This window comes from Vulpes lagopus, chromosome 8 (assembly GCF_018345385.1).
Source record: "Vulpes lagopus strain Blue_001 chromosome 8, ASM1834538v1, whole genome shotgun sequence".
In the NCBI taxonomy this organism is placed as follows: Eukaryota; Metazoa; Chordata; class Mammalia; order Carnivora; family Canidae; genus Vulpes; species Vulpes lagopus.
Genome location: NC_054831.1, coordinates 108,003,848 through 108,059,515, shown reverse-complemented (window position 1 = coordinate 108,059,515; position 55,668 = coordinate 108,003,848). Strand labels below are relative to the sequence as shown.

The 55,668-nt window shown below is 48.7% G+C and overlaps 3 protein-coding genes across 3 annotated transcripts; 2 read left to right on the top strand and 1 right to left on the bottom strand.

Annotated features, from left to right (window-relative positions):
* Window positions 1–13,575: 13,575 nt before the first annotated feature.
* Window positions 13,576–16,097, top strand: CCL17 (C-C motif chemokine ligand 17). The gene is made up of 3 exons (XM_041764987.1): window positions 13,576–13,686; window positions 15,122–15,239; window positions 15,855–16,097. The coding sequence occupies exons 1-3, from the start codon at window positions 13,617–13,619 to the stop codon at window positions 15,964–15,966; spliced, it is 300 nt and encodes a 99-aa protein (XP_041620921.1). The 5' UTR covers window positions 13,576–13,616; the 3' UTR covers window positions 15,967–16,097.
* An 8,922-nt stretch (window positions 16,098–25,019) lies between these two features.
* On the bottom strand, window positions 25,020–40,530 carry CIAPIN1 (cytokine induced apoptosis inhibitor 1). Its single transcript, XM_041765576.1, has 9 exons — window positions 40,399–40,530; window positions 34,822–34,997; window positions 34,202–34,354; window positions 32,788–32,864; window positions 30,884–31,052; window positions 29,361–29,434; window positions 28,349–28,464; window positions 26,285–26,366; window positions 25,020–25,759 (listed from the first exon to the last, which is right to left on the bottom strand). Exons 2-9 carry the CDS (start codon window positions 34,985–34,987, stop codon window positions 25,649–25,651), a joined length of 948 nt encoding a protein of 315 aa, XP_041621510.1. The 5' UTR covers window positions 34,988–34,997; window positions 40,399–40,530; the 3' UTR covers window positions 25,020–25,648.
* On the top strand, window positions 40,509–54,074 carry COQ9 (coenzyme Q9). Its single transcript, XM_041765574.1, has 9 exons — window positions 40,509–40,641; window positions 43,308–43,476; window positions 44,890–45,025; window positions 48,753–48,895; window positions 49,169–49,253; window positions 50,886–50,990; window positions 52,322–52,477; window positions 52,793–52,846; window positions 53,372–54,074. The coding sequence occupies exons 1-9, from the start codon at window positions 40,563–40,565 to the stop codon at window positions 53,405–53,407; spliced, it is 963 nt and encodes a 320-aa protein (XP_041621508.1). The 5' UTR covers window positions 40,509–40,562; the 3' UTR covers window positions 53,408–54,074.
* Window positions 54,075–55,668: the final 1,594 nt, after the last annotated feature.

The window sequence follows — 55,668 nt, the reverse complement described above, 5'->3', positions numbered from 1 at the left end:
TCATGCAATAGAGTTTTCTTTCCTTTTTTATTTTTTTAAGATTTTATTTATTTATTCATGAGAGACACAGAGAGAAAGAGAAGCAGAGACACAGGCAGAGGGAGAAGCAGGCTCCATGCAGGGAGCCTGACATGGGACCCTATCCTGGGACTCCAGGATCACACCCCAGGCTGAAGGCAGGCGCTAAACCCGCTGAGCCATTCAGGGATCCCTGCAATAGAGTTTTCCAAAGGACTTGAAACATCCTATTTCTATTCATTTTTGTTATCAGATACCCAAGCAAGACTATGGAATTATAAGATATCTGTAAGGAGGGACACCTGGGTGGCTCAGCAGTTGAGCATCTGCCTTTAGCTCAGGGTGTGATCCAGGAGTCCTGGGATGGAGTCCTGCATCGGGCTCCCCATGGGGAGCCTGCTTCTCCCTCTGCCTGTGTCTCTGCCTCTCTTTGTGTTTTTCATTAACAAATAAATAGAATCTTAAAAAATATACATGTCTGTAAGAAAATGTAGTCTTCTTGGTTTTCAGTCAAGTAGGGTGAAGAAATGTTATGGTGCCATTAAGCAGATAAGAATAGTTTGTAATTTGCATAATTTTTTCCCTAAAATAATAGATTATTCAAGTTGATGTTACTGTTCTCCTATAAATTGCTTTTGAACATGGCAAGGTCAAAACTCATGAGGCCTGGGGCACCTGGGTGGCTCAGTCCATTGAGTGGCTGCCGTCGTCTCAGGTCATGGTCCCAGGGTCCATTGAGTCCCACAATGGGCTCCGTACTCAGCGGGGAGCCTGCTTCTCTCTCTCCCTCTGTCTGCCACTGCTCCTGCTTGTGCTCTGTCAAATAAATAAAACAATAAAATCTGAAAACACACACACACACACACTAAACCCACAAAAAAAAATCCCCTCACGAATCCCAATTAATTGATACCAGACTAGTAAGACATCTGAATCTCAGACTTGGACAGAAAGGGGTGTTTGGAGACTGGAGTAGTCACTCTCCCTGCATATTTCTGGCTTGCTACCCCCTGCACACAAACGGCTGCCCCCTTCCAGCCCCACTGGGGCTGATGGGGATCACATGACTGGTTCTGGCCAGGAAGCTGGGAGTGAAGCAATGTGTCTGGCTAACTAGATTCAAACATTGAATTGCTGATGAGAGACTTCAGAAATGTTAGTCCTTCTGGCTCCCCCTCTCCAGTGTTCCAGAAAGTGAACACTGTTTCACTACATCAAGTCTCCAGGTGATGAGGGCTCCAGAACCTCCAGCTACGGAAAAAAAAAACAAAACAAGACAAAACTCTGCTGATCTCTGTAGAAGAAATAAACCTTTATGGTTTTAAGCCCAGGGAAAGTTCAAGGTTATTTGTCATTGCAACATAACCTAGCCTGTCCTCAATGATACAGCAATCAGGAAAAAGGAGTATGTTGTTACTTGACAAGTAGGAATGACTTGTCAATACCCTCATGATGGTGTTACAGGCTTGAAAACATTCCCTTAACCCAGGATAAACAGGCTTCCAGTGATGTAGCTCGCCACTCTCCATTTGCCCTCTTTGCAGACAGGCTGGTCAACTGTCACCTGCCAGGTATCTGGGTTTATCTGGAATTCTCAGTGAGTGGAGCTGGGAAGAGGGCTTTGTAGTTTCTCTGAGATATGCTGATGCTGGGGAGTTTTAATTGCTCATTATGCTGGTGATCGTTTCAGCAGACAAGGAAGTAAATTGCGAGAATATTCACCTTATTAAGCACTAGCTGTTTGCCAGATGATCCGGATCAAGCAGTCTTTCATGTATGTCCTAAGCCCCAAAGCCCAACCGAGGTAACCCGGATTTGTTGGGCACAGGACTTGGGCACTTTTGCATACTTGTAGGGGCCAAGTTCATGTTCTGTGTCTTTGTTCTCCTGGAGGATTTCAGTCGGCCCACTGGCTCCAGCCTTGTCTCTCTTGATGTTGTTTGTCCAGTCTTGTTACCCACCCCTCACCAAAATGCCTTCCGCCACACTTTATTTATTTTTCTTTTTTTTTTTTTAACATCCTCAAGTCAATCTTCTCTCTGTACCTCTGAGCCATTGCACTGACTCCTCCCCTGCCTGGACTAACCCCCCCTTTCACTGCTCCTCTGGCAGCTCCTACTCATCCTCTGGCCTCAGCTTAGATGTCACTTCCGCCAGGAGGCCTTTCCTCACTTCTTGGTTTCACGAAGTTTCTCTGCTATGGGTACGTTACTACACCTGCACCCATGATAACCCTCACAAGACCTGGCTGTGCCTGCTTGTTTCACCGAGCTTTCTGTAAGATCCATGGCGGTGAGTATGTATATGTCTTGTGCCCCTTCGTGGACCAGTCACTACCACAGGTCTTAAAGAAGTGAAAGAGAAAAGGGGCCAGCACTCACCATCATCTGTGTCCCATTGGCTCTTTCTGATCTGGTGCCTGTGCCACATGCTTTTCCGGTTTAGAGAAAGCAACCCATCTATGTCAGGGGCTGCATTTCAGGGCAGTTCTTGGGGAAAAAATATAATATATATATTTTTTTGGGGGGGGAATATATATAAAATATAAAATATATATATATATATATTTTTTTTTCAATTGCCTCAAAGGGATCTCAGAGACTGAAAGGGGACAACTGTAAATCCAAGTCACTTTGGAGCCCCTCTGACCCTCCACCATCACATGTTAGTCATGAAATTGGCTCCCCAGGCTCAGCTAAGACCCTGGGTAGCCTGGGCTGGGTCAAGGCTTCAAGCAGCCCCAGGATCCCTGGAGTCTCTGAGTTGTGGGGGATTGTGCCCATGTAGATGTCTTACCAGGTCTTCCTTTCTCCTCTCTACCACCCTCCCAGGTCTCATCGGGGTGGGCAGGGTCTCAACAGGGTACGGCCATTGCCAGCTTTTCCATATTGTCATGACCATCCATCATCAGATTGATGGAATTAGAGTCCCTTCCACATGCACACTGGGATGCCAGGTAGACAGCTCAGTGGTCCTCTTCCCAAGGTGTCAAGGGCAGCAGCAGTGGGTCCCTGATGGAAAGGAGGAGAGAAAGAGGAGACAGAGTCCTTCCATTATTGCCAGGGATTAAGAAGACGCTAGCCTCCCCTTCGTGCGGTTCACTGTCCCCACCACACACCATTGTGAGCCTTTGTTTTTTGTTTTTTTTTTTAAGATTTTATTTATTCATTCATGAGACACACAGAGAGGGAGAGAGGCAGAGACACAGCCAGAGGGAGAAGCAGGCTCCATACAGGGAGCCCGATGTGGGACTGGATCCCAGGACCTTGGGATCATGCCCTGGGCCAAAGCCACCCAGGCGTCCCCATTGTGAGCCTTTGAATGAATTTTTTCATTTACTCCCCACTCTAACTCTAAAGTCCTACTCCTATGAGCCCCATTTTTCATCTGGAAGCACCAAGGCACAGAGAGGCTGAGGAATTTACCCACAGCCACACAGCTAGTAAGTGCCTCAGCCAGCAGGCAGTCCCACATTAGAGTTTGTTTATTTTAGTCAACTATGCTATGGTATAGTCATTGGATGGAATTGCATAAATGGTGATAAGAAATACACTGGCTCCTCCCAACATGCATGACTCTCAAGTTCAAAACTGCAAGGCGTGCAAGTACATATACTATATGATAATGTTAATATAAAACTTATTAACATATATAAACAATGTTTATATGTTTATGAACATGTATGAACAATGCCCTACATTGTTCAAGGACACATACATTCATGCATGTGTGCATTAGGAAGATAAATGCCTGGGACTAATGCCCCATTGAGTTTCTTTTAGTCTGTAAAGGGATGGATCAGGAGAAGCACATGGACCTCCATGAGGGTAATATTTACCTCTTAACCCAGTGGGGGGTACATTCTTGTGACCCGCCCAGAGCCCACTCCCTTCAGCTGCTTTCAGTAACTGACACTCTTATCTTTTTTTAAAGATTTTATTTTTTTATTTGAGAGAGAGGGGAGAGTAAGAGATCACAAGTCGGGGGCGATGGGGCAGAGGGAGAGGGAGAAGCAGGGAACCTGACTCAGGGCTCGATCCCAGGACCCTGAGATCTTGACTTGAGCTGAAGGCAGATGTTCCACCCACTGAGCCCCTTAGGCATCCCTCTAACCCCTAGAGCCCCTGTGGCGGCAGGAGGAAGCCCCCCACCGCGGGACTTGCCTGACTTCAGGGCTGGGCTTCAGTTCCTTCTCTGACCTCACTCCTCTGTTTTTCCCCACCTCCCCTGGGAGCGTGTCCTTCCTGAAACCAGCCTCAGACCGTGGAGAGAGCCCGTCACCATGCCCCCGTCTGTAGCTCACTGTAGGCTCCAGACTGAAGAGCCAGGCGCTGGCTTGGGGAGGAGAATGAGAAAGACCTCAAAGAGTAGATGGGGAAATCGACCATCAGGAAAGACAGCTCCCTGAGGAGGTCTATAGAGTCAGCCTGATGCCAATAAAAACACCAAATTCATTTTTGGAGCTAGATTAGGTAGTTTTAGTTTCACTGGGGAAAAAAAGAAAAGGAATGAGTCCCAAGAGCTGTAAGAAGCCCAGGCGAAGCAAGAAGGGAGGACCAGATGGGATTGAGGAGAAAGTCCCTGCCTCGGGAAGGACAAGTCCCAGGGCCCAGAGGGCTGCAGAGGCACCTGCTTCTCTCTCGAATGAAAGCAGGATCTCATTTTCATCCAGAGACACTTGCTTCCCAGGTCTGGACCTTGCTCAGAAAGCAACCACACCTTTCCACACCCTGGGCTGCCCTGGGTAAGCCGCGATCCGGATAGGATTGTGCCACGTGACATATGGCCAAATGCTCCTGGCCTGTCCCCAGCTCGTTTATTTGCAGTCAGAGCTTCAGCACTTCAAAAGGCCCCGGTCCACCAAGCTCCTTAGGAAAGGTGCCTTCCTGGATGTGTGTTCTTCCCGGATGCTGGGCTCTTGCGGCTGACCCTGGTGCCCAACAAACTTTCCTTGGGAGAGGTGAGGGTCCTATTTGTCAGGAAGGATTCCCACCCTCCCCCTAACCTAACCTGACCCCCTTCTTCGCTTCTCCCCGCCCTGCCAGGTTTGGGGCAGGCTGCAGCACACTTCTCATTTGTAAAGGAAGGATCCATCATGGCACCACGAGGGGTGAGCCCTGACTTGGTCACTTGGCACCATAGCCCTGGATTGTCCCAGTGCTGTCTGGAGGCCAAAGACCTGCCTGTGAGATAACTTGGAACCAGGGGCAAAGACTCCTTGGAAAGGGAGCATTGGTCTCCAGCAGTGAATGAAAGTAATTGATTTACAGGGGTGAGGCAGGGCCCAGGAGAGGAGCTGAGGCCCTGGCAGGAGGGAGACTGAGACAAGTCCATGGGTAAGAGTGAGGCTCAAAATGAAAAGTGTTTATGTACTCGGGTTCGAGAACAATACCAGCCCTTTAGCCATTCATTCACTGAATACAACCAGTATGTATTGAGGGCCTCCCCTGTGCCATGGGATATACTTCATTGCACAAAAGAGACAGGGCCTCTGTCCCATAGAGCTTACGTCCCAGTAGAGATGTCAGGGGGAGAGAGGCCACAGACAGCAGGCGGTGTAGTTACTGGGGGGTGGTGAGTATTGCAGCACAAAGAAGAGAGAAAAAAATAGAGCAGAGGAAGAGGTGGGGTGGGCTGCAGTTTTAAATAGGGTAGGCCTCACTGAAAGGTGACATTTAAACAAAGATTGAAGGAGGTGAAGGAGTGAGTCATGCGTGTATCTGGGGAAAGAGCATTCTGGGCTGAGAGAACAGTCTGTGGAAGCGTCCTCAGGGAGGGGAGCTGGCCGCGGGGCAGGTGCGGCGAGGGGCCAGCGCGGCAAGAGCACAGTGGGTGAGCCGGGCGGAGGCTCCAGGGGGGCCTAGGGCCTTTGGCTTTTCCTCCAAAAGTAGGGGAGAGCCAGGGGATGGTGTGCGCAGAGGCGGAGATTCCGCTCCAGTGGCTGCCGTGCTGAGAACAGAGCTCCGCGGGCGAGGGGGAGGCAGGGACCCCGCCAGGAGCCTGTGTAGGGAGCCAGGGGCGGGGTGGTGGGCTCCAGAGGCATCCCGAAGGCAGATCCGGAGAAGGGCTGACAGATGGCAAGGAAGGGGCTAAGAGGAAGAGGCGGCAGGACGGTGCCCAGGTTTCTGGCCCAAGTAACGGGAAGGAAGGGGCTGGCGGAGAACGGGGGAGGAGCCCGTGCAGGGGAGGATGGCAACCGGGAAGTCAGCTTGGCACCTAGTGGGTCTGCGACGCCCCTCAGCGTGCTCAGTAGGCAGCTGACATGCAAGTCTGGAGCTTGCAAGAAAAAATTGGGAGTCTTTGGCATATTGATGATATTTAAAGTCAGGAACCCGTACTATTGGCCAGACATGGGCCCAAAGGTGATCGATGTGAACCCAAACCTTCTAATATACTATTATTATTTTCCTTTCGCAGATGGGGAGACTGAGGCTCGGAGAGATGTCACTTGCTCCAAGTCTCACAACTCATCGATGATAGAGCTGAATTCAAACCTGGGTTACCCAACCAAGGAGTCTTAGCTCCTGGCCTCTCATTTCCCCCAGGGACCCTACTGTTTAATCTTTTATGGCATGTCATATATGAAAAATGGATATAATTTGGTTAAGGTTAGTGGGCAATCCAGAAAAGGGGAGGACACAGCAAACCAAGTCACCTAGTGAGGGCACCCACCCATCAACCCCCACAGAAACTGAGCGGGAATCTTCAAGGTGAGACTGATCTGGAGGGATGATGGGGCTTAAAGACTGGCCCGGAGAATTTTAAGTGGAGGTGGCAGGCAACAGGGAGCCATTAATGGTTCTTGAGGGCTATAGGTGGTCAGAGCCTTTAAGAAAGACACATTCAATATGGGCGTGCAGGAGGACCAGAGAGGAGGAAATAGGCCTGGAAATTGTGGATACTGTTCAGGTGTGAAGGATTCAGGTTCCCAGCCAGTGGAGGAGAGGACAGAGTCAGGAAGCTGACCCCCCTGAAGACATTGCTGGGCAGAGTCTGTGCCTGATACACCACGGGAGCTGGAGGTGAGAGATTAGTCAAGGGCACAATTTCAATGAGGGGCAGAGGGGCAGATGGGAGGTAGAGAATGATGCCAACTGAACAACAAAAAAAAAGGGGAAGGGGAGTTGGTTGAGAGGAACTTGGCCTTGCCTTTCTTGTTTTTGGACTTAGTGAACCACAAAGGCACAGATTTCTGTTTTGCAGAAGCTCGCAGCCCAGGGGGGGCTAGGCTACAAGACAGAGTGTGTTAAGGCATCTCGCAGTGCAGGCAAGAGGAGGCCAGAGGATGGGGTGGAGTCCAAGGGGGGTGTCTTGGATCAGAAACTGGTTAGGGGACACCTGAGTGGCTTAGTGGTTGAGTGTCTGCCTTCAGCTCAGGTCCTGATCCCCTGGGTCCGGGGATTGAGTCCCGCATCAGGCTCCCTGCATGGACCTGCTTCTCCCTCTGTGTGTGTGTGTGTGTGTGTGTGTGTGTGTGTGTGTCATGAATAAATAAATAAAACCTTAAAAAAAAAAAAAAAGAAACAGATTGGGGCTGGAGACAGAGATTTCGGAAGCAGAAGCATCCGTCTCTAGGTCAGTCCTGAGTGAATAACCTCAAGGAGAGAAAGAGGGTTGCTTGAGACAAAAAAAAAAAAAAAAAAACCCAGGACGGAGCCCCAGGTGTGCTTCTGCCACTTGCTGGCCCTTTGGACCCTGGGACCAGTTTCTTAACCACTGTGGTTGGTCCCCGATGTCCTTATCTGTAAAATGTAATAATAGTTGTTACCTCCTCGGGTTGTTGTGTGAACAGAGTAAACTAATAGATGTGATTGCTGAGAACCCCACCCAGCCTGGGCTGAGAGCTCAGAAATGTTCCTGAGAAGAGGAGCCCAGAGGGCTCAGGGAAGAACCCTATCCTGAACTGCAACGGGGAGGAACGTCATGAAGGGAAATGATTGCTAGTGGTGACAAGGAGATTCATCAAACCAGCTGGAGACCAGGAAGTTTACACCTATCATCTCAGTTCATTTTCCTGGCAATACGGTGAGGGAGCATTTATCAACACGCCCATTTTTCAGATGAGGACAGTGAAGCTCATGGATTTGTTCTTGGTAACAGTCAGGAACAGGTGGAAGAGGGACTGGGATCCAGGGCTGTAGAAAATGCTTCCAGAGCTTATGTGGGTAACCACTGCCCCACACTGTGCCTTTGTGAGGGGATGGGAAGTTCAGAGAGTGGCTATGGGTGTTGAGAGGCCCAGACAAACTGGCTTCCCCTGAGCGTCAGGGCCATGGTACTAAGAATTAAATCACACGTGAGCAGAGAGGAAATGGTAGTGGGAGGTGGAGACCACACATTGGAGAAGTTTGGTCATGAATGAAAGGAGAAATAGGAGAGCAGTGTGTTGGGGGTCAAGGAGAGGTTTTATAGAAGCAGATACCTTAGAGCATGTCGTCAGTGGAGGGGAGGGGACCATGGAAAGAGAGAACCCGAAGAGCCAGGAGACAGAAGTGTAACCAAGGGAAGGAAGCCCTCCTATGAAGGAATGAGAGCAAAGCCACAGTCAAAAAAATTTAGGTTTGACAGAAGGCAGGAAATGGCCACAACCCACAAGGAAGTAGTAACTAGATAGGAAAAGAGTTAATGAGTGCCTTGGTTGGATTTTTCTGCCTCATTCATGACAGGGGAATGTAGGTGTGTCTCATGAACTGGTGGGGCACACTGAACCAGAAATAATTTGTTCTGGAGTGAAGGAGCCCCTGAGATAGAATGTAAACTGTGTCTAAGCTGTAGTTCAGAAATATGTAAGTGTCCATCTATCCATTCATTCACCAACCTATTTATCATCCATCCACCCACCTATCCATCCATCCATCCATCCATCCATCCATCCATCCATCTATCTATTCATCCATCCATCCACCCACCTATTCATTCATCCATTCACCTGCCCAGCCATCCACCCATCCACTTATCCATCCATCCATCCATCCATCCATCCATCCATCCATCTATCCATCTATCCACTTACCCATCCTTCATCTGTCATCCATTCATTCGTTCACCTATCCATCCATCCAACCATCCACCTTTAACCCATTCAACAAACATTTTATTGAGCACCTATTGGGCGCTAATTCCTGGAGCTGCAAGTTGGAACACAGAAGAGATCCTGTTTTCAAGGAGTTCATAGTCTTCTATGTAAGAACTGGCAAACAAACCAGTGATTACCATGTTATATGACAAGAGCATGATAGGGAAGCCAGGGACCTGTGAAGACAAAGAGGAATATGGGGGCTGAAGGAAGGAAGTGAGGGTTTAAGCTGTAATCTGAGGAGGGTAGGAGTGGAAGGAAGTGGGGTGTGGAGGAGCAGGAGAGAGAGTTCTAGACAGGGGGAAGAGCCTGTAAAAAGAGCCTGGTATTTTCAAGGAACTGAAAGCAGGTCCATGTGGCTAGAACAAAGTAATGGGATAGATGGTGGGGCTGGGGGCAGAAGTTGAGGCTGGAGTTGTCAATGAGAATCTGGACTTCATCCTAAGGGCAATGGGGAGGTATGGAGGGATTTTTGAGAGGGGAGAGCCTTGCTCAGATTTGTGTTTTGGACAGATCTCTGGGCTTTAGAGAGGAGGGGCAAGCCTAGGAGCTGGGAGATGAGTATGGGGCTGTGGTCCAGCAGGGAGATGGAGGAGGTATCCATGTGGATGGCGACGAGGGGATTGATTCAAGACACATCCAGGTGGCCTACTGAACAGGTCTTAACCAAGGGAGGGGAGGGAAAGCCAGGGTAAGGATGCCCCTGTGTCACTGCCCCAAGGAATCAAGCAGACCAATGACCTGTCAGGATAGATTGACTCATCAGTAAGCACATCAGGCCCTTGTGACAAGGGAGTGGGATGTATTCTGGGATTAGGGGATGGGGATAACATTTGGGACCTTTGCATCTCAACCACCATGGGCAGGACAAGGCAAATCTAGCTTCAGCTGTCAGAGGACAGAGCTCAATGGATAACATCCTTACTGGAATGCTCCAGGCAAGTCATTGTTCCTCCTGGAGCCTCAGCTGACATGGGTTGCCATCTCAGTGACAACTGTCATGTGCAGTTTGAAGATGATAAAGAGCCTCCATCCTAGCAACCTGACCCCCGCTCAATGGCCTGGGGCTAAGTTCTTGGGGGTTGTGACAACAGCATCCCTGGTTCTGCCCCAGCCGTACCCAGAATCTAGCTGTTGCAGCCCCTGCAAGCTATAGTGGGGGAAATACTGATCCTTTCTAGTCCCCAAGGGACTCCCTGTGGTTGTGGTCTCGGGGCCGGGGCAGGAAGGGTAGCAGGTGCATAGGCGGCATGTCTGGCCAGCTTGAGTCAGAGGTGTTGAGACAGGCAGTGACTCTGTCCTCTTCCTCCCACTCAGGTCCAATGCTCCTTTAACTCTGTTGTCCTACTGGGCCTGAATCTGGCCTGTTGCCTGCCTGTGACCTTGCCCTTCCTCCAGCGCCTTTTCCCTGTCACCCTCCATAGAACTCTGCCTCACTGCTGCCTCCTCCAGGGAGCATTCTTGATTCCCCTGCCCGATCTCTGAGCCCTAGGGTCTGCATAGCACCACAAAGGTCTCTCGAGACCCTTAGCATCGTCCCAGACTCCAGGACATCCCATCTGGAAGGTCCCCTGGAATCCATTTCATAGCTGGGAAAACTGAGGAGGAATAAGGCAGTTAACCCCTGGCAAGGAAACCACCTCAAAAATGTCCCTGGTCTGTGCTGCCTCCAAAGGAGGTGGAGAGGCGGGCTCTGCACTCCATGGTTTCTCCCCAGGCCCTGGCTCCGGCTCACCTCCTTGTCCTTCGTTCAGTCCCCTCTGTCTCCGTCAAGCCCCATTGAAAGCCACATTGTGTGCAGGCGCTGGGGGCACACACAGTGGACGTGCCCCTGCCCTCACAGAGCTCACGGTCCCAATGTCGCATCAGGACCATGTCTCCCACCAGAGTTCTGTGCTGCTTCTCTCATTTATCTCTGCACATTCCCTCCTTTGCACTCGTGCTAAACACTTGTCTCCTGTGAAATGCTCGCCCCTCCTTCTCTTGGTGTGAATCCTCCCAGCCTCAAGGCCCAGGTTCCTGACCACTGCCTCCACGAAGCTTTCCAAGATCTCTCAGCCAGAAGCAACCTCTCTCTGCTCTGGGCCCAACAGCCCTTTATCTCACGTGCACATCCCTGTGTTGGGGCCAGGTCCCGTGCCCCTGCAGCCACAGCCCCGGTACAACCCCTGACGCACAGCAGGTGCGCACTGGTATGTTTGCTGCTCTGTTCCCTCCCTTGCCAGGGATCTGGCACCAGCCCGGAGCTTGTCCAGAATCTTCTTTTCCTGCTGTCACAACCAATTCCCTAGAAGTGACAGGGGAATTTGGGTCATTCTGGAGAAACATTCTGAGTCTGTGGCAGAACAAGGGGGACTCAAACCCCGCTCAGGGAGTTTCCCCAGCGGTGGGACTGGGCGGCCTCGCTGGTAATAAAGTTGCTAATCATCAGCACCACAGTCCCTTCCTGTCCAACACAGAAGGGTATTCTGTGGCCCCTGTGGCAGGTGGAGAAGCCACTGGGTGGAGGGCATGGAGGACAGAGAGGGTCAAGAGACACTACTCATGAGAAGTAGCATCAGCAGAGACATCCTCTGGCCCTCCTGGGACCCAGGCCCTCCCCAAACATCTTGGGATGTTTGCATTCCTCCTGGCCCAAGACTCTTCCGCAGGCCAGAGTGGCCCTCTCCTAGGCTCATGGAGGCCACCAGCACCCCTTCCCCAGCCCAACCTGTCCTCCTCCGACTCCACAGGGTGGGGACTCCTGGATGCTCCTCTGTGTGGGATGGAGGCTGTTCCCACTTTGTGCAGGAAGCTTCTGCCAAAGATGAGTACAGGCAGGAAGACCCCCCCACCTCTAATCTTCTCTGCTACACATGCAAATGGAAACCTGTCCCAGAGACAGGAAGGATGGCCCAGCCAGTCTGGGGGCAAAGAAACCCCCAGCTGTGGCATGAAGAGTGGGTGATGTAACCCTAAGAGAAGTAGAGAAATGCTAGTGTGAGATCCACTGGGAGGACCCCAGCTTTCTCAGATCTGCTATTTTGGTGGGGTCCCCTGGGACAGTCCAAACATCCCTCTACAGGTGATGACATAAGGCCCAGGGAGGTTCTGCGAGCTGCCCAAAGTCACATGGCAAGACAGTGACAGACGATCCTGCCCAAGGGAGGTCTTGCCATGGACCAGGAGGCGAAGCAGCCCCAGCCTGCCAAGGTGGCTCTGGAGGATGAGAAGCGTTGGCCTCACCCTCCCACGACCCCGTCCAATGTATGGCTTCCTCTTCCAGGTGTCCGGTGAGGACTCGCAAGGTGACCGTCTGAGCACACCCCTGGGGTTGGATTTCCACAGACAGTACAGGCTGTGGTTACCATCCCTGCTGATAAAGATGTGACAATGACTCCATGTTAACACAGAGCCAGCTGAAGTGAGAAGGCCACGTGCACCCCATATTGTAGAGCCAAGTGTCATCTGAGCTGCTCCTCGGGGGACACTTGGGAACAGAGACGAGCCAGACCCAGGTCCCACCTGTCAGAACCAGGGTCCAGGGCACCCTGCTGAGATGCTGCCCCCTGGAAGCAGGCATGAGACTCTGCTCCTGGTGAAGGGACTCCCGCCACCTGGCCCAGGGGAGCTCTCAACAGACAACTGGCCATTTTCTCTGGTGGCCAGGGGAGTGGCCTGATGCAGGGATGCTGTGGCCCATGGAGTACATGGAAAGTCTGCTTAGGGCATGGTTCACGTTGGACCCTGACCACATGTCCACTGCAGACCAGGCCCTCAGAGATCCTTGCATTCTGATTAGCAGCCCTGGAGGAGGGGCCCCATGTTGGGGTGCTGGGCTTCCCAATCTACAGAGGTATCAGTTTGGACTAAATGGTGATTAAAATCTGTGGTTCGGGGCCCAGCCTGGGGAAGCACCCACAACTAAAGGCAGCTGGGCTACAGACCTTTCTCAGAATGAGTGGAGCTGGGGTCCCCCCCTGTAAAGACATCCCTGTGGCTGTGCAGCCTGCTGACCCCTCCCTCCAGGAAGCCCTCCCAGAGCCCAAAAGCTTCTCCAGGCCCAGGCTAGGCAGCTCCTCTTGGCTCCTACCTGGCTGTCCCCCCACCCTCCCCCCCCACACAGACATCATGCATGAAGGAGGCTCACCAGCCTCAGAGCAGAGGCCAACCTGATTTAGGATAGAGGCTTTTCAGTTCTGCTAATAGAGGAACCAAGAAATGTCCCCGTGAAAGGAGAAGTGTGTCACTGCCACGGCCCCCAGAAACACATACCCGACCTCTGTCCCTAAATTAAGTGCCCATTCTCTGGAAAGCCACAAACATTCCAAGACTGGACTTGTGCTGAATCATCTCAAATCATCAGACTCCACTGGTGTAGGGAAGGATGTGTGTGTGGGGGTGTGTGTGTGTGGGGGGGGTGACAGGAGGTGGGGCAAAATCCCCGAAGAGGTTAAATAGGTCACCTCCATGCGTGGCTGCCATCCTTGCCTCCCCCCGTGCAGAAGGACACACACTTGCAGTCTCCTGGGCTCCTGGCACCATGATTCCCTTGAAGATGCTGCTCCTGGTCACGCTCCTCCTGGGGGCTTCTCTGCAGGTCGCCCATGCAGGTAAGAGCAGAGGAGACGTGGCCAGAGGAAGGGACACTGGGACAGGAGTGGTGAGGGTGCCAAGATTGCGGCCGCAATGCCCACTACTCGTGCAGGAGTTACGGCCCAGCTCTTGCTCCAGGGACGGAGGAGGCTGGAAGTAGTAGGATTCTGAGGGAGGCATTCAAAGGGAAAGGATGAGGAGGAGCAGGGGGAGGAGGAGGAGGATGCCACCCCAGAGTTTGGGGATCGGCTCCCCTCAGAGCAGAGTGAAGGCCCGCTCTGGCTGTGGCAGGTGAGAGGCAGTGATCTTGGTTGTGTTTTGACCATGGAAAACGACCTATTTTCAGAAGCACCGGTGAGCGTGTCTGTTTTATTCACGGCTCTTTCTCCACACTGAGGGAATTAGCGGGAAGGCAGGAGCGCCGGCTCCCGGAGCCCACGAAGAGCGAGCGGCCCACGCGCGGCCGGAAGGGAAAGGCCAGCATTAGCCCCGTGCGAGCACAGCCACAGCGGGCCAGGCCCTGCACGCCACGGGGCCGCGGCCCTGACCGGTGGCTCTCGCTTCTGTGCGCGCGGCCGGGGCAGCTCCGTGAGTGGGTCCAACCCAGTTATACCCCCGAGACGGCCGGAGGCTGCTGGGGGCTTCTAGAAAACACTCCAGCATGGCATTAATTAAAGCCACATATCACCTATTGGCCGATTTGCAAATGTTGGATGCTTTTTCTTGTACCAAGAGAAGGAAGCCAGGGCCCAGGAAAGTGTCTTTGCACCCTGGGCTTCCATGTAATCATCTGTAAAATGGGAGTAGTGACAGTGCCTGTCTCCGGGTGCACTGTGAGGGCTGAATGAGCTCTGGTAGGCAGAGGCTCAGCCCAGAGCCTGTCCCAGGGGAGATTCTTGGATGGTTCTGGGCTGGGATTTGAGTGTGTGCACACACAGATGCACACACACAGAGACACACATAGATGCACACCAATATATATACACAGATCCCCCAAACACACAGAAACATTTGTGCACACACATACACTCATGTCCTCTGCCCCCGAGCACACAGAAAGACCTCATACACACAAATGTGTGCTCACACAGGTGACACACAGACACAAACATGCAAAGGCACACATTCACACACACACCCATAGACGTGTGCACACAAACCCTCCCAAACACACACAGATGTAAGCACAGAGAGACATACAAGCCCACAGGGATCCCCAAAGCACAGAGACCTTATGTGCACAAATGTACATATACTGACACTCACAAGACACCTCGTCCCCAGGAGGCTCACACACACACGGACCTACTCTGACACCACATGCGCACACAGATCAGCACAGACGCGCACACAGACATGCACACTTGGACTCCCCTCCACAGGGGAGGCCACAGACCTCCCCCCTTCACAGACGCTCTTGGACACCCCTGCTCCCGCCTCCCTTCTCCACAGCTCGAGGCACCAACGTGGGCCGGGAGTGCTGCCTAGAATACTTCAAAGGAGCCATTCCTATCAGCAGGCTGACAAGGTGGTACAAGACCTCAGGGGAGTGTCCCAAGGATGCCATTGTGTAAGTGTGCCCTGGCCCCCTCCCCTTCCCCCATCCTTGCTCCTAGGAGCTGAGTCTGGGGCAGACCCTATAGCTTCCAGGAGGACCACTGTGGAAAGGACAGAGGGGGCCTTCATCGCCTGCTTCCCACCCTGACCCTGCTCCCTATGGCAGCTCCTGCACCCCACACTGTGAGACCCAAAAGGCCCCAGGCTGTGAGGTTATACCTCTTCGCCAAATTATGGGGAAACTGAAGCCCCTAAGAGACAGGGCAGCCCTATAGCACACAGGCAGTCAGAGGCCAGCATGGTCACTTCCCAGGCTTGGACTTGAGCCGGGCCCCTCCTGGGCACCCCCGGTTCCCAGGCTTTAGGTGGGAGCAGGCCAGCTGAAGTGGGGCTGCTGAGGCAGGATGTCCTGCAGACCTGGCTCCCTGGGGGACCGGCAGGGACTTGGGAGTCAGGAATCACTGAGAACAGAGCCTGACGTGCCAGATCTGCCACTGAGGAGCTCCATGACTTTGGGCAAGTTCTCGCTTCCCTTGGGGCCTGCTCAGTGCAGAGCAAGGCTGATCCCAGGGCACTGGAAGGCCTTGTTGCCCTGACACCTGCTGACGGGTTTCTCCCTCTCCTGCAGGTTTATAACTGTCCAAGGCAAGTCCATCTGTTCCGACCCCAAGGACAAGAGGGTGAAGAAGGCCGTCAGATATTTACAAAGAAACTGGAAGGGAGGGCCTCAAGAGTCCTGATTCCTGCCTGGACCATTTGGAGACCTCCAGCCTCAGTGTTTGCTACCCCAACCTCCAGCTGCTGGAGTCCAGTAGAGGCCCTCCAAGGACAAAGGTGAACCGTGTCCCCTCTTCTGGATGGAACCATAGCATGAAAGAGCCCAGATTAAAGTCTGTCTCTTTGTACCTTAGTCTGAGTCTGCGTGTTCTGTGCACCACCCTGTCACACTGGAAGGGCCCTCAGAGAATTCTGGTCCTGCCCTGTCCAGGCCAGAAGGGGAAACTGAGTCTGAGAGAAGGACCTGGCTACTGCAGACCACATGTGAGGGGTGAGAGAAGTTCCTGGTGAGAGAGACCCCAGCAGGGTAGCTGAGGGTGTCCTTGGGATGAGCCCCGCCTCCAAGAGACCTTCCCCAAGAACAGCTGCCCACCGGGCCCTCTCTCTTGCTCCGATTCCTCTTGCTCTTACGGACCGTAGGGCAGCCCGTTGTGATGGGGTTGTTCCAGTTGACTGCTGTGTGGGTCTGTCAGTCCTGGCTCCTCCATTAGAAGGGAGCACCCTGAACCACCCCGAGCACCCCACAGCCTAAATGCTGAAAAAGATGAGGGATGGGGAGCGTAGGGTCTCCCTACCCCCAGACCCTTCTGAGCAAGCTTGTCTAGGCCCAAACTATAGTGTGCAGGGTGGGGGAAGCCAGGTTTTCAGATTCTAGTTCTGTGTCACTCTCCTGACCAGCCATGGCCTGTGGCTTCTCTCTCCGGGACGCAGTCTAGGGGCAGGGGCATGGGGTCCTTCTCTTCCTAGGACTCTGCTAACTGCACTGTCTGCTGGGACTGCATCAGGAGTTAATTTCAGGCAAAGTTTTACCCCCCGTTACCCCCTTGTGCTCAGCCCTCTTATTGCGGGCCAGATGACAGACCCAAGACCACTTTTCGTAGGGGCAGGAATAAAACAGGACAAACAACAACAATAATAATAATGAGACCAATGATGGTGAACCGGCTTCTTTGTGGCCTCAAGATCTCCTCGACCACAGGTGGGCTTTTCCCCAGCCCCGATCCCCAGGAGTATCCCTCCAACAACTAATTGCCTTGGACTCAGGATCCTGGGGGCTGCTGGGTCTGAGTTCTTTATGGAACACTGTCTTCTGGATCCGCTGCATGAGGCGGGGTGGGGAGTGGAGGAAAGATGATCTCAGAATAGAGGGAGGCAAGAAAGAGCCCCAGTGACAGCAGAGAACAGGGGCTGGGGCCGGGACCCCTCACCCTTGTGGTCCGGAGCCTAAAGACACCCAGAGGACACGTGTCTCATCCATGTGCAGAGCATTTTAAAAGAAGCAAAACTTTTTTGTCTGAGTGGAATCTTCCTCAGAGGCCTATTTGTAAACTCAGAGGAGCTGAGCTTGCTGAGAACTGCGAGGATGTTTAACCGCACGATCAGGATGTAAGGGAGGGGGTGGTAGTGAGGGGTGACAAGAGGCAGGAGATAGGACCAGCCACCATGCCCCTCTGTAAAGGGGTCATCTGAAGGAATTGTGACTTGGGGACCCGCCCCCCCGGACTGGTGAGAAAGAGGACCACGTGACATGGACTAGAGAACAGAGAGCAGAGAGGGCGCTGGCATCACCTTGTTCCTCCCACCCCTCTCTTGACTGAAATCCAGGCCCCTTGGGAGCTCAGCTGGGCTGCACTGACCCTCCGCCAGCTCTGCGCTCTGGCCTCAGCCCAACTTCTAGCACATTCTGCCTCCTTTACTATACTTATGGCACATTTGCCTTACCGAGCTCACAGGGGCTGGTATTGGGGTCAGGTGAGTCAGTCCCTGACTCATTTGTGAGGGTGGGGAGATGCCTTGTGCACAGTGGACATGTGACATCTTCACCACTCAGCCCCCTGGGCGGCCTCCACAAGGGGCACGCACAGAGAGAAATCCCGGAGGAGCTGATGCGATAAGGGGAAGTTAGAACTGTGTTGCTCTGCGCTTGGCCACCAGAAGGCGCTTCAGCCTCCCCGCAGATAGAGATCGAGCCGGAGGCGCCAGAGCAGGATGGCCCTGGCCTCTTCCACCCGGTCCCTGGGGGCCCGGGGTAACCTGCATCCGACGGTAGCTGCCGGGGGCCCCGGGCTCACAGTGTCTGCAGCTGATCAGCCCTTCTGCTGGGGGAGCAGAGGCAGAGAAACCACCACCACTTTCCCTGTGGTTAGCCCGATGACGAGGAAGGGCCACTAAAGCCAACAGTGACATGGCCAGTGCCCAGAGTACCACGCCAGGGCCCTTCTCGCCACATGTTCTTAGGTTCTCTATTAGCCTATTTGGCCTCCAGTTATCACAGGACTGAAGTCATGGCTGAGGCTTGTTTCACCTTCCCTGCGTTCCAGCTCTGGAAAGCATGCAAAAGACCCAGGGCAAACTCTCCAGCTGACCTTGGGCTCCTGCCTCTAGAGCCCCCTTTCTATAACTCACACCCCAGCTCGCCTGGGGCCAGGGACCCCTGCCCTAAGTCTGTGGGAATTACTCACACTAGCCAACCCTCAGTTTTCTGAGCCCAGAAGTGCTTTTCCCATGGGGACCCCAATAAAGGCTTCTCCCCAGCCCCCAGGGTGGTGTCCCATGGCCCCTTCTCTTGGGAAATGTCAGTAGAGAATTATCTGACTAGCACTGACCTCTCTCCGTCATCAACCCAGGCCCCTACATAAACTAAAACCCCACAGGTATGTTTTAACACAGGGGTCGGGGACCTGCTCTATATCCATTCTGCTGCTGACTGGCTCTGAGGCCTTGGCACAGTCACTCCACTTTTCTGGGCCTGTTTCTCCCTAAAATGATGAAATTGGACCCTCTCTAATGGGCTTGAGGATGGGCCCAGTCAAGAGAATGAGGGCTTAGTTGGCTGCTTTTCTGCTCCCACATGGCCCAAGGGGATCAGAGTCTCAGAAATACTGTAGTTTCCTCCTAATTGAACTGACATTTTATTGATTTATAAAACCTGCTTATGAGTCAAGACAAATCGCTTATCTCTCATATATGTAACTAATTTGTTTCCCTAGTTTATTAGGGTTTAGCTCATGCTTATTTTCCATGCCCTTTAGATTGAAATATTTAATATTTCTATAACAAAACCTTTTGGTCATTAGAACAAAGGGAGGGTAGGGACGCCTGGGTGGCTCAGCCGTTGAGCGTCTGCCTTCAGCTCAGGGCGTGATCCTGGGATCAAGTCCTGCATTGAGTTCCCTGCAGGGAGCCTGCTTCTCCCTCTGCCTATGTCTCTGCCTCTCTCTGTGTCTCTTGTGAATAAATAAAATATTAAAAAAAAAAAAGGGATGGCATGCTCAGTGCACAGACACCCATGTTCGTAGCAGCATGAGCTGCCATAGCTAAAAGGTGGAAGCAGCCCAAACGTCCATCAAGGGATGAGTGGATAAATAGTGGTGTGTACCTACAATGGGGTATTATTCAGCCACAGAAAGGAGCGAGCACTGATGTGTGTTACAAGGTGGATGAACTTTGAAAACGTGCCAAGAGCAGCCACGTGTGGAAGGTCACATACTGTATGACTCCATTCATGTGACATGCCCAGAACAGGCAAGACCCCAGACAGCCGGCAGATGGGTGTTACCAGAAGCAGGGAGGATGGGGAGAAAGCCTAGCTGCTGGGCAGGTACATGGCTGCCTTGGGGATGATGGGATTGTTTGAAACGAGACAAGAGTGATGGTTGCACAATCTATTGTTCACATTAAAATGGTTAATTTTATGTTATGTCAATCTGACCTCAAAAAAAAGAGGCAATTTTCACATTAAGTCCTTTTATGCAGAGAAACACTATAAAAACAGCACAGGGCAGGGGGTACCTAAGGGCTCAGTAGATTTAGCATCTTTCTTCAGATCAGGTCACAATCTCAGGGTCCTGGGATGGAACCCCACGGGGCTCCCTGCTCAGCCGAAAGTCTGCTTCTCTCTTTTCCTCTTCCTCTGCCTCGTGTTGCTTGTTCTCTCTCTCTCAAATAAACAAATAAAATCTTAAAAAAAATTAAAAGCAGCATGGGTGTGCTGGGCATCACTTCAGGAGACAGAACGCTTCTGCAGAGGGCAGAGGAGGGAAGGAAAGGGATAACACAGCTGTAATACTTCATGTATTAAAGAACAGAGTTAATCTGAATTAAAACAAGTCCAGCTGTGTTACAGTATATCTAACGCTATTTGAACTCCAGTGTGATGTACAGGAAAAAATGTTTAGGTGCTTGTCAACAAAGAGAGAAGGTAGAGAGAAAGGGAGGGACGGACTTCCTAGTGCCGCCGAGCGCCTCTGAGCCTAATGTAGCTTCCAGATTGTCACAGGGCTGCACAGAGGTGGATGGTGGGCTCCAGGCGGCGGTCAGCCTGCACCTGCACCACCAGGACGTGACAACGGAAGGTCGGGGCGATGGCCGTGGAGGCCCAAGGGGAGCCTTGGGTCCCTAGCCCCCAGTCCCTGTCGCTATGACAGGACAGTCACGGAAGCAAGGAAAGACTGAGGCAGCAGAGAAGGTAACGAAAGCATAAATCCATGAAAATTGCCTCTTTTTTTTTTCTCAGACCACAGAAATCTTCATCGCACTTATTTACGGATAGCATCACCCTGTTTTAGCGGGAAGGGAATTCGAGAATTAATAGTACCTCCTGGAGAACACACAGCACGCAGCCTGCACCAGTTCAGGGACTGCTGCTAAGACTTTTTTTTTTTTTTTTAAAGATTCTATTTATTCATTTATTTAGCGTGTGTGAGCATGAGCAGGGCGAGGGGCAGAGGGAGAGAGAGAGGATCTAGCAGACACCCTCTAAGTGTGGAGCCTGCCTCCGGGGCCCATCTCATGACCCCCAGATCACAACCTGAGCTGAAATCAAGTCAGATGCTCCACTGAGCCCCTCAGACGCCCCCAGAAAACTATTATTTTTAGAATTGAACATTCTGTACCACTTTTGACTTCATATGAGTCCACTCTTGCTTGCTTTCTGGAAACTTCCTTGAACTGTCTCTTTACACGATGACGCTGATATAGTGTGTCCCTTTTACCTTCTGTGGCTAATCATTCTCATGGAGTCCTCTCTCTTCATGTCCATTTCATTTGGGTTAGTTTTCTCTTTCCTGTCCTTGCTGCCTGTTCATAGCACTTTCCACCTCCTAGTGCTCTCTCCCACGTCTACTTCACCTCTGGGATTTCATCTTTCTTCACGCCTTGCCTCAGCTCTGCCGTTTCAGGTCTGCACCACAGGAATCCCTCTCTCTTTATGCATCGATCATTCCCACGAGCTCTAGTGTCTCTGTGCTATACTTCGTCCATGTGTGGTTCTTTTGGTCACAGGTAATATTTATCTGCTTTGTTATTATCAGAATGAGTGTTGATTCTACTTTTACAATTTTGAATGGAATTTTAACCGTGCCAAATATTTCCTGGAGGTTCATGGCAGAGGTGCAGGACTGCGTTCTGGACTAGCAAGCAATTTCCTTAACATTCAGGGTTTTATGTGTGGGTTTTCCTAGTTTGTTTTTTGTTTTGTTTTTTGAGAAAGAGAGAGAGGGAGGGAGAGGTGGGGGGGGGGAGGGGCAGAGGGAGAAGAAGAAGGAAAATCTTTTTTTTTTTTTTAATTTTTATTTATTTATGATAGTCACAGAGAGAGAGAGAGGCAGAGACACAGGCAGAGGGAGAAGCAGGCTCCATGCACCGGGAGCCTGACATGGGATTCGATCCCGGGTCTCTAGGATCGCGCCCTGGGCCAAAGGCAGGCGCCAAACCGCTGCGCCACCCAGGGATCCCCAAGAAGGAAAATCTTAAGTAGACCCCCACCCCCAGCGCAAATCCTGACACTGATCTCACAAACCTGAGATCATGACTGGAGCCAAAACCAAGAGCTGGTTGCCTCACCGACTGAGCCACCCAGGTACCCCTTCCTAGTATTTTTTTTTTTAATGAAATTTCTCATAAGTACAACATAATGTATATGTAAGGTATGCAAACCAATAACAGAATAAGCACCCGTATAGCCTCCATCCAGCTTAATAAAAAGAACCTTCACCAATTCTTGGTCCTGGTCCCATGTGTAGCTCCCCTCCCCCCATACAACAGACGAGCTGTAGGATGGTCACAAAGCAAAGCCTCTCTTCTGCCCAACAACCAGTGCCTTCTGCTCACGAGGCTTCTCTGGGATTCTTCTGATTAGAAGCTGCATTTCCTCTCCTTACAGAATGTCATCTTCCCATCGACCTCTAGAGACAATTATGTTCCTGAACTTTTATCATTCTTCTTTTCTTTTGTTTGTTGCCTATGTGTATGTACATAATATGTACAATATATATCCCTCACATTAATGATCTTGTATGTTTTCAAACTTTGCACTCTGTGGGAAAGAACACATCGCATGCGTACACTCTTGTGGCTCTGAGATCCCTCCACGCTGATGTGCGTGGCTATAGCACACCATTTTCCACCACATGATGACATGACTCATTCACCTATCCTCTTGTTAAAGGCCATTTGGACTACTTCCAGGTTCTTGCTATTACAGATAGTGCTGCTTTGAACATTTTTTAGCATGTCTCCTGGTGCATGCATAGAAAGAACTTTTCTAGGGCAGTGATTCTCAATCCTGGATGCATTTTAGAAAGGATTACCTGGGAAAGCTTTGCAAATACACTGACACCCGAAGCCCTATTTGAAAAGATTGACTTCATTGGTCGTTGGCAAGGAGGGGTCCCATGCATAGGTGTTTTTGTTTTTTTGGAGCCACCCAATGGATTCTAACATACAGCTTGAATTGAAACTGACCTGATAGGGTGTAACCATCCCAACAAATCCCATCAGCGGTGGGAAGAGTCCCACCTGGCCACACATTTGCCAATTCTTGGTCATGGTCCCATGTGTAGCTCCTCTCCCCCCCACACAACAGACGAGCTGTAGGATGGTCACAAAGCAAAGCCTCTCTTCTCCTGCCCAACAACCAGTGCCTCCTGCTCGGGAGGCTTCTCTGTGGGATTCTTCCTTCAGCCCCACTGTTGCCCAGCATGCTGGAACCCCATTACAACCAAGGAAGGTGTGGTTGGCTCCACTATCCATCCCACTCAGTGCTTTAGAGTGACTTCTGGGAGAGGGGAAGTTCTAAGCAAAAGATCTTATAGTGTTTACTAAACAATTAAGATTTCCCAGCCCCATCTCAGACTCATGACTGACCCAGAAAGTCCAAGGGTGTCAGGTACTTGTACTTTTAAAGGTCCTCCCACAGCAGGTGGCGGGTCACTTTCTGGCTCGCCCCATGTTCTCAAATATGAACTGAGGTTGTAGTCAGTGATCTTAGACTGTTTGGGGCTCAAAACCTCCCCTCAGAAATGGGGGTCTTACAAAGTCACAAGATGTCTGCTCGCTGTGCTGAACTCTGAGAACAGATGTGTGCTGATCGGCAAGGCCTCTCCGCAGCTTGCTGGCCCAACCCTAAGCCCCCATGTGAGTGGCCCAGCAGCTGCCAACACGGCACCTTTAACTGGGCCAAGTGTAGCAGACAGGAGATAGTGTCACCCTTTTTGCCAGCAGTGACAGGAATGCAGAACAAGGATCAGGTTGGCAAGGGCTAGTGACATTTGCCCCGGGCTCTGCTAAACCCAACCCAAGAAGCTCTTTGGTTCAGAATCTCCTGTCCTCAACCTGAAGTCTAGAGATTTTTGTCCTTCACCTTGGTATCTGCAATGGATGCATCTAACAGCGTCTCAGCTGTTCTCAGTATCAGTTAACATGACATCTAGTCTTGGGCTGAATTAGTTTGCTTTTGTGGCCTAACAGATCACCACAGATCTAGGGACTTAAAACCATACACATCTGCCCTTGCAGATTTTGTGGGTCAGGACTCCAGGCACAGCAGAGCTGGGCCCCTGCTCAGGGTCTCCCTGGCTGCAGGGTTGAAGGCTTCCTCCTGGCTAGAGGGTCCACAGGGTCCGCTCTCAGCTCTAGGAGGCCCCTCTAGGACCTTCTCTCCACATGGCAGCTTTAGAAGGCCAGAAGAAACTCTTAGTTTTCCAGTTTCCTTAAAGGACCACTGATGAGGGCAGCCCACTCAGGGTAAGTGACCTTTTAACTGAAAGTCCCTTAGAGACTTAAATTACTTGTGCCAAATCCTTTTGCTTTTGCCGAACTTCACCTAATCCCAGAGGTGATGTGAGAGTATGATGGGACATCATACTCACAGGCCCTGCTCAATCTCAGGGGCAGGGGATGAGACACAAGGGGTTGGGCATTGGGGTTATCTTGGAACCCTGCCGACCACAGGGGCTCTGAAGTCAAACAGAACTTAGCAACGCCCAAAAAATCCACCTGCGGGGACCAGAATAAGCAAAAGCAAACTTAGAGAATCAAGTCAAGTTTCAAGGACAAATACCAACAAACACTTCCATTTATTAGTTATGTATACGAATCCTGGTCTCTAATCTCTGCACCCAACATGGGGCTCAAGTTTAGGAGCCAGCAATCAAGAGTCACGTGCTCTATTGACCGAGTCAGCCAGGCACCCCCCCGCCCCGCCCCCTCACCATCCTGATCTCTTAAATCCATACAATCTCTCCAACTATTTGGCAAGATCAATTCCAAGTCTGTGTGAATAACAAAGATAGTGAGAGGTCTCTTGGTCAGAGATTGTTTAAGATTTCTGTCCTGCTTTCCTTTAAAACCTCATCAACTGGGCAGCCTGGGTGGCTCAGTGGTTTAGCGCCGCCTTCCCCCAGGGCATGATCCTGGAGACCGAGGATCGAGTCCCACGTCGGGCTCCCTGCATGGAGCCTGCTTCTCCCTCTGCCTGTGTCTCTGCCTTTTTCTGTCTGTGTCTCTCATGAATGAATAAATAAAATCTTTAAAAAAATAAATAAATAAAACCTCATCAACTTGGCCTCTCCTAAAGTAAATGAAGAGAGTCCCTGATCCTTGACTTAAATGTAGGACTGGCCCCACCAGTGTGACACTAAGGCTCTTCCAAAAAGAAAGTTTTGTGGCCTAAGCTGAGCTCAGATGGCTGTGTCAAACATCACACACACAAACACAGCGCTCTCCACAACAGATATGCAGAAGTACCCAACTTTAATAACGATAGATGAACAGAAACAAGACGGAGATAACACAGGACGGGGTGAGGTAGGGATGGAAGGGACAGAGGGACACTGAATATGATCACAGCAACCAACGGGTGATTCTTCTGATGCCCTGAGCCATGAGACACGACTCATGTCACCAATAACTGCATCGGTGCAGTTGGTACTCACCAATAACTGAGTAAACCATCAACTCTGGAAGGCAAGTAGTGGCACTATTGCTGAGCTTAGAACTGGGGTAGGGGTCCTCTCTGTCACAGAGTGTTAATACTCAAGGACGTCTGGGCTCTTGAGTGTTAGGTCAGCATTGTAATATCAGGAGATGGCCTCTTCAGCACATGTTCCCTAATACGAGGTGGAGAAACAGGTCCCCCCACTCAGAGTAACCAGGTCCCATTATAGTAGGTCTTTTGATACATAGCACCACCGCACATCACTGCACCCCATAGCCAGCTCCACTCTGTTTACCAAGCACGCTCCCTGCAGATGGACTTCAAGCAGAGAGTGAGCAAATGCAGAGGAGGTGGGAGGAACCACAATTGTGGGACTTGAGGGACAGGAGTTGGCTGGAGGAGCCAATGTGCACTATGTTAAGTCCCTCCTAGGCATCACTGAGGTTGTTGTTGCTCAGGAGCACCTGCTCCCCAGGCTTGAAGGCTGGCATGCCAAGGTAGGGGCAGCTGGCACAGCGGAAAGCATCGCCCAGGTAGCACTGTTGAGAGAAGAGACAATCAATCATACAGGGAAGCTGAGTGTCAGCATGTCCCAGATACATGGGCAAGAAAGGGATCCCTAATTTCATAACATGGTCACAGTGGCCTGATGGAAATGGCTGGATGCACGTGTGGCTCCAATTGAAACCCAAATACTAAGAGTTTTTAAGAACTCTAGTTTTATGAAAAACTGACATGAGAAGTTCCTTCAGAAGGCCATATTTCTATATTTCAACAGTTCAAATCATAGTTGAGCTCAGCCAAATGGCCAAATGGCATCAGGCCACCATGAACTGGGAAGAATGGGGTCAAAAATAAGTGACAGGAGCCTCCCCTACAGGCAGGAGCATGCAAACCCCCTCTCAGGAGATGACTTCTCTCCTACATACGCGTTCTCACATATTTGCCCATTCTTAAAATACTTGGGCAGTAAATGAGAGCTGGAGCTAGTCTGTGTTGGGTTTAGGATGATGCCCAATACCACTGGGGGTTTTGTGAACACTGAGTAAGACCCAGATATTTACATTTCCACAAGCCGACTTGGGCTGGGAGCTCGCCTGTTCCCTTGACTTCTCTTTTTCCAGTTCTTCCGCGAGGCCACAGGTGCTGGGGGAGGTGGAAATTGGTAGCTTGTGAGTGAGACGTGGTACCACCCACGGGCTCCAAGTCCTCAACACAGCCCAAACACACTCTAAAACTTTTCTTTTTATACTAGGATATCTTAAACACCTATGGGGCTGGGCTGACAAGGTAAGCGTGTAAGGCTGTTTAGGGAGACAGTGGTGGGCAAAGGGGGACCGAAAGGGGAGATGCCCTGTCTACACAGGCCAGTCACTACTCAGCTTCAGCCGATTAATGCTATGAGGAGAAGCAGACCCAGTGCTGTCATATTTTCCAAAGCTAAGGACAGGAAAAAAAAAAAAAAAAAAAAAGGATTTTTACTTGAAATCTCCTGATTTGTGAACGCTGGCAACTTTCACACTTAAAAGAACACTGATTCAGCAAGCCCACGCACCACCAGTTCATTTTTACCACTCTTTCCGTCCGTAAAACGAATGCAAAAAAAACCAACACTGAGGTTTCCAGGTTAAGAGGACAGACTGAATGCATGTGTCTACTCTACTTTCCCTCAAGGCCCCACTGAAACTTCAGTAAAGCATAACCCACAAAGACAGGGGCCAGGGGAAAGGAGACAGTGGCTACGCAGCACTGGGAACTGTATAGCGGAATAAGCGGAAGAGGTGACTCTGACTGAGGGGAGCTGAACTCCAAGCAGGTGGTAAGTTAGCCACTGCTAAGCACGTGGCTGACTCTCAGCCCACACTGCACCCCAAAACTTCCAAAGGAACAGGTGGCACCAGAAAGACCCCTCTCTGAGAAATCTAACCACCTCAAGGTGAAAGACCCAAAGATGCTGAGTTTGCAGTGTCCCTCACAGTCCCACCCAAGCTCCCTTCACTAAAACACAGTCAACAAATCCCAGCGCTAAGCTCAGGGCTCCCAGCTCAAGCAACCTTTCTAAAGCAACTACTGTAGAACCGACTCCAACAAAATAAGAGAAAAAACTAAGAAAGCAGCGGGGGATACAAAACCCAGAAAAGCTAACATAAGGCAGAGGGAAGGGAACCCTCAGGGGGAACAGTGGAGGGGACCCCCAGATGTCAGCTCTGCCATAGACGAAGTCACATGTGTATGATGAAGCAGGAGCCCAAAACAGAGACACACTGAAGGCTGCCACTGTCATAAACCAAGCTGCCATCATACCGTAGTATCAAGGGCAGGCAAGCCAGCCCAGATCCTGGCCCTGGCTTATCCTGACTGCACACTGGCGACCATGAAGCTTTTCCATCCCTCCTTGCCCTGCTGATCTGCTGAGGACACTCATGTTCTGCTCCAGTCTGCTCCAAGGAGGAGAACTCAAACTTTGGCGGGCTTAGAGTAGAACACACAGAGCAGCCCACGCCCTCCAACCATACTGCTGCTGGTGTCACCCTACACACCCCTGCCAAGTGTTCCATCTGTCTATGTCCTTGGTTTCCTAGAGATCTCTTGTGGCTCTCCCTGGCTTCCCTGGAAGGGACTCTTGGAGATCCTCAGGAGATCCTCTTGGAGATCCCCAGCCCAGGAGACCCTGCATACCTTAACTTTCACCGGAAGCCTTCTCAGATGGAGGGTATTGACCTTTCCTTGCCTTGTCAGGGCTGGGCTAACTACTCAATTTTTCGTAATTAAAAAATATAGTAGTTGGAGCTTCATACTAGATGGTAAACTATCAAATAAGCCAAGAATGATTAACATGAACCCGGGAGGATGGTAACCTTTGTGGGGAGACGGAGCAAGATGCAGCTGAGGAAGCATGGAGAGGTGGCTTCTAAGTTACTAGTCATATTTCTGATTCTTAACTTGGGTAATCGGTACACAGGTGTTCATCTTTATTACTCTTTAAAACCTATCTGATTATGATACTCCTCCATCTTTACAATGCATTTCACAATAAGATAAGTATTTCAGTAATAGTAAAGTATCCCGAGTCCTTGAGCCTCAGAAGACTGGAAGGCCTGGAAGACTCCACTTATGCTGACACTCACCAATTCTTGCAGGCTTTCCTCTTTTTCCCTTCTCCACATGAAGGAGCACGCAGGGAAGCTGGATCTGGCTTCTTAAAATCTTCTGGATCTAGCAGCTCATCTGAGTCAATGAGATCCTAGAGAGAGCTCGAAGAGGTTAGTGACACACTCATGGTCTCTGCTGCTAGAAGGCTGAACAAAGGGCTGCGGTAGCAGGTTTCTACGGCCCACGTAGAGGGCATCCACTGACCTCCCCTGGGCTGATCATCACATTCAAGCTGACCACCACAGTGAAGTCAACTATGTCCACAGAGGATGCACTAGGCTGTAAGGGGACTGGGAAGTAACTGACAACATGTAGAGAATATGAGTCTGAGTGTGCATGTGTGTGCACGTGTGTGAATGTTGAAACAGCAGGAAAAACAAAAACAGAAGCACTATATTTATTTGCATATATGAAGGGCTGTCATGTGAAAAAGGGAATAAACTATTTTCTATATGATTCCCAATAAGGCAAATAACAATATATACTTTTGTGCAATTCTTTGCTGAATGGGAGAACAATTAATCTTAAATTCTATGAGAACATGAACCGCAACCTGTTTTGCTATCACTGTAACTTCAACAGTTGCAGAAATTAAGAACTTTCTAATAGATAGTATTGATCAAAGACGGAAAATTATTGCTTTTAAGACAGTGAGTGTGCACTGACTTGCCCAGACAAAGGAGCCAAGAAAGTCTTTTAGCTGACAAGCTCTTTTCAGGTTCACACATGCCCACCAGAATCTTCTAGCATATCACATGAAGTGAGAACAAGAAAACCTGTGGGGAAAAGAGATGCTGAAAAAGATTTTTAAAATGCCACGAATGTGGGGTTTCCTTCCGAATCACAAATGCCAGCCACGGTCACAGGCACAGGCACAATGCTGAGCTTCACACCTCCACGTCCAGAGAGGCCACACCAAACTATGACCATTCATTTCCAAAGGGACGCCAAACAGAAAGCAGTCCAGGGACTGCAGTGCCCACTCACCACACTCTCGTCCTCCATGTCATTGGCTGACAGGGTCCAGAGCTTGGCCGCTGCAGGGTCCACAGCAGGCTTCACTGGGTCCAACCATTAAAAGAAAAAGAGCTTCGTCAAAACAGAAGAAACAAACCAGAGGCACATGGGTGTGCTTTTTGCCGAGTGTCTGTGGAGAGCACATGGGCCTGGGAGTCCGAGAGCTTGGGTCCAAGGCCCTGCTCTACCATTTGGAGAAGGAATGGCCTAGGGCTGGCTTGCTTTATGGTGACAGATGCCATCATCTGCTAAGCACTTGCTCTGCAGCAGATGCTACAGTAAGTATTTCATATGCACCGTGTGATTAAATCCTGCTAGGACCCTTATCAGGTGAGGATGTGCTGTCCTAATTTTATAGATGAGGAAAACAGCTCCAACATTTAGGCTCTTTCTACAGAGCCACAAACATGAGTCTGTCTGACATGCTTGACTTCACTCCACATTGCTGTGTCCTTATCTTAGCTTCCATCCTTAGAACCTGAGGCTAGTCGTCCTCCCTAGATCTACTGCAGGAGATCTGAAGATTAAGTAAGCAGAAAAGTGTGTGCCAAAGCCTCTGCCTCATGTGAACCTGTGACGTACAAGAAAACTGGCTCCAGAGCCAGCAGCAGTGCTGTGAGGCAAACTGGTGGCAGACACAACCCTCACCCTGCAGACCCTGTTGGTACAAAGAAGGCCCTGAGAGCTGAGTCAGTGTGAGCAGATATAGGCAGGTCCTCAGAGACAGTGTGGGCACGTCTTCAGACCAGCCTTGGTGGTTAAGTGCACCCCTGAAGATCACTGTTGCAGGTGGAGGCTCAGATCTTCCACAAGGCAAACTCCTCATTCCACAAGCCCTTCCTACCCATTCTGGAAGCATGGGTCCAAAGGCTGGGATTCCAGCGGATTTCTTAAAGATTTTGGCTGGTCAGTCAAAGCAGAGGAGTGTGAATGTACCGGCAAATGTTTGCATACCTCATGGCTGGGACAATTTCTCTTGATTCAGGCATCATGAAATAGTGATGAGGTGAGGGGGTGGCAAAGGGTGGGTACAACTGTCTGAGGAGAAATACTTTTACAAGTGGCTTAAGATCCTCAAAGTAAGAAAAGCTGACTTTACTAGCATAGAAAGGACCCATGGGAAGAGGTGCAGGCTACTCTTATCAACCACGACCACCACTGCGAGAGCTCCTGAGGATGAGTGTGGTAATTCTGGGGTGTGGAAAGACTTCATTAGCTAAATCATGTAGCTCAGGCTTCTAGAATCTGGAGGCCTCAGTGTCCTAAGAGCAGAGGAGGCCAAATGAGGTAATAGCTAATGTGCTATTTCACATCAGAATCTGAATACACCCGGGACAACAGAACATGAAACATTTTTCCATTTGGAAATGACAGAGATGAAGGAAGGACTAATCCTCTGGAGACCTCATGTCTCTGTCTAGATCTCTGGTTCAATATCTGAGTTGTCTTTCTAGGCTCACCCAGACAGAACAATGCCCCCAGGCCAGTCTTACCCGGGGGAGAAGACTTCTTGGCCAGAGAAAGCTTCAGTTGACTAGAAGAACCCACTTCAAAGTTGGGTTTTTTGCCTGTGATGTGCACAGAGAGCAAGTTGTCACTTTGGTAACCCAGGTGTTCTTGGACAGACTGTATCTCCTTGGGGCTCAAGGACTCCTGCTGCAGCTGGAATTCAAGACATCAAAAGAAGTAGGTCACACTCTTTCCACAAAATGATGTCATACTAAGTCCACCCACACAGGTGTCAAATACTCATTTCTGTGTTACAAAGTGCATAATAGCAGGAGATGATAGACATCATCACATTCAGTTTCTCAGTGATCTGTACTCTAGAGTGCTACTTTGTTTATGCACTTACTTTGAGCCAACCCTCTGGAAAGTTTTCAAGTATTTACCAAATCCCTGTCTATTAGGTACAAGGCACTGTTCCAGTTGTTCTGTGGGTTATAATAATTATGATTATCAAGATGAGTCAGGCATACTGAATAGGATGATGCCTCATGGTGTACTACATAGAGGCAGGCGCACAATAAACATAGTAGAAATAAAATAGAGAAAAAAACCATAAAGAGGGGGGAAATGTTTTCTTGGGAAGAAGTAGCGGACGATAAAGGTAGAAAACAATGTGGGAGTGCCACCTGTGTCCAGCAACTACAGAATGGTTAAATAAATCACAGCTGCTCCACAGCACTCAATATTGTTACATCATTAATAAGAGTGAGGGGCAATGAACTGGGATAGATAAATGTTGAAGATATTTAAAGGTGGAAAAAGCTAGTAATTGAATAATGTATACATATGACCTCATTTACATTAAAAAAGTACCTGTCTCTCCCTGTCACACACACACACAGAGGTCTGAGCAGCAACACACATAAAAATGTGTTGGTGGCTTCCTCTTGGGAGGGAAATGTGAGGAAGGCCTGGAATGTCACTTTATAATTCTATATTCTCCAGTATTTTTTTTTTTTGGTAAGATTTTATTTATTTATTCATGAGAGATAGAGACACGGGCAGAGGGAGAAGCAGGCTCCCTGCGGGAGCCTGATGTGGGACTCAGTTCTGGGACCCCGGGATCATGACTTGAGCTGAAGGCAGACGCTTAACTGCTGAGCCACCCAGGCGTCCTTATATTCTCTAGTATTAATTGAATTTATATGAGCATCTCTTACCTTAGATTAAAAAAAAACGGAAAACAAAAAAAACCCGGAAAACCTTAAACTAAAAAGAAAAATAAGCAAGTATGGGCATAAAGAAACTAAGGCCCTAGGTCACGCTGCCAATCAGTGGCACGGGAGGGGTGGGAGGGTACAGCTCAGCGGTAGAGCCTCTGACTCAAATCCGTGGTATTACACTTATCATGGTACAGCACTTCCCTCTCACACAAGAAAATTTCAACATCAAAGAAGGATGTAGAAATAGAAACACCTCTAATTAATCTAAGTATTTTTACTGAATTGTCAGAAGTGGGATCTTCTCCCCTTCTGGTGGAGGCTGGGACCCACTCCAGCCTCCACCAAATACCTGAGGATGATTCAGGTGCCCGTGTTTCACTTGGGCCTAGGATTTGTGTTCATTAAGAGACCCGTGTTGCTCTCTCCCTGAAACATGGGCACCACCACTCCACTCCACCAGTACTGAGACCAGAATATGCCCCAACCCACAAGGGCCCAAGCTGAGTCTATTCAAAGGAGAGTTGTTCCAGAGGTTCTGTCCTTTGAGACACTGTGTATCTTACATGCAAAGCACTTCCCAATTTGCTTCCCAGTCTACGTGACACTGCACCCCTCATTTTCCATGCTGTTACTCCCCTGATTCTCCCCAGACCTATGGACAGAGATCCTGGGTGTGGTCACCCAAGGTCTCAGTTCCCAGCAAAGGAGGTGGTCTACTAACATACCTCTTTCACTTCCACGAGACCAGAAAGAGTCAGGGCCGAACACAGCTTAGATGTCGTCCTCACTTTGCTGTTGTTAACTGCCAAGAGGAAAACCCTGATTAGCCGCTTCATGGGCCAAAACAGGAAAAATCAAAAAGGATCCTATTTGGGTCAGCTGGCAATAAAAGTGATCGTGACAGTATTTTAATTTGACAAATCCTTCTGGTTGTTCAGTACGTGCTTACCTACGCCCCTAAGTGTCAGAGAATAATTCTATTGTTATTGTCCTGTCTCACTCGGCTTCTTGGAAGAACCCTTCTGGGGTTTCTGGACACTGAGTGAAAAGGAGGCTGAGGACTCAGAAAGCACACAAGTATACTCTCTGCGCAGTTCCTACAAGAGAGACACTGCAGCTTCCCGTGGTCTACACTTCCAACAAAGAACACTGGCATCTGCCGCGTCCATCACAAGTTTCTATCCCCACTAAATGCTTTTACATATTTCAAAATACTTTCGTTCTCTGGTTGCATTTACAAATTGAGTCATCACATACTGATGGAAAACGGAACAAATTCAGAAGTGACAGCTTCATTACTGAGCAAAAAAAAGGTTTTTATTTCCTGGATCCTATCATTAGTTTCATATGAGTCAATAATTACGACTCATCACTCCCAGACTTCCAGTCATTATTTTCTAACTTTTTATTCCGAAATAACTATAGATGCATAGGAAGATTAAAAAAAAAAAAAAAAAAAAAAGGATGCTTCTCCTTGTTGCCCCCATGGGAACATACACAAGTACCGCACACCAGAAGACTGGGAAGTTATCACTCAGGGTCCACAGAGTTCCCCAGATCTCACCAGTTTTGCATGCACTTGTCTGGGTGTGCACAACTCTGTGCAATCTTACCATGCTCACAGCTTCATGTGAGCACTTCCACAGTTGCAAGGAGCCCTCCTGAGACCCCTTTCCAGGCTCACATATCCCCTGCCTCTCACTCCTAGCACCTAGTAGTCATCAGTTTGGTCCCCATCCCTAGAACTTTGTTATTCCAAGAATGTTACAGGAATAGAATCACATAGCATGCATCCTTTTGGGATTGGCTGTTTTCCACTCGGCACGGCAAGATTCCCTTGAGATTCATCCAAATTGTTGCACAAGTGAGTGGTTTATTCCTTTTTATTGCTAGAGTTTCCTGTGGTATGCATGTACCACAGTTTAACCATTCAACCTGTTGACAGACCCAGCCATTTTCAGGTAGACATTTTCCTCCTATTGGGTCAAAGATCATAGTTCCGTGAGATGCACTGCTTCAGATTTTTACAACCAAGGAGAAGGATCTCCTAATGACAGCTCCTGCTCAGAGAGATGCAGCAAACGTACCTAAATATTTAACGTTGTTAAATTCTAGTCTTCCAAATAAAAATTTCCTTACCTACAGCTGTCTCTACTGGCTCTCTCAGAAAAAGACATCCACCAGGCCGCAGGATCCGGGCCATCTCAGCCAAAATCTCAGTGCTGTGCAGAGTGGTGCTTCCAGGAATTACACCCGACAAAATAATATCAAAGCTAGATTCTTTGTGGGCAGCTGAAAAAAAGGAAGGTTCTGATCAGCAATCACCTGGGCCCCTGAGGCAATCTGCCCAGCCCCCCAAGGTCCTGCAGAGGCTCCAGGCTTGGCCCTGGAAGAATGAACAGCTACCTATCTGGCAAACGTTATTATACCATTACTAGCAAGAGGGGCAAAGAAGCCACTATTCTCCCTTGGTCTTATTAATTTCATATCCTTTATATGTCCAGGAAAAGAAGTAAAAAGGAAGCTGGCTGAAGAGTAAGCTTTTTTAAAAATGCAGGATATCTAATAACAACATACTTATAAAAATCAACTACACTCTTTTAAGTCCACTGTATCTCAACTGAAAAACGGAGTGACCCCCTCCCCCCACTGCCATCGTGTGCCACTCAGAACAAAAACTCAGATATCAAGGAACCGCATAAACGCAGCACCCCCATCAACCCTCTGCAGCCCTGTAAAGACAACGGGTAGGTACTTACATTTCAACAGCTGGTTGATGTTTTCCACAGACACTTGGCCCTCATCACCTGTTAACTTTTGAAGCTTGTCGACCAGATCTTTCAGAGCCTCCAGGGGGGATGACTGATCCCAGACCACGGCCACAAACTGGCCAGCTGAGATCCCATAATCTGCCATTCCTGCCATGCTGATGGACCTAAAACCCATGGACCAAAGGAGAGTCATGACTGAGCAGAGATAAAAGCACAATTTAATCTATGAGGTACCAGCAAATACAATTAGAATCACCACCTAATTCCGACCTCCCACCATGGCATGCTGACCACACTAGAGTATCTTCCTGTGGATGCTACAGAGACTAAAATAATGAACCCGTTACCTCAAGGATTCTTAACCCCAACATTCCCCAACAAGGCAGGTTGCTTCCTGGATGGGAGTCCTGCCTTGGCAGTCAAGTATACAAGTTGAAGGCAGAAAGAGTATTTCTCTTTTGATTTGGGACAACTCAGCTTGAATGGAAGGAATATGAAACACACAGGACGTTAATTAGGCAAAAGTATGACTCAGCAAAGAAGGCGAATAAATTGGCATAATGCCACCACAAGCTTAATGTTTTTTTTTTTAAAAGAGACAACATATTTACATTTGGCAAATAATGAGATTTTCTCTTTCATGAAAATAAGAAAATTCAATTCTATTGAATCTGCAATGATCAATAGTACCTAATATGTCTTTCTTTCACATTTACTATTGCCCAGGCTGTTCAAAGGACCTTATATACAATATCCCAACTGAACCTCAGTACAACCCTAAACTCTGTATTATTCCAATTTTATAGGCAGAAAAATTGAAGCCATTGACTTTGCCAGGTCACACAACTACTAAATGTGGGAAGACCTGGAACATGAATCCAAATCCATGTGACTATAAAGCCCACACTTTTAATCTATGGAGATTCCCCCCACCACCACGGGTCAGCTTTCCCTTCCACTTGATACGGACAGGAGTATAGAATGTGCTCATGAAGCAATTAGGTCAGGCGATGGCATTCTACTCAGCTTCTCCTTTCTTTCTTCAACATTAATGCCATCAAGTTCCCGTCTTAAAATAGCTGTAATGGCATAAATGCAGACGCCACAGTAGACAAGTCAAGCATGGACCAGGGTTGTGCTGAACACCTCTGTCTTCTGTAGAAGTTGCTAACTCAGTCACAATTACACCACCACAGACACTCTGAGACTGAATTTAGGCCTTGTCCGTTACACCCTTCCTTCTTCAAAAATATTCAGTTCAAATGATTTGCTCTTCTGCCTACAAAACATGGCCAAGTTAGCCAGTCACTCTTAAATACCACAGTATTTTGATTTTGTCATTCATTTCCTAAAGTTTACTTTCTAGTGCAAAACCAAAACACTTTCTTCTGGAATCAGGTCCTCCATGATCTGGCTCCGTCTGTATCTCCCACCTCTCCAAAGTGAAGCCCTCCTTGTTCTATGAAAAACCTCCACATTTTTGCTTTAATCATGCCTTTACCTGTTTGCTTCCATGTGGAATGCCCGTTCTTCATTATCTTGACCTGACTGCAAGCCCCAGTAAAAGGATGCCATGTATTATCAGATAAGCAGGATTCCTTAATCACCGAATTTTTAAATCCTTAAAAAGCATACACTCAAGAACTGACACTTTTAAGCTTTTAACTGTCACTTGATGTTGAGAAAGAACTTCTGTAAATCTTTAAGGTAAGCGACTTGGGATCAATGTTTAAGAATCAGCCAGGGGTATCCCAGTGGGGCCTCCAAAAAATTTAAATAAGGAAAGAAAAGAAAAGAAAAGAAAAGAAAAGAAAAGAAAAGAAAAGAAAAGAAAAGAAAAGAAAAGAAAAGAAAAGAAAAGAAAAGAAAAGAAAAGAAAAGAAAAAGAAAGAAAGAAAGAAAGAAAGAACCAACCAGGGAAGACAGGAATAGGGATTGCTGGGCATTAAGTTATAAGAAATACAGGACCTGTTTCTGGAATGATGTTCACACAGGTTCTCTCCTGGGAAAACAAAAGGGACAAGCTCCCTGCCCACCACCAACAACTATAACTTTGCACTGTACTCACAGAAAAACCATCACGAAAGAAAGAACAGGCAAAAGGTTACTTGTTAGGCAGAGAAAAACAAAAAGCCAGGTGTCTAGATCTTTCCAGCAAGACCTCTAGACCTCTGCTTAACAGAGGCAGTTTTATAGGCTTTGAATACAATGAACTGGACTTCTACCATTGGATTGTCTACTTATTAACTACATGATCATGGGTCCAGTTATTAGCTCTCTCATTTCTTACCAATAAAGTAGGAATCATAATCTCATATTTCACAAGGCTGCTGTAAGAAGTAAATAAGATAAAAATATGCAAAGCACTCAGCAGGGCCTGACACAAAGAGCTCAGTGAAATGTTTTCAGAGAATTTTTATATCTTGGTGGCCAGTTTATTTGCCTTTGCTTCAAAGAGTCCCCATAAAACCTATTCTTTCTCCTCAGCCATCCCTGCTGGGAAGACTCCCTAGGGAGATGCGATGCTTCTTTTACATTGTTAGAATTACACAGTATAAGAGCTGCACTTTATGACATCTTCAATACTACTCCAATGGGTGTGTATCAGTACATTAGAAGGACGTAAAATACTTTGTGTCCCATATCTCCCCAAACTAATCTTCTATGGAAAGAGGGAGCTCATAAATGTATTTATTAAACATTAATCCTCAAAACACAGACATAGCCACCACTCTGTTAGCATTTTCTCAATAAAGTGGGAGATAATGTTCTTCTAAGTATCTAAAAGCCAAAGGATGGTACTTTCCATCATCCGAATTTTCTGCTTTTAGCAATCTTTCTTTTTTAAAAACTATAAGAAAAAAATGTCTGGCGCCTGAGGTGACTCAAGAGCCTAGTTGCATATCTAAAAAGATGTGGAGGGGGCAGCCCGGGTGGCTCAGCAGTTTAGCGCCGCCTTCAGCCCAGGGTGTGATCCTGGAGACCCCGGATCAAGTCCCACATCAGGCTCCCTGCATGGAGCCTGCTTCTCCCTCTGCCTGTGTCTGTGCCTCTCTCTCTCTCTCTCTGTGTGTGTGTGTCTCTCATGAATGAATAAATAAAATATTTAAAAAAAAATAAAAAGAGGTAGAGGTAGAGTTGAAGAAGTGCAAAAGTTGAAGAAGTCATTGTCATGTCATGGGCCAGTCATTGTCATGTCATGGACCTTAGATGTTAAGCACCTCTCTAGCGCTCACTGCTGTATACATGTGCCCATGGCTCTTCTAAAATGCAGGGAATGCAAGGCAGGGAAAGCAGATGTCTACAAGTATCTTCTGGAGATTCATTTATTTCTAAGGTACCCAATAAACATCAAATCCTGAGGCATTTGGCTCGTCTTATGGATGAAGGGGGCCAAAAGAAAAAATAAAAAAGACTGAAGTTCAGGTATCAGTTCAAACCAAGGATTAAGTCCTTTTAAGTCAGGTACATAAACAATTCTGAGAATATTGAAAGTCATCAGAAAGGAAAACGTTTAAATTTAATGAACTGAAGCACACGTAGGAAAAAAAAAAAAGGTGATCATTAGCAAGGAAACAAGAAACTAAAAAAAGAAAGAAAGAAAGAAAGAAAGAAAGAAAGAGAACATGGAAGACTGTTTCCAGGTGTGTCAAGAATTGAGGGTTTCAGGAAGGATACCCCAGTGCTAGAATTTCCAAGGCTCATTTGAAGATGGGTGGACAGAACTCAGAAAACAAAGCCTTATGGACAGATCAGTAGTGTTTTAATGAATCTATAGATGTGCATCTGGAATTTTAACATTTGGGTTAGGAGGGCTTCCCCCACATAGAGGCAGGGGCGGGCAAGATGTTTTAAAAAGACTTGAGTTATAAGGGTTGTGCAAAACAGATATAGACAAGAGTCTAACTGCAAACATAAAATTTACAGAATGACATGCTTAGCTCCTGTCACCAGTTATCCCTAATCCCCAAATCCTTTAGTTCTCCCTATTAATATGAAGCCTTCCCTGATGCCAGATAGCAATGAGGCACTCTGCATTTACACGTCAGTTGAGTGCCTATAGTCCATGACCTCCCTGAGTCACTCAGAGATTGGCACTCAATGTCAGAATGAAGGCCACCAACCTTTTCCTTCCCAAACTTCAGGTCCTACAAATCACATAGGGGCCTTGTTAAAATAAGATTCCTGGACTTAAAAAAAAAAAAAAAAGATTCCTGGACTTCATCCAGATGTACTAAATCAACTCTCCAGGAGAAGGACCAGGGTATCCAATTTATTTATTAATAAACATCCTAGGGGATCCCTGGGTGGCGCAGCGGTTTAGCGCCTGCCTTTGGCCCAGGGCGCGATCCTGGAGACCCGGGATGGAATCCCACGTTGGGCTCCCGGTGCATGGAGCCTGCTTCTCCCTCTGCCTATGTCTCTGCCTCTCTCTCTCACTGTGTGCCTATCATAAATAAAAAAAAAAAAAAAGAAAAAAAAACCATCCTAGATGGGGGCAGTGGACACCTGGGTGGCTCAGTCGGTTAAGCGTCTAACTTTGGGTCAGGTGCTGATCTCAGGATCCTAAGATAGAGCCCCTCCATGCCCCCTAGCTGGCTCCACGCTCACCCTCCCCTTCTGCCCCCTCATCACCCCGCTACGCTAATAAACATATATATTTTTTAAAGAGCATGCTAAATGGGTCTTTTGATCTGGCAAGTTTGGGAAATTTTCAATTAAACTGTTAAGAAGAAAACAGGCCCCAAATGGAACCACTTGTGCTAAGCCCGCATCATCACCAAACCAAAACATACCTAACCTACCTGCAGTTTCAACCGTCTCCAGGAATGTACTCTTAAGGGGTCAGTCTGGAATCTTCTGCTCAGTATTAGTAAGGTATTCTGCCTAACGGACCTCGTCTGTCCCCCAAAGGAAGGTGACCTTGCCTGAAATAATCCTCTTCTCCCCTTTAGGACTTCCTTGTCTCTCCCGCCCCCCCACCACCCCGCTTTTTTAAAAAACCTTTCTTCTCGTGGAGCTCTTTGGAGCTTCTCTCTACTTGGGACGCTGCCCGACCCATGAATCGTTCAATAAAGCCAACCACCTCTTTAAAAGTCACCTGGCTAAATTACTGTTATTCACAGCAACTCCACACTTTGTTGGTTCTGGCAAGTCACTGGCTCTAAATTACAACCCGGGGGGTCAGGTTCCCCCAGGATTTGAGACGAGGCGTGAGGCGCAAGGTCACGGCGGCTGGGCATCCGCAAGGCGGGTCCCCGCCCCCAGCCCCCAGCCCCCAGCCCCGGTCACCGGCCGCGGCTCAAGGCCCCGCGCGCCCGGCGCCCGGCGCCGGCAGCGCGGGAGACAGGCGGCCGGGAAGGGCCCGCGACAGGCAGGGCCGGCCGGCGCCGCGCACCGACTCCTCCCGGCAAAAGCCCGTCGTGCGCCCCAGGAACGTGGCCATGGTTCCGTGCCCCGCGGGGGACAGGGCTGGGAACTGCAAACAGGAGGCTCTAGGGACAAAGGTGGGCCGGAAGGGGACGGTGGGGCAGGTCGGGCTCCCGGGCCTCACACAGCGCTCACCTGCCTCCCGGGCTCGCTCCCGGCCTCTCCGCGGCCGCCGGCTTCGCACCTCGCGGCTCTCGCGAGAAGAGGAGGCTGCGGGAGCGCCGGCAGGGCGGAAGTGGCCTGGCCGACCTCCTGGGTCTGTCCGTCGCGTCACCGTCGGCGGCGTGCCCGCTTTCAAGATGGCGGCGGCAGCGGCGGCCTTGTCCGGCGCCCTCGGCCGGGCGGGCTGGAGGCTCCTGCAGCTACGGTGCCTGCCCGGTGAGGGGGCGGCCGAGCGGGGGAGCGGGGAGGAGGAGTGTGGGGGCACGAAGCGGACGGGACAGGGTGCGGGGCGGAAGAGGCCGTCGTGGCGGCCGGCCAGCAAGGTGACGTGAAGGGCATCGGCGTGGAGCAGCCGGCGTCCTGGGCTCGATTTCCGTCTGCCCCCATCCTCGAGCCGTGAAGGGCAAAGAGTAGCGGAGCAGGGCTTGTCACCCCCATTTAGCGGAGTTAACGGAGGCCCGGAGAGGGCTGTGGGTGCCCAGGGTCACGCAGCGGGGCAGTGGCAGACGGGAGGGCTCGCACCCAGCCTTCCAGTAACTCCATTGCCGAGTCCCCGGGCAGGGAGGGCCCCAGGCGACGGAGGTGGAAGCAGCCGCAGGGAGCTCCTAGTTCATGGTTTCCTAAGTCAGTCGTTTCTTCACCACTTCAATAATTCTCTGATACCGTCCACCTTTTCCACAACACAATCCGTATTTTCGTTTGTACATCCGAGTTCTTAAAACTATAGATGTTTGCTTTACAAGAGGTTACTGTATATTGCTACTCTTAAGTGGAAAACCAGCGTCCCCTTCTATGAGTAGAATGAACACACTGACGCATTAACTTAAATGCATAAGTAATGAAATAATAATTTCCTGTATTCCATAAGAAATCATGCGACCTTCAATGGTTCCACACTGATGCTTTGGGACCTCTCCCATCCTTTTCAGAGTTTTAGGAGTATTTTGTTACTTTTTTTTTTTTGTACAAATACTAAAATATTGATATTTTTACAATACTGTTCTAAGTTTTTTGTTTGTTTTTAAGATATTACCCGTTTATGAGAGAGAGAGAGTGAGTGAGCATAATCAGGGGCACAGGGAGAAGCAGGGAGCCTCACCAGGGCTGGATCCCAGGACTGCGAGATCATAACCAGAAGTAAAGGCAGACACTCCACCGACTGAGCCACCCAGGCACCCCCTGTTAGGCGTCTCTTAAAATCATTGTTTCCTGGATTAGTTGGTAGATTTTTTAAAAAATGAGTGTCCTTTTGTTGTTTTTATACAAAAGTCCAAATTAACTATGTTTAGTTAAAGTAATGCCTATGACCCAGCAGAGCCACTCCTAGGTATTCAGCCAAGAGAAATGAAAGCAGGGACGTTGAGTGTCTGCCTTTGGCTCAGGTTGTGATCCTGGAGTCCCGGGATCGAGTCCCACATCAGGGTCCCTGCAGGGAGCCTGCTTCTCCCTCTCCCTGTGTCTCTGCCTCTCTCTCTCTGCCTCTCATGAATAAATAAAATCTTTAAAAAGAGAGAGAGCGAGAAATGAAAACATGTGTCCATGGAAAGGTTTGTAGAAGTACATTGATAGTAACTATTCGTGATAGATAAGGCTGAGAAAGCCCAGGTATTCATCAGCACAATCATGTTTCTTGATGGAATACTACTCAGCAATAAAAAATAAGTTGATTTCCACAAAAATAGGAATCTGTCTAAAAAAGACTGCAAAAACAAGTTTTACATGAAAAGGATATACTATAGGAGTCCATGTAGATGAAATTCTAGGACAGGTTAAACTAGGATGAAAACTTCTGAACAGTGTAAGTAGGGGATGACTGGGAAAGAGCATGAGGGAACTTTTGGGGGCTACAGTACACTCTAGCTAAGGGTTCAGGTTACACAAGTTTATACCTTTGTCAGATGTCAGAATTGGCACATTTAAGATTTGTGCGTTTCATTGTATATAACTGTCACCTCAATAAAAGAACAGTAAATAAATATGAAACTCTGGTTCATGGTATGCATGAATGCATGGTATGCCAGAATGTGTGGAGCTGAAGAATACTGAGGTCTGCAACAGATCCATCAAAAATAAGCTGGGTTAAAAGATTTTAAAAAGCTGGATTGATGAATGAAAAGTGTGGTAGATCTGTAGAATCTAGGTGGTGGATATACAGGTGTTCATGCTATAGTTCTTCCAACTTGTATGAGATTTTTTGTAATAGGGGCACCTTGGTGGCTCAGTTGGTTAAGCATCCAACTCCTGATCTCAGCTCAGGTCTTGATCATGAGTTCGAGCCCTGTGCTGAGCTCTACACCCAGCATGGAGCCTACTTAAAAAAATTTTTGTAATAAAATGTTGGGAAAGGAAAAAAGTAGTACGAGCCCGTACTTTCCAAATCCCTTTCTCTAGTAAATGGGGGTGTTGCAGGTATTGCCAATGAGAAAACAGATTAGTGATCTGTATGAAGGTATAAACATTGTGGGAGTTAGTACTCAGACTTTCTAATTTCTAGTCCAGTGCTCTTGCTATGATATAAATATGTAACCTTTTTGCTTTCACTTTTTGATTGGGCTTCATAGCACTCCGGTTGAGCAAACAGATTATTACTCTTGATTTGCATATTTTAAAATCATGCGTGTTGGGGTGAAGTGGTTTGTCCATTAACATAGTTAGCAAGTGATAGCAGCAGGCCCAGAAGCCAGGTCTTCTGTTACCTGGTTCCTGCTTTTGCCACCACATCATGTCGCAAGGTTGCCAATTTACCCCAAATTTTTGTCTGGGACCAACACTTGGATAAGTGGTTCTGGAGTAGACTCTTCCCCCATCTCTCGCACCATTCAAGGTTTCAAAGAGTCTTCTCTGGTAAGTGTCTCTGACTGACAGCCCAGTTTTTGTTTCAGCGTCCCGTTGCCAGTCAGCTGTGGTGTCACGTGCCTTCCATGCTTCCACTATGCAGCTAAAGTCTTCAGATGAGCAGAAGCAACAGCCTCCCCAATCTTTTTCTCAGCAACAGTCCGAAACACATGAAGCAGAAGAACCCAATCCAGAATCTTCTCGTTCACCCCCCAGGTATGCACCAGAGCCCCAAGGCCATCTGTTTCTGGCCATTTTGCATGCTTGGGTATGTCTGGCCTTCCTCTCCTTCCTCTCTCCTCTTTATCCCCATTTTCACCTTCAATCATTTTCAGGGCCATATGTGAACAGAACCTATGTTTTGTTTTTTTGTTTTTTTTACCTATGAGTTTTTTTGAAAATTGTACCTCACCACTCTAAAATAAACAATACAAAGAAGTTCAGAAAAATAAAGCAGAGATGACCAGAAATCACAAACCCAGAAATAACTAACATTTTTGTGAATATCCTTTTAGATGTTTTTCTAAGTATGTTACATGCATAAGTCTATATATAATTAGTGATTAATTATACCATCTACTAAACATGCTATTCCAGAAACTTTTCCACTCAATAGCACATTTTTAATGTTTTCTCATTCTATATGATTTTAATGGTTGCATAATGTTCCAGTAAAGGGCAGTATTAAATTTACTTAACCTATTTTTTATTGATGAATTTGTTTATTTATTTTTTAAAAATATTTTATTTTAAAAAGAGATTTTGTTTATTTATTCATGAGAGACAGAGAGAGAGAGGCAGAGACACAGGCAGAGGGAGAAGCAGGCTCCATGCAGGGAGCCCAATGTGGGACTTGATCCTGGGTCTCCAGGATCACGCCCTGGGCTGAAGGCAGCGCTAAACTGCTGAGCCACCCTATTGATGAATAGGGCTGCCCTATTGATGCCCTATTGATGAATTTATTAATAGATTTCCTTCACTGCTATAAAAAATGATGTCATTATCTCTCAGCAGTGGGAGCACCTAATAAAAGGATGTGCAGATTTAACATTTTATTACATAAGTGGGGCCAAATTGCCCTCTCGGAAGGTGATAATAGTTTACATTTCCATTAGATATCTTTTCTTCTTAATCCTGCCACTGAGAAGTTCCTCTACCTCTGATATTAGGGTGTTCCTGTCATTTTTCTGGTCTCCTAATTAAAGTACTTTTCATTTCAATTCAGTAAATATGTTTTGAGGAACTACTTTGTGCCAGCCCTGTGAATACTAGAAGCATTGTCTCTGCTCACAGAGTTATCATTTAGCACAAATACAGATAAAGAAACGGTGCGCTAAGGGCTATAAACAGAGAAATCCAGGGTACTGTGGGAGCATTTGCCTTCAAATTACATGGCCTCCTCACTCACTGGATCCCTCTCCCCATGACTATAGGAAAGGAGAAAGATAATATAATTTTTATTCTGAAATATCAATACCGCCACAAAAGTAAATGTCTTCCCAGTGTGTGCTCAGAGAAAGCACAGAGTCTCCAGGTTCCGGTCAGGCACCTTTTGCCTGTCAGGCAGCAGTCAGTGAGATGAGGTGTGTTGGGCTCCATCACCATTTCTCTGTTCTGTGTGGGTTTCAGGTACACAGATCAGGGCGGTGAGGAGGAAGAGGACCATGAGAGTGAGGAGCAGTTGCAGCACCGCATCCTGACCGCAGCCCTGGATTTCGTGCCTGCCCACGGGTGGACAGCAGAGGCAATTGCAGAAGGAGCCCAGGTGTGTATAGGACAAGGTGGGAGGATTGGCCAGGAGGGAGTCACACCATCCAGAGCAGAGGGCCTCATGCTTTCTTCTGGCCCAACTTAGAGCCTCTCACTTCCATAGGATTTTGGGGGGGGAGGTTGTCTTTTCCTCAGTAGAGTGAAATGGCTTTCTTTTAGTATGGAAAGATTATACCAGGGACTTGGTTCTCGTGAGCGAGGTTCTAAAGGCAGCCTATTAGGCAGGCATTGCCGATGATCACAACTATCACATTTCATTGACTCTAAGACGACAGTGCTTGAAGATGCACCATTTTATGCATCACTAAGAAAGAAAAAATGCTACCTAATAAATTAGGACACATTGTCCATTGCATCATTCACACTGATTGTTTAAATTGAAAAACTGGGGGGCCCCTAGGTGGCTCAGTCAAGTAAGCACCTGACTCTTGGTTTCAGCTTAGGTCATGGTCTTGGGGTTGTGAGGTTGAACCCTGAGTTAGTCTCCCTGCTGAGCCAGGAGTCCACTTGAGATTCTCTCCCTCTCCCTTTGCTCCCTCCACCCACCCCCAAATAAATAAATCTTTAAAAATAATTTTAGGCCCCCGGCCCTGGGACGGCACAGCGGGACCGGTGCCCCGGGGTGGATGGGGGTGGTAAAAATAATAATAATAATAATAATAATAATTAATAATAATTTTAAAATGTGGCACCTGGTTGGCTCAGTTGGTAGAGCACGTGACTCTTGATCTTAGAGCTGTGAATTTGAATCCCACACTGAGTGTCAAGATTATTTCAAAATAAAAATCTTAAGAAATAAAATGATAAAATGGGTGCATCTTAGAATTGATGAAATCTGGTGTTTGAAAACACTCAAGAAGGCACTACTTAGGAGACCAACACCTTATTTTTCTCAGGACTTTCCTTCTGTTTTGGAATAGATTGCTGCTTTAGATTAACCCTAGGCTCATATTGAGGCCACAGTGTACAGAATTGTTAAGCATAGCTGGATACTGTCCTGCGAGAGTTCTGTGAGAACAAAGAACATTCACTTCTCCCATCCTAAGCTTGCAGGAGAAATAGGATGGAAGGTTGAGCATGTTTAAACACTAGCCAGAAGAATGTGGAAACAAGGGTGAGGTACAAGTACAAGAGAAAGTGACAAAATCAAAAGTCCAAAACCCCTTGAAGGCAAGAATTAGAAGATCAAGAACACAAGTGGGAGGACAGGTCTTAGATGTATTAGGGATGATGTTGGAGAAGACAGCTGCAGGTTTAGTTTCTAGAATATTAAGGGAGTTCCTGGGGGGATAGCTCCTGTTCTCTGTGAAGTAGGTGTGGTTGTCTCATGAATCTTAAGTTAGGAGAGAGTAGGAGGAGACAAAGGTTTGAGGGTGGCACAGAATGTTGAAAAGAATCATTGTAGGAAGTGGTAGAACAAGTAGAGGACAGAAATGTAGCAGGATGTTGGGAGAACTCTTACACAGAATTATTCTGGGGGAAACTGGTCTTTTTCACTCTGTCTTTATTCAATAGTGGTTACATAATTCCCATTGTATTTACTTGACTTCAACTGATAAACATTTGGGTTGTTCCCATTATTTAGTATTCTAAACCAATTTATACAACATTATAAGTGCATTTGGAGAAGTGGAGTTGCTATTTCGGGGAGCATTTCAGTCAGGGGACAGAAACCACACCAGTTATTCAGATAGAGAGAATTTAATACAAAGAATGGTGAGCTAGGTGTAAAGTTGGTAACCAGCTCACTGACAGCATAAAAAGAACCCTCTAGGGTGTTAGGGAGGCTGCCGCCCCGGAAAGTGGCTCCCATCTCCAGGGCTAGAGGGACAGAGGGAAAAAGTGGACTTGTTAAAATGAGAAGCTTGAAGGATAGCCCCTTTGGAGGCCAAACTCAAACCTCTGAGGAGGAGATGCTACTCAGCTGGCACTGCTGTCTCTTAAGTTCAGAGAGAGGGTCCCTTGGGGCTGGCACCCAACCTCTGGGGGCAGGGAGGAAGGTGGTGGCTTGCTGGAACCAGTTCTGCAGGTGCTGAGAAAGGTACAGTCCAGGCTCAGCTACAGCCACAGAGGGGAAGTGCTGCTGCCCTGGTGAAGAAGGTGGTGAAGTGCATCTGGGGAGATACCCACAGGAGCCTCTAGCAGGCAGGACCATATGCAGTCTTCCTCCTCCTCCAGCCTTTGGCTCTCCCTCCAGCCACCCACTTGGCAGAGCCTAACATGGAGCTGGGATTGTGGCTTGTGGAGCTGCAGCCCCCACGTCATGAAGCTGAGGCGAGGAGGGCAACTTTGGGGCTGACAGTAATTCATCACCTGGTCCAAAGAGTATACGTGTATTTGTGTGTGTGTGTATTTAAATATTTGTTTATTTAAGTAATCTCTACACTCAACATGGGCTTAAATTCATAGCCCCCGGGGATGCCTGGGTGGCTCAGGGGTTGAGCATCTGCCTTTGGCTCAGGGTGTGATCCTGTGGTCCCAGGATCGAGTCCCACATAGGGCTCCCTGCATGGAGCCTGCTTCTCCCTCTGCCTGTCATGAATAAATAAAATCTTAAAAAGAAAAATTCACAACCCCAATTTCAAGAGTTGCACACTCTGCCCACTGAGACAGGCAAGCAAATGTGTATATTTTTGAGGGTCTTGTTGCCTACATAGTAGAAGCAGCATAGCCCAGTGGTGAAGAGCTCTGAGCTCAATTCCCTCGTCTAAAAAGCTGGAATTGCCACAAGGTCACAGTGAGATCATGTGAGTCCTGTGCTTAGCAGAGTGCCTGGCACAGTTAAGCATACAGTCCCTGTTAGTATTGATGCACTGCAAGTCTGCTGTGAATCCTGCCAGATTGCTCTCTGTAGAGACTGTGGACTTCCACCAAGACAGAGGCACTTTCCCACTCCCAGCAGTGGGGATTAGAGTTCGTAAATTTTTTGTTCCTTCTCTGCCCTTTGTCCCTGGTGCTGTTGGGGTTCTGCCTCTAGTAGATGCTCAATGATTGCCATATATCAGGAATAGTAAAGGATTTTCATGGCTTTGTTCACTTCTTAACTCATTAAGAAAAATGGTTGGTTTATATAGCAACTGAGAGGCTTAATTTCCAGGAGATTTAGGTTAAGTCAATTGGTGAGGAAGAGCTGATTGCTCTTTTATATCATGTAGGACTCTAGGATATGAGTGTCAGAGCTCAATTCAAACTGGCTCAAGCAGGAAAGGGAATGTTTGGGCTCATTTAATAACAGAAAAGTTTGGAAGTAGCTCCAGCACAGTGTTCTTAGATTGTGCTGCTGGGAATCGTGTCTCCATCTTCTCTGCTTTGCTTTCCTTTCTGTGAGCTTCATTCTCAGCAGGGATTTCCCAGGCAGGACTAAAAAGGGTTCAGGAGCCCCAGTAAAGAGCGAGCCCTTCTTTTCCAGCAGCACTGGTGGGATTCCAGAGGCAGCCTCTTAGGGCCTGGACCTGGTCATGTGCACATCCCTGAGCTAGTCACTGGGAACTCCAGTTATCCAAGCCTGGATCTCACACTCTCCAATACACCAAGGGGCTTGATGAGTATGGAGGGACAGCTGGTCAGCCTCACCCAAATCACATGGACCAGGAATGAAGAGTAGGGTTACCCCATTAAAAATCAAGCTGCTGTAACTGGAAAAAGAGGCACTAGTGAGGAACAGGCAGCACAGGTCCACTACATTTGTCTACCAATTTCTTGTTTTCTGTCTCCTTTTGTAGTCTCTGGGTCTGTCCAGTGCAGCAGCCAGCATGTTTGGGAATGATGGCAGTGAACTGATACTGCATTTTGTGACCCAGTGCAATGCTCGACTCACTCATGTGCTTGAAGAGGAGCAGAAGCTGGTCCAGCTGGGCCAGGCAGAGTAAGTCCTATGGTATTATTGCTCAGGGTGGCAACTAAGGATCAGGTGGGGCTGAGGCCCCACCAGCTGCCCCGGGAGGTCAATCCAAGCAGAGCCAAAAGAGAGGAGCATTGAGCAGCCCTGCTGCTTTGATGGGCCTGGAAGACAGCTGCCTGTCTCTGACAGGCCAACATCAGGAGCTGGTGGGACCCTCCTCCCTAGAGCCAAGTAAGCATGGGCACTGAGCCCATGCCTTTGACACAGAGACACACTGTTTTCTTTTCCCTCTTCCAGGAAGAGGAAGACAGACCAGTTCCTGAGGGATGCAGTGGAAACCAGACTGAGAATGCTGATCCCGTACATTGAGCACTGGCCCCGGGTACAGAGTCCTTATCTAGGCCCCAGGGCAACAATGTATTCACGTTCTTAGTTCTCAGCACTTAGCACTCAGAGGATCTTGCACATTCTTCAGAAGTTAACTCACTAATCTGCACAGACCTGGGGATTCTGGGATTCTCAGTGCACTAGAGCTAGGAAGTGCAGACTGGGGAGTGCCATAGGAAGTAACTGAGCCATCTGGGTTTTAGTGCCTAGAAATGTGAGTGGTCTGAGTACTGGGTCACATCTGTGTTGGGACCTTGTAGCCCGAGTGTGCCACTAGGTCTTTGGTGAGGAGGAATCCATGAAGGAGATTAGAAAATGAGAAGGTTTTATTGGCCTTCAACATTAACAAGCCTGGTATGTTCTGGATGGCAGAGGAGTAGGAGGTCTTTGCCACTTGTCAGTGGGATGCTTGAGAGTTGGAGTATTTGTTCTGAGGGCTTTTTTTAATCCCCTTTTCTGAAACTTCCTCTTTTTTATTGCAAAGCATGTTACAGTGTGGGCCATTCTCTTAGTTAAGAAAATGGAGTCAGAGCACATCAGGAACGAGAGGACATGGGGCACCTGGGTGGCTCAGTGGTTGAGCATCTGCCTTTGGCTCAGGTCGTGATCCTGGGATCGATTCCCACATCGGGCTCCTGTGGGAAGCCTGCTTCTCTCTGTGTCTCTCATGAATAAATAAAACCGTTTTAAAAAAAGAAAAAAAAGGAATTAGAGCACAGCAGAGACCATCTCATGTTCTCCACCCAGCTGGTATACCACTGAGCATGTAGTATCAGCCAGTCAGGCTGCATGTGGAGGGAGTACAGTGAGGGCTGAGCCCCACTGCCTGCCTGTGCTTGCCACACTTGATTTTCAGACCTCTGGCCTTGACTCATTCCACCTTGCAGTTAAAGCAGTGGAAGTATGTGTATTGGGCCCTGGCTGCCTTCTGATTCAGCACGTTTTCTTCAGGGCTCCTTCACTAAGAGAAAACTTCCCAGCCAATCCAGGGCCTCTGATCAGCTTCCAAAGGCCATAGCCAATGGATTTTTGAGTTGGTAAAGTGACAAACCCTTGTCCTCTCAGGAGTCGATGTTTGTTAAGGCAGCATCCCTGGGTTGTGCCATTGCTTGCATGAATGAAGAATTTTTAGTTTCAGGTACCAGAAACCAACTTGAGTTAAGCAAAACACCAGGGAGGAATTTATTGTGAGGCCTTGGGGGGGCATTGAAGCAGGAAAGCTGCTGGGCCCTGGGAATGGCCTGGGATTTGGACCTAAAAACCACCCCTGACCCTCCTATCTCTACTACTTCCTCCCTGTTGCTGAACAAAGTGCCCTGCCCCATCCTTGCTCTCAGTACTGTCAGAAAGACCAGGCTAGACCCTCCGGCTGCCTGCCTTCCCAAGTCCACATGCTGGGGTTGGAGAAGCTGAGTGGGCCAGCCCAGGGTAGGATCTGTCCCTGACTCCTATCAGCTATAGCCAGGGCTGTTAGCTGCCAGAAGCTCACAGCAGTCAGGTGGGGATGGTAGGTGTCAGCAGGAGACTTGGGCAGGCCCTCTTATTCCACAGAGGGGTGAGGCACCATCCACCTTGTGTGCTGGTGTCCCTCTGTGTGGTACCTATTTTTCTGTCATTCTCTCCTCAGGCCCTCAGCATCCTCATGCTCCCTCACAACATCCCATCCAGCCTAAGCCTGATCACCAGTATGGTGGATGACATGTGGCATTATGCTGGGGACCAGTCCACTGACGTGAGTGCTTTCTGCAAATCTAAAGGGTACCAGGAAAGGCTTGGGTTAAACATTTCTTTAGGAAGTTTGTGAAAGTTCTTTGATCACGGTTCCCTTTGGGGGGCCTGCAGTGCCATTCCCATCTTGGAAAGGAGGGGCTAGGCATGGGGAAGGTCCCTTGAGAAGCCATAGTGGGAGCCAGGTCTTCACTTAAGGGCTAGCAATCTGGCCACAAACCAGCAGTTTTTCCCTTTGACCTCTAGTGGTGATGCAAGCCTTAGAGGGCCAGGGGACTGGGGTGCTATTTTAAAAGCATTTTCCCCTCAGTCTCCTAAGATTCAAATTCTGCAGTGGGCTTTCTCAGTGTGTCTTTCATTAGACTGATTTTAAAAAGGTTGGGGGGGGGGGGTGTCGCCTGGATGGCTCAGTTGGTTAGGTGTCCCACTCTTGATTTCACCTTGGGTCTTGATCTCAGGGTGGTGAGTTGAGTCCTGTGCTGGGCATGAAGCCTACTTAAAGAATGCCATGGAGCCACCCATTGCTTTGAAAAGGAAACTCCCTCCCCCCAGCCCACTTTGGCCTGCTTTGCCAAGAGATCAGTAAGCCTTTAAACAGGCACGAGGAAATAATCTGACTTGTTAATGCTATCGTATTTCTGGTAGGAAATTAAAAAATAAAAGTATACCTTCATAAAAGAAATTAATATGTGATGGTACTTGGTGAAATCCAGGCTGAGGAGCAAAGAGATGCTCCTGCCACAGTTTTAACAAAGGACTTTAATAAGCTCCTCTCGTGTGGGAGTACACCACCAACAGAGTTGGTGAGAAAATGAAATTAGAAAGCTGAGAAATTAAAGGAATAAAACATGAAGCAGTTGAGCTAGTGCTCCAAAGAGCAGTTTGCTGGGCCAGCCCAAGGTGGAGGTGTTCTGATCTGTCCATGGTCCTGTGTCAGCCCTCATGTGACTGATGAGCACACCACAGTGTGGTAATAACTGGCTAACCATAGAGCCTCTCCAGCATTTAGGTGACCTCAGACTTAGTCTTTTCACCAGCAGTTTCAAAGTGGACTGGATATAGCAAAATCACCTGGGATGCTTATCAGACATCCAGATTCCTTGCACCTACTTCAGACCCCGGGCTCTTAAGAGATTAGGCCCAGGAGCTTGCATTTTAATCTCCCAGGTAATTTTGATGCCCAGCAAGTTTGAGAACAGTAATATTATCCAGGGGGAACAAAGGTACCTTTGGGGGAAAAAAAGAGATCAGGAGAAAGCCCGTGTGTGCCGCTGGTTTGGGTTATAGTCCACAGCAGTAGTGGTGACTCACCTTCCTGGCTGGGTTCCTTTGCAGTTTAACTGGTACACCCGCCGAGCCGTGCTGGCTGGCATCTACAACACGACAGAGCTGGTGATGATGCAGGACTCGTCCCCAGACTTCGAGGACACTTGGCGCTTTCTGGAAAACCGGATTAATGACGCAATGAACATGGGCCACACTGCCAAGCAGGTAGTTGGGGCTGGCCCTTTGGGAAGCCTCCTCACTAGGCACACCACCCTCCTTAGGCCATGGCTACTCACTTGTCTGTGCTCTTGCACTACTTTGGCTTCAGAGGACAGTCCTGAGGGCCATTCCTGGGAGTTGGCCTGGCTCTTCCTCATACCAGCCCTTCCCTGAGAGCCACACTTGGGCCATTTTTGGTTCTGTTCATAGGCTTTTCATCCAGTCCGCAGGGTCCTCATGAGCCCCTCCTGATTTGTCCTACCTGTTTCACCTTTGAGCTTGTGTTGGGGTCTTAAGAGAACCTGACCTTGAATCTTCTAGGTAAAGTCCACTGGAGAGGCACTGGTGCAGGGACTCATGGGTGCAGCAGTGACGGTGAGTATTGCTTTGCTCAGGCCTGCCCTCCTGTTCCACTCCTGCCCTGTAATCCTTAGAACATGCGTCAAAACCAGAAAGCTACTAATAAGACTGGCAGTGGTTCACCCCCAGCCTCAGATCCTGAATTCCCTACCTCTTCTGCCCCCCTCACCCCCACCTTGTTAAAAAACATCGCTGGCACCTGGGTCCCTGGTGTGTCAGATGTGTGGGTCTTAGCTGTGCCTGCCACCTTGAAAATCCCAATCTTGGGATCCCTGGGTGGCGCAGCGGTTTAGCACCTGCCTTTGGCCCAGGGCGCGATCCTGGAGACCCGGGATCGAATCCCATGTCGGGCTCCCGGTGCGTGGAGCCTGCTTCTCCCTCTGCCTGTGTCTCTGCCCCCCCCCCCTCTCTCTATCATAAATAAATAAAAAATTTAAAAAAATATTAAAAAAAAAAAAGAAAGAAAGAAAATCCCAATCTTTCCCATTGGAGTCTTAGGGACAGGGCAAGGCCTCATCATTGTTTTCTTTCCTGTATCAGCTCAAGAATCTGACAGGTCTAAACCAGCGCCGGTGAGCGGGACAGCGTGTGAGCTAGAGTGCCCAGAAGAAAAGCTACAGATATATTGAAAGGGCTTTGAAAACTGTGAAGTGCCGTCCGTGGAACAGGGTGTTAATGGGAAAACACTGAAGGACTCCTTAGTCACTCTGACAGCCACCTGGAAACCACAGAGCACTTGACACAGCTACAGCTGTAGCCTATAATCAGGCTACTTCTTTAGTTCCAAGTGCTAGGCCAAGCCTCCTGATGCTTCTCTTCACTGCAGCTGGGTGACTGAAAAATGAGGCTCTCATCCAAGCATTCGAGCCACAGAAACCCAGCACATCTGTATCGTGATCTCACAGATACTTTGATCATGTCTTAACCTTCCTAGAGTGTTCTCTGGGGCTCCCAAATCGGAGTGAGGGTGTGAAGCCATTACAAGGTGGCAGCCCATCCCTTGCACAGCACGGGCTTGTGCACACAGGTGTTCCTCACACCCCCCTCCTCTCTGGCGTCTTGAGATGCTGCACCTGGGAACCCCTTAAAAAGCTGCCTCACCTGAGACCAGTGCCTCCGGGCAGTGGTACTCAGCCTGGCTAGAGGCGGGAACCCAGGCCTGTTGTATTACACCAGTATGTGTGGCAGGGTTATTAGTGAACTTAAGAGTCTGTAAAAAATAGTAATAAATATGTTGGAAGCAGGTTTGTGTTGGCAGTTTCCATCTGGGCCCCAACAGGGTGTCCAGGACCTCAGAGGGAGACAGCAGTGATGCAGGAAAGGCTTGAAGCTGGCAGCCAGGAGACCTGGGTTCTGGTCCTTGTGTGGCCTACTGCTCATGGGTGGGTATGGCAGCTCTGCCTCACTGGGCCCATGCTTCCCTTCCGGAAGTGTGGGTGACAGTGGCCTTCCCCTTCACCATGAGCTCTCTTGGCTGCTATTTTCTGTCACTAATCTTTTCAGTGATCTGTTCTTTAGCATTAATAATTTCCTCTATACACTGGCTGGGCTCCCTTTGCAAGTCTGGTTAACTCTGTTGTCATAGTGTTCTTGGGCTGTTATAACAGGATACCAGAGATGGGGCAACCTCACGTGTTTCTCACAGTCCTGGAGGCTGGGAAGTCCAGGATCAAGGTGCCAGCCAGATCAGTTCCTGGCAAAGTCTAACTTGCCACCTTTTCTCTGTGTTTGAACAGGGCAGAGAGAGAGAACTACAATGTCTCCTCCTGTTCTTACAAGGGCACTATTCCTACCCTCCTGGCCTCCCAAAGACTCCCATCTCCAAATACCACACTGGGTGCTAGGCTTCAGCATTTGAGAGGGGCACAATTTAGTTCAGAGCTTTTATCTTCTGCATTATGTCCAACCTAAGTTGACTGGGTATTGATGGGGGGGGGCGGGGGGGAGTCACCAGCTAATAGGTGTTTTCAATCTTGGCCTTACACCAGCCCTTCTCTGTACCTATTTAATTCTTTGTAACATGACTCCCTGTCAAGTCCCCTACAGTAGCTATTCCAAATTTTATTCCATTCTTTATCCTTCATAGCATCCTTCCTGCCCTCAGCAGACAACCTTAATCCTTAATTTCCTGAGATGACACAGGCTATGAAGCACAACCCCCTTCAGTACCCTTTCTCTCTGTCTCAGGAAGAGCCTCCTCCAGCTAAGGCAAATTCTTGATCTCCTCTCTTACTCTTCATCCCCCTAAATGGAGCTCCTGCTAAGTTCTATTTTCAGAACCTCTTCTGTGTTATGAGTGGCTGCCCATTCAAACCTTTCTCCAGGCCGTTGGGGGGTGGAGCTTTGGTAATGTCTTAAGCATCCACCCTCTGAGGGGCACTGTGCCAGGCATGCAGAGTCGAGGCGTGGAGATGACTACCACCCACCTGCCATAACTAGGCAAGCTGCGAATGATGCGTTGAGATAAAAAGCATATCTTCCTGCAGTTTCAGAAGAGTATGAGCCAGACTTTGACGAAGTTACACTTAATGTTCTTCCATAAATGTGCAGATTTACTTCATTCCCTTAAAGGCATCCTAGTATTCCTATGATCGTGTATTCTACGTGGTCTCTGTCAGCAGACAGTTCGTTTTGTTATCTTTGGCCGTTATGAACAGTGCTGCAGGGAGCGCCCCCGAACCTGTCTTCGCTTACGACTGCGGGCATTTTCGCAGTATGAATTCCTAGAAGTGTTACTGTTGAGTGGAGGGCGTGCACACGTTTTGCCAATTCCCGCCCGCGCCTGCCTGGGCCCGGTGCGCTTACGGCCGCTGGGGAGTGTAGAACCTGCGGCCCAG

Excerpts from the sequence above, each read along its gene's own strand:
- CIAPIN1 (XM_041765576.1), bottom strand. The coding sequence starts at position 34,987 with ATGGCAGGAATGGCAGATTATGGGATCTCAGCTGGCCAGTTTGTGGCC. Across the intron at positions 32,865-34,201 it reads GCCAGTAGAGACAGCTGTAG|TTAACAACAGCAAAGTGAGG; the intron begins GTAAGGAAATTT and ends TCCTCTTGGCAG. Across the intron at positions 29,435-30,883 it reads CAAGAAGTCTTCTCCCCCGG|TGAAGCCTGCTGTGGACCCT; the intron begins GTAAGACTGGCC and ends GGTTGGACCCAG.
- CCL17 (XM_041764987.1), top strand. The coding sequence starts at position 13,617 with ATGATTCCCTTGAAGATGCTGCTCCTGGTCACGCTCCTCCTGGGGGCT. Across the intron at positions 13,687-15,121 it reads TCTGCAGGTCGCCCATGCAG|CTCGAGGCACCAACGTGGGC; the intron begins GTAAGAGCAGAG and ends CCTTCTCCACAG. Across the intron at positions 15,240-15,854 it reads TGTCCCAAGGATGCCATTGT|GTTTATAACTGTCCAAGGCA; the intron begins GTAAGTGTGCCC and ends CCTCTCCTGCAG.
- COQ9 (XM_041765574.1), top strand. The coding sequence starts at position 40,563 with ATGGCGGCGGCAGCGGCGGCCTTGTCCGGCGCCCTCGGCCGGGCGGGC. Across the intron at positions 40,642-43,307 it reads GCAGCTACGGTGCCTGCCCG|CGTCCCGTTGCCAGTCAGCT; the intron begins GTGAGGGGGCGG and ends TTTTTGTTTCAG. Across the intron at positions 52,847-53,371 it reads TCATGGGTGCAGCAGTGACG|CTCAAGAATCTGACAGGTCT; the intron begins GTGAGTATTGCT and ends TTCCTGTATCAG.